This window comes from Dreissena polymorpha, chromosome 1, assembly GCF_020536995.1.
Source record: "Dreissena polymorpha isolate Duluth1 chromosome 1, UMN_Dpol_1.0, whole genome shotgun sequence".
Taxonomy (NCBI): domain Eukaryota; kingdom Metazoa; phylum Mollusca; class Bivalvia; order Myida; family Dreissenidae; genus Dreissena; species Dreissena polymorpha.
This window is the reverse complement of record NC_068355.1, coordinates 129,626,639-129,698,727: the sequence shown is the minus strand read 5'-3', so window position 1 is coordinate 129,698,727 and position 72,089 is coordinate 129,626,639. Positions and strand designations below refer to the sequence as shown.

At 34.7% G+C, this 72,089-nt stretch overlaps 2 long non-coding RNA genes across 2 annotated transcripts; both read right to left on the bottom strand.

The window, feature by feature from the left end:
• Positions 1-12,354: 12,354 nt before the first annotated feature.
• LOC127849622 (uncharacterized) lies at positions 12,355-12,952 on the bottom strand. The gene is made up of 2 exons (XR_008034956.1): positions 12,860-12,952; positions 12,355-12,533 (listed from the first exon to the last, which is right to left on the bottom strand). It is a non-coding gene; the product is annotated as an uncharacterized LOC127849622 (long non-coding RNA).
• Positions 12,953-39,502: 26,550 nt separating this feature from the next.
• On the bottom strand, positions 39,503-41,409 carry LOC127867114 (uncharacterized). The gene is made up of 3 exons (XR_008043284.1): positions 40,952-41,409; positions 40,400-40,533; positions 39,503-39,842 (listed from the first exon to the last, which is right to left on the bottom strand). It is a non-coding gene; the product is annotated as an uncharacterized LOC127867114 (long non-coding RNA).
• Between the last annotated feature and the right edge of the window lie 30,680 nt (positions 41,410-72,089).

The following is a 72,089-nucleotide window of genomic DNA, read 5'->3' as shown; positions in this document are numbered from 1 at the left end:
TACAATAATTTTGCAAAACAGAAATGTACATGGAGTATAAAATTTAACTTAGATTTATTGGAATGTGAAATACATTTTTAAAAGCTTAATAACAGATCTATTAACATATTTCTCTCTGACAATACTAATGGCACAAACTTGACATTGCTTATTTGATGACTTGATTTGATAACACTCTTAAATAATTATAATGGACATGCTATGCCTTAAAAATGTTCTTTGGTCCAATTATGATATTTAAAAATTATTCAGTACCCATGCTTCAATAGCTCGTATAATCAGATTACCCTACCCATTGAATACCTGAACATTGTAATATATTTATAAGATATAATCGCTCCGCAAATTTCTTTGTGTGAGTGTAGTGTCAGGCAATTTGAAAAAGATCTACAATAAATTGAATTTCTTTCATATCATACCTTCCAAATCACTCGAAGCCTTTGACTAGTAATGGCTGCAATATGAGAACCATAGCTGAAACTTTCAATTTAAAATCCACTGGTGATCAGCAATTTAACGAACTTGTTCGAACATTTGGCCATTATTGAGGAGGGCATATTTTAGTCACACCTTACCTCTAATTCTGAGTTCTTGTGTGTGTATGTGTGTGAGTATTCTGTATGAAATTAGTATCATCTCTGTAATTTGTGCATTCCTAGAAGGATTTCAATGTCATTTCATATTTATGCCCCCCTTCGAAGAAGAGGAGGTATATTGCTTTGCACATGTCGGTCGGTCTGTCGGTCTGTCGGTCCGTCGGTCCGTCCACCAGGTGGTTTCCGGATGATAACTCAAGAATGCTTAGGCCTAGGATCATGAAACTTCATAGGTAGATTGATCATGACTCGCAGATGACCCCTATTGATTTTGAGGTCAATCGGTCAAAGGTCAAGGTCACGGTGACCCGAAATAGTAAAATGGTTTCCGGATGATAACTCAAGAAGGCTTATGCCTAGGATCATGAAACTTGATAGGTACATTGATCATGACTGGCAGATGACCCCTATTGATTTTGAAGTCACTAGGTCAAAGGTCAAGGTCACAGTGACTCGAAATAGTAAAGTGGTTTCCCAATGATCACTCAAGAAAGCTTATGGCTAGGATCATGAAACTTCATAAGTACATTGATCATGACTCGCAGATGACCCCTATTGATTTTCAGGTCACTAGGTCAAAGGTCAAGGTCAAAGTGACAAAAAACATTTTTACAAAATGGCTGTCACTACAACTGAGAGCCCATATTTTATATTTGCCTGACTACAGTACAGACACAGTGTACTTAAACAAAAAGCCCGTCAGCAGTGTTCTTTTTTCTCGATGGGTGACACTTCCCGGGGGATGGACACGCTACTTACCGCGTTGTTTGGCCCTAATTCACCTTGTTTCACGATGAAAAGGAGTCGGCAACATGGGAATTGAAAATATGAATTCCGCAAACTAGGATACATTGTAAATAACCGAAATAATAAATATTCGGCCGATGGGGAAATGGCAAAAAATGACTTCGCAAACTGACAATTTGAAATTCAAAATTCAGCAATCCGGTACAAAGATAGCGACGATCACAGCTTCATTGCTTTATTTGTCCGTTTCACCAATTTTAGATTTTTAACTGTGTAGAGGTTAAACCACTTTCGACAGCTAATTGGTGTTTATCTGTTGTGTAATGCCAATAAAGTTGTGAAAAACTAAAGAGTCAGTGTTTATTACATGTATTCCCTATCAGAGCTGTATGTGTAAGAAAAATAAATGAAATTATGAAGATGATTTATATACATGCTAACGCAGTGTAACTGTTAACAGATATTCATTTTCATTTTTACCCGTTACGGTTATCAGAAAGTCCCCAGGAAGCACTTTTTTTCATAATTTGTATGACACAATAAAACATTATTTGTACATGATCGTATTGCATTTAATCTAAATAAAATTTGCTCGTCCAATGAAAGTTGTGTCCCATAATGCATTGTACTCTTTACACTTCTGATGAATGGTGTAGGCCTCAGATTTTGGTTTTTTGAGAAAAAAAAACTGTTGAAAACATGCCACCGGGGTAAATTTTGGCCATGCCCCATTACCCAGGTGAGTGATAAAGGGCATTTTTTCAATCTTGTCTAAAAAAATTCATAAATATAACAATGTTTCATTATAAATTTCTGCTTGAAAAGAGAGAATATGTATTGCTTAAATAAGGTTTATAGTAAATTAAAAACAGCGTTATTACATGTATACCCCTTTAAGCTACTGTAATCCTTTAGTTCAGAAACATTTCAAACAGCTTTATGGGGAACAAAATAATGTTCTATGGTCCAACCAGTTTGTATAATGTTTTAAAACTATTCAATATTCCCCACAGGATTTTGAATAGCTCAACAAATGAGATATTTTACACCTAAAGAAGATTCCTTTGTGTGAAATAGACATGCTCAAATATCCACAAACATTTTTTATGCTCCCCCAAAATTTATTTTGGGGGGAGCATATTGTCGCCGCTTCTTCTGTTTGTCTGTGTGTCCGTCCGTGCACAATTTTTGTCCGGGCTATTTCTCAGCAACTCATGACCGGAATTCAATGAAACTTTATGAGGAAGTTTCACTACCAAGAGGAGATGTGCATATTATCAGCGGGTTCTGGTCGGATGATTTTTCACAGAGTTATGGCCCTTTTAAATTTTCCATTAACTGTACATATAGTGCAATTCTTGTCCGGGCTATTTCTCAGCAAATAATGACCGTAATTCAATGAAACTTTATGGGAAGCTTCACTACCAAGAAGAGATGTGCGTATTATTAGCGGGGTCTGGTCGGATGTATATTCACAGAGTTATCGCCCTTTGAAATTTTCTATAAAGCAATTATTGTCCCCCCAACTACTGTGCCCTCAAGACGTTTCCTTTTATCTGAATATATAGTGCAATATTGTGACAAAAAAAAAACTTTGGGGAGCATTGATCACCGGTCTCCGACGGTTTCTTGTTTTATTATGTTTCCTTTAAGCTGAATAATGTTCAATATGATATTTAAGCAAATTAGCCAATGGTTTATTTAACCCATTCCAATAAGAATTGGAAACTTATCAACATATTATTTGTATAACTTTATGTGCAATTTGCATGTCAGATTTTTGTGAATTAGTAGCTTTGATATTGCAATTGTTTAATTACTGTAATTTAAATCATACTTACAAAACCTTTAAAATCAATGCTATTAAGTTTCTATATATGAAGAAGACGACGCAGAAGAAGAGGACAAGGATGCATTCTACGACGCCTTCAAAGTGTTTCAAAGGACATCCCCCAACACGACATGCTGATGTTGCTCGGCGACTTCAATGCTAAGGTTTGCTGCGACAACAAAGACAAAAAGAGGACCATGGGAAGACATGGAGTGGATGTGATCACCAACAACGGGGAGAGATTAGTCAATTCTGCCAACAGAACGACTTGGTCATAGGAGGGACCCTGTTCGCGCACAAGGAGATCCACAAACTTACATGGACATCACCAGAAAGCAGGACCCAGAACCAGATCGACCACATCATCATCACCTACACAAGGTCGATATATCGTATTAAATATATCATGCGTCGCCGCGACTGTCAAGAAAAATATTGTGCGTCGCCGCGACTTTTAAGAAAAATATTGTGGGTCGCCGCGACTGTCAAGAAGGACATCCCCCAACACGACATGCTGATGTTGCTCGGCGACTTCAATGCTAAGGTTTGCTGCGACAACAAAGACAAAAAGAGGACCATGGGAAGACATGGAGTGGATGTGATCACCAACAACGGGGAGAGACTAGTCAATTCTGCCAACAGAACGACTTGGTCATAGGAGGGACCCTGTTCGCGCACAAGGAGATCCACAAACTTACATGGACATCACCAGACAGCAGGACCCAGAACCAGATCGACCACATCATCATCACCTACACAAGGTCGATATATCGAATTAAATATATCATGCGTCGCCGCGACTGTCAAGAAAAATATTGTGCGTCGCCGCGACTTTTAAGAAAAATATCGTGGGTCGCCGCGACTGTCAAGAAAAATATCAAGTATCGCTTCGTGTTTCTAGTTTCGCCCTTGATGAAAGAAGTGCAAGATTATATATGGCACTATCAGGATTCCGTATGTTTTAGTATTTGCTCCTTGTTGTCCTGGGTATTGAACCCTCAGGGCAGGCAAGTCTAGTGGTTATGTTTTAGTATTTGCTTCTTTTTGTCCTGGGTTTTGAACCCCCAGTGCAATTTTTGTTTGTATGCCCCCAGTAGGGTGGAATATGGCAGTTTTACTGTTCATCCAATTGTCTGTGAAGTGAACTATTTCTAAATTTGTTAAGTGCTTGATTTAAAATATGTAATTACCACTAAATGTAGATGTAAAATGACACAATTTTCAATCGAAGTTATGTAAATGTTCCTGAATTATTTGCACATGCACTAAACCATGGCAGATTTGCAAAGCCTCTGACAAAGCAATAGATGGTTTACGTGGGTAATGTCTTTGACATATCTTTCTTTTCTTTTTTATTTGAGACATCTTCAGAAACAACGATAATTATTTGTAAAAATGGTTGAGTGTATGAGTGCACATTTGTGTGTCTGTTACTGTATGTATGTGTGTGTTCGGGTTTGTACAGACAGTAACTACATCATTCAGCACATCATTCAGCATGCAATTTTAAAATTAATAATTACAAAAGACCATCATTAGGAGGCGGTGTTTAACATGTAACACCTGTCTACCTTACTTAAAGGTCAAGGGCACACTTACAGGTCGAAGGTAAAATTTGTCCAAACTGTTACTTTGTCATTAATGGAGCAATAACTGACAACAAATGTTCACCAGTTTGTGTTAAGACCCATGTTCCCGGCTCAAAGTCAGACTAAAAGGTCAATGGTCAATCCAAACTGATACTTCAATAGTAATTATGCACTTCTTAAATAACTTGCCAAATGTGTTTAACAGTTACATGTAGAAACCTCTTTCATGTTCCCTTAAAGGTTAAGGTAACACTTAGATGTCAGTTGTCATATTTGAGCATTATACAGCTTGGCGAAACTTAAAAATGGTCACGCATAAGGCATGTCTCCCTAATAATAATTACAGCGTATTATTTTCAGGTTTGCAAAAATGATATATTTTGATGTCAGATAGATCATGTGTTATTGCTAATTTAAACAAATTCATTTCAACATGCAATGTCAGCTAAGTAACCAGTTTATGTGATTTGCATAATAATAGCGTGTTCATGTCAACTTGTCAGTGTTATAGTTTATTGTACGTGTATTTCATATTCCTTTTTATTCACTTGTTTGAGAAATGGCTGAAATAAGGAAACATCAGACTTAATCCAAAGCATAAAGTTGTCCACCAAAAATGGACTGAATACAATTTTACATTTATGCTAACTTAATGGCAGTAATAAAAAGCTTGATGGGACAGTCAAGGTCACAAAGATGGCTTGGGACAGCTCTGGTTTGTTTACACCCCTTTTCAGTGTTTACATCCTGTATGCCAAGTAATAATTACTTTACCTTATTAGTGCACATAGCTTTTTAAAGGGGTTTATGGAAAGGGGTTTTATCCTCTGTATAACACTTGCTTTTTCTTAATATTTTGTTATGTATTTCATTTTCATTTTATGTGATTCAATTGAATGATGGAATTAACAAATTCCAAAGCAGGGTATTTATCATACAAAGAAACATGATATTCCCGTGGTAACTAAATTAACATTTATAATGATATAAAAATTTAACATTTCGTAACCATATCAGCTATAATCTCTTTTCAGTCGAATAAAACTTTACTGCCATGTCATGTGGTGAATTAAAAAATAACATTTTTTTGGTGTTAATATGATACCATTAACAACTCTGTCATATAATTTTGATATCACATACCACATCAATTATGTTAATTCGTTTAGGATAGGTGGATTTATTTCAGTTGGATAGCATATATTCAGGTGTTCAGTAGCCTGGTAGGCGCCTTGTATATCATTAAAAGCGGGATAGCATCTTAAAATGTCACATTCAAATGAAATATCACTTTTCACATAGTTTATAGTCACAATGAAACATGTTTGTCTATATTTGTGTATTTGGTATTGCAGGGTATGTTTGTATCACCTGTAGTGATAGCTCTATTCTGTTTACCCTCTGTATACAAAAAACGATCTTGATGAGAAAAGACAGAAACAAACATGTACCGGTATTATTTCTGTAATGCCTTTCTATAATGGACAAAGAAATCTTGATATAATACTCTTAATTTTCTTTTTTGTTTGTATTCAGTGTACTTATTGCAAATGCTAAACCAGGAAATATGAATAAAAGTATGTTTTCATATAACCTTGAAACCTGTGTTGAAAAAGAGAATGTTTTTTTTTTAATTTAGGACAATTTTTTGGTCTGTGTAGCCCTTATTTCACTAAAATGGACATGTTTTATTTTCAATAATCAGATTTTTCTTGTGATCAGATGGCATCGAAGAGTCGAAAAATTGTTAATAGGTCAAACTAAGGATATCTGAGCTGAGATTCAATTTGTTAACTAATAATATGATTTGAAAAAATCTCAACAAGATGCTATGCAAACTATGTGTAATTTACTGATATTTTAGTCATAAAGCACAGTGTATTAGAATTTATCATACCACCACATTGATATCTGCCTGATAAAACGTTGCATGATATATTTTTAGCTCACTTGAGACTAGAAGCACATGAGGACGCTCCAACCCAGCCCTCAAACCATAATCTGGGACAAGACTATACGCACATGAGGACGCTCCAACCCAACCCTCAAACCATAATCTGGGACAAGACTAGACGCACATGAGGACGCTCCAACCCAACCCTCAAACCATAATCTGGGACAAGACTATACTCACATGAGGACGCTCCAACCCGACCCTCAAACCATAATCTGGGACAAGACTAGACACACATGAGGACGCTCCAACCCGACCCTCAAACCATAATCTGGGACAAGACTATACTCACATGAGGACGCTCCAACCCAACCCTCAAACCATAATCTGGGACAAGACTATACGCACATGAGGACGCTCCAACCCAACCCTCAAACCATAATCTGGGACAAGACTATACGCACATGAGGACGCTCCAACCCAACACTCAAACCATAATCTGGGACAAGACTATACGCACATGAGGACGCTCCAACCCAGCCCTCAATCCATAATCTGGGACAAGACTATACGCACATGAGGACGCTCCAACCCAACCCTCAAACCATAATCTGGGACAAGACTATACGCACATACTCTGGGACAAGACTATATGCACATGCTCAAAGCCCAGTTTTCCCAAAACGCGACTCAAATTTTAATGCTTCTCTTACTACATAGAAACCATACAGTGTGAACTTCATTTCAATTTGTAACCCTGATATAGTGATCAGTTATCTCAGCAGTCTCAAACATCTCACTTTTCATTATTCCCCTCAAAATCAGCATTCATATTGGCCGTAAAGAATGTCATAGTGGTATAAAATTGCATAAGCTAAAATTCACCAATCCATACAACTCCATCATCAGACATTCAGTTGCAACCATCCGTTATATATATGAAATTTATGCAACTTTTAATTTATTCAACGTTTTCAAATAAATGAAATTCTTAACATATCATATCTTATTATCCATTCATTTGTAGCCGACCGTCAAATATATATCATACATCAAAACATGATACAAAATATATCAAATTTAAAACGCATTTCTACCGAACAAATGTTAAAACATATTCTAGGTCAATCACATTAAATTAAATATATACCCTACAAACACATAACTTTTGTTTATTATAATTTCTCAAATATCAAACATATTTTTTATAGGTCAATGACACAAAATTTTAACCCATTTATGCCTAGCGTCCTGAAAAAAAGGACTTTGCAAACAGCGTAGACCCAGATGAGACGCCGCATGATGCGGCATCTCATCTGGGTCTGCGCTGTTTGCTTTAAGGAATTTCTGTAAGAAATATTCTAAATATAGAAATAAATATACTAGACATCCCTAATTTTGGAAATAAATTGATCCAATCTAGAAGGATGGGAGAGTCCACTTGGCATAAATGGGTTAATGACTATTTGATTGAGAACATTACATCAACAAATAGCCTTCATCAGCTAACCAAACTGATGCGCTCCCCTGTCTAATTGGGGATTAGCATGTGAGAGCATCATATGTCAGCGCTAATTAGATAATTAATCTATTTCCAACCGTAATTAATTTATGTATGAAAGGTCTTGTATTAGCAAGGTGTCCCATCAAGCAAATGACACACTTAAGATCAACCCTTTGCATGCTGGGAAATTTGTCGTCTGCTAAAATGTTGTCTGCTTAATTTCTTAAATTAGCATTTTCTTCGATTTTTTTTCAAAAAATACTATCAAAATAGCAAACAGTTTGGATCCTGGTGAGACGCCACGTTCTGTGGCGTCTCATCTGGATCCAAACTGTTTGCAAAGGCCTTCAAAATTTGGTTCCAGCACTGAAAGAGTCAAACAAACCATCAACCACTTTTTCAAAGGTGTATCATGACCCAGCAGAGGTTTGTATAACCCAGCTATGCAGGTTTATGACAATAATACAATGACCCTGTCACAATTTCCGTTGAAGTATTGCATTATTGACTCTATCATTACTTTGTATAATGATTGGGTTATGATAGTATAGGTATTGATGTTTGTGTTAATTTGTATGGTATGCCAGTAGTGTAAATGTTGTAGTTTACATTAATCCTTTGCCAGTTTGTTTTCTGTTTTCTTTGGTTGGATTCTTATTGAATGACACTTAATTGTGTGTATTCTTTTACTTGATTTCTCATTATTTGGCAAGATTGTATTTCTTATTCTGTGACTGGATTCTTTATTCTTTGACTTGATTTCTCATACAATTTAGCAATTTTGACTGTATTCTGTATTTCATATTCTGTGACTCCTAGCTGGTTTTATTAATCTTTGACTTGATTTCTTATTAAGTGGATTCATGGATTGGATTCCCTATTCTTTCAATGGAATCTAAAATCCGTCCTTTTTGTCTGAATTCCCATATTATTTGACTGGATTATGTATTATTATATGTTTTTTTACTGTCTTACTGAATTTCTTGTTTATGCTATATACTTTATTAATGTACATAGCTGGATTCCTCATTTGTTTTCTTAAATCTGTAAGCTTAGTAGTCTTTGGCTTCATTTCTTATCCTTTGGGTTAATTCTTAGATCATTTTGCTAATTTTATTCTTTGGATTAATTACAATTTGTTTGTCTGGATTCTGTGTTGGCTTCATTTATTTATTACCTTCCATTCTTTGACTTGATAGGTTTCTATGTCTATACTGCACTCTTGGGATGTATTGATATGGTTTGGTTATGTCATCAGCAAACTTATGATTTGTTTGAACTGGGGTAACATAAACATTTAGTGCCTGTTGATGTTAAAGAAGGATGTCTAATGCTTTATCCTGGCAACTATCAACCAACCACATGCTGTTGTTTCAATCGCTTACTTTCATTTTATGAAAGTCCAATGTTTACTTCATGCATTTACTTCATGTGTGTTGTAAAGTACATTTTTAAAGTACATTTCTTTTAGGATGGAGATAAATTATTTTACCCTTTCCCACTCAGAAGCAAAGTGAAAATGGCTGTGTGCAAACAGCATAAACCAGAACAGCTTGCGAGTTACTCGAGTCACTTGTGGACTGTTCAGGTTTTATGCTGTTTGCTGCTCATCAGTATCTAAGGGATGGAAATGAAGCCTTTAAAACATGAATTCAAAGGTAAAAAATGGCCATAAATGAGCTTGTCCGGGCCATGACTATGTTGTTCATTGTGAGATTTTAAAATCATTTGGCACATTTGTTCACCATTATTGGACGGTGTGTCGCGCGAAAGAATTACGTCGATATCTGCAACGTCAAGTTCACACTGTGAGTTCAAAGGTCAAAAATGGCCATAAATGATCTTGTCCGGGCCATTACTATGTCATTTATTGTGAGATTTAAAAAAAAACTGGTACATTTGTTCACAGTCATTGGACGATGTGTCATGCGAAAGAATTATGTCGATAACTCCAAGGTCTAGGTCACACTTGGAGTTCACAAGTAAAAAAATGGCCATAAATTTGGACGGCATGTCGTGCGAAAGAATTCAAGATTTCAAAAGTCGAAATGGCCATAAATGATAATGGCATTATAATTATAAAAAATCGCCATAAATTTAATTCTCTTGTTTTGTAAAGACAGCATGCAAAATAGTCTGTGTCAATGCGGCACGTGGGGGTATACATCACGTCTGTGACAAAGCTCTAGTTTGCTTAGTAAAGATCTTCATTAACTTTTGTTCAACAAAATAATGGGAGAATGTAGAATATAATCATCGTACCTTTCTGTTGGTGCATTGGTTTTTAGAGCCTTGCATTTTCCTTTAATTTATAAAGGTCATGATATTTCAAACTGTGTTATAGAGTCCCACTTTTGTCAAATAACCCTGAAAATTAGGTTAAACAAGAAGATTACTCATATTTTAATTTATTAATGTGTCATATAATGAAATACAGCATTCTCTTTGCTCCATTATATTATTTTGTATAAAAAGTAGTTTTTTTGTGTCTTAATGTGATTGTATATTTATGATGCATAAAACATGAATACTTTTCACTGTCAAACTATCGTTCTTGCAATTTTATTTTCAGAAATAGTATTTTTTGTGAACACTTAATCTAGTGAATATAATGCTTTTCTTATTGCAAACAAATGTTGTTGTTTTTTACGTTATGTATGAATGACTTTTACTTTATTTCCAGACTGCCGAATGTTTGGTCAGGAAAAAGCATCCCACAATGTTGCGACAGGCCCATGTTTCAGTTTATCGAGAGTAGTCGTGAAACACAGACTTCTGATTCATGGAGTGCGGCAAACATATCTGTGCGACTCGTTCACTCCACTGTAAAGACCCGCACGGCATTAAACTGGATATCATCCGACGTTTGCAAACGATGGCTGCATGAGGTCTGCGTCTCACAACCTACATCCCAAGATAGCTTTGTGTGTGATGTTTGTATTGCACAATATAGTTGATGTATTGAAACCAGGCTTTAAAAATAAATCAAGGTCAACTACAATTTAAAATTAAAACTAGAAATGGCGCGGCAGAGGCCGACGAGTATCCCCACGCCGCATGTTTGACCCAGGGGCGCCCTAGGTTTGGTAATGGGGCCATGCATAGTCGAGGCTTTGTTGATTCTGGTGGCGGTGAAAATGTTAAAATCGAAGTCCTTAATACAAGAGTAAAATTCACTTGGATTTAGGTCCTCATCCTGCTCTCCTAAAAAATCTAATACTGAATCAACTTCACTGACGTCCATTATGTACATATCATCCTCATTGGAATGAGATGGCTGAACTTGCTCTGTTATAGCCAATCTTCATGCTTCTGCTTTGGAAAAGTTATGTTTTGGGGTTAAATGGTTGACTAAATAGTAGCGTCTCAGAAATTTTATATCGCAATCTTGTACACAACAATGAAAATGTTAAATTTCATGTCTGTCATTGATGTGCCTGTTCAAGAGTCCTTTTTGCTTTAAATTGTTTGTCACATTTTTCACACTTGAACATTTTGAAAGATTTTCATAATGAGTCTAAAAGTGTGATTGAACAAATTGAAAGTTTCAGCCCTTTTATAGATTCTTGAGGCGCTATTCCATGAGTTTCTCATGCTTTTTATGCTTGACTGCATTCTATCTCTTCTCTAAAATACAGGTGTCCCTTTGCACCAATATTTTATAATCCCTTGTATAAACATTAGATGGATGAGCTAAACCATTTCACAGATGAATAAACACAAATAATTGACTACTAAATACATCTCTGCGCCACTACTGTGTAACTCTATATATGTTTTCAATACACAAGCTTCATTGTTGAATAATTCCTTTGTCCGATGAAAATGCTTGCACTTCTTCTGATTGAGTAGATAACCACTTAATAGATTTCGAAATTTAAACGCGGACCTTAAGTTCAAGGTCAAGGTCACAGGGGTCAAAACTTTTTAATGCGCATGGAAAGGTCTTGTCCAGATACACATGCATACCAAATATGAAAGCAATATCTGAAGGTACACAGTAGGTATGAGCCTTTTTCGAATCGTGTTTGCAGATTTCGAAACCTAAACGCTGGCCTAAAGTTCAAGGTCAAGGTCACAGGGGTCAAAAATTGTATGCGCATGGTAAGTTGTTGTTCAGATACACATGTATAGCAAATATTATACCAATATCTGAAGGGACACAGTAGTTATGAGCCTTTTTCGAATCGCGGTCGCAGATTCAGAAACCTGAACGCTGACCTCAAGTTCAAGGTCAAGGTAGCATGTACAAAATTGTATGCGCATGAAAAGATGTTGTCTAGATACACATACATACCAAATATGACAGCAATATCTGAAGGGACACAGTAGTTATGAGCCTTTTTCGAATCGCGGTCACAGATTTCAAAACCTTAAAACTGGCCCAAAGTTCAAAGTCAAGGTCACAGGGATAAAAATTTTCATGCACATGGAAAGGTGTTGTCCAGATACACATGCATACCAAATATAAAAGCAATATCTGAAGGGACACAGTAGTTATGAGCCTTTTTCTAAATCGCGGTCGCAGATTTCGAAACCTGAAAACTGACCCCAAGTTCAAGGTCATAGGGGTAAAAAAATTGTGTGCGCATGGATAGGTGTTGTCTAGATATACATACATACCAAATATGAAAGCAATATCTGAAGGGACACAGTAGTTATGAGCCTTTTTCGAATGGCGGTCACAGATTTAGAAACCTTAAAACTGACCCAAAGTTGAAGGTCAAGGGTAAAAAATTGTATGCGAATGGATAGGTGGTGTCTAGATACACATGCATACCAAATATGAAAGCAATATCTGAAGGGACACAGTAGTTATGAGCCTTTTTTGAATCGGGGTCGCAGGAAAATCACTGACCCGGCCCCACCCTGACCCTAATAACTTTTGGCCAAGGGGTCAGATCAAAATTCCGTCGCTGTCACCGTCGTATATATGCTCATAGCTACCATGTGTGTAAGTTTCAAGGTTCTAGTGCTAATAGTGTAGGAGATAATAGTGTCCAGGACGGACAGATAGACAGACGGCGGAGCTAAACACAATATCCCCACGCTTTTAAAAAAACATGGGGATAAAAAAAAGGGTAAAGATGAGTACTAAAATTTTGTGTGTACATGGTTTACCTGCATAAATAGTTTGAAATTGCATATATATTTAAATTTTAGAACAACAAAGTAAATGTTGAAAATGGTTCATGATAGTTCTTTGTATATTGTTAAATCACTCATTTTAGGGCAATTATAATTTTTTGTTTAAAAAGGCAATCTTACTCAACATCTGCGGATTTAAGGTGATACATGTATTGATACTGATTTTAAGTTGATGCCATGTTTTATACAGATAACTTGAATGTACCGATAGTTTTCAATTCATTGCTTTGTAACTGAAATAATGAATTTTTTACCACCTTCCTGTTACTTTTAATTTAGTGTTTTGTGGAAAATGAGATTTTCATGTTAAAAAGTATGCATTATTCAAGATAGATTAAATCAAAGACAACTGTTGATACCTGCACATGGATATTTCATTCCTTATGTGTGTAATTTCCTATCCTTGACATGCATAAGTAATCATGTAAGAAACAATTTGTTTGCAGCTGGTTGTTACTGCATGTGTAATTTCTATTCAAAATGATGGTTTTAATAACATGTGATTCAATGAGAAATGCATTTCTCAACTGAAACATTTCTTAATTTATATATAAATCATATTTACTATATCATGTGCTCATGCATACATGTTGCTTATTGTTGATGTCTTAATAAACCAAGAGTATATTATCAATATGTGTTGTTGCTCGAAAATATGTTTTTGTAGCAGGAAGTGCTTTGGGCTCGATTAATCTGAGAACTCAACAAAATATTAATAAAATCCTTCTGTGCCTTTTAGTTCTGAAAACAGAAGTAGCCAGTTGGTATTACACATCTCCTAAACAAGTACAGCACAATGAAACTTAAGGTCCTAAAATCATAAATTTTATAAAATCTTTATATCCACACAAAAAAATTGATGATTGTGGTGCTCAGATTGCAAAACCACCTGTTTGGCAAAAATAATGCAGATGGTTAGATTATGATAAGTGCAAGAAAAAAATAATAACTCTGGAGATAATAATTGATATGATAATCATTGCTTGACAGAATCACAATTGACCTAGATACTTATTTATGTAGTGATGTATTTTTCAATGAGTGCCTTAAGATTCCAAAAACATATTGACTTAAAATAAATAATCGCGATGGCGGAAATGACTTATCATTTCATGTTTATGAACCGGTTTTAAAATACTTTGTAGACTTATCTGCTAGGCGGTGAGGACTTTTAGACCACCTGATAAAATTCAACTATATTTGCCCTAGTTCAGTAATCGACTAAAGATATGCTAACATAATACTGATGACTGATGAGTCTGTTGTGTCTTATATTCTCAATGCTACTTAAAATATTAAGTCCATTTCAAAGTTTAGACTAATAAAAAGCAAATTCGTTAAATTAATATCCCCCGCCAAATAAATTTTGATTATTGATGGGTGCAGAACTAACAGAAAAGTTTATTTGAAGGGTTGTACCCTTATCCCACTTATTAAAAAGTTACAGCATAAAAAAAACAACAATTGGCAATAACTCTTATTTAAGACAGTGTAGGGTTATAGATTTTGTGCATGACACCTCTCCTTATGATATCTTAACATCCAGTTAATTTCATCTTAAAATTGTGTATAGTATCTGTGATATAGTCCTGAAAAGTAACGTCAGACTGTTCATGTCACTTATTCTCATTGACAATTATACACCCATGAAATTTCATGTTGAAATCTTGTATTAATAGTTTCTGGGATATAGCCCTGAAAAGTTACATCATACAAAAACAACAAAGGGCAATAACTCTTATTTAAGAAAGTGAAGGGTTATGGTTCTTATGCATGGTTCTATAAATGAGATATAGCCCTGAAAAGTTACATCATAAAAAAAACAATAACAAGAAAGGGTAATAACCGTTATGTAAGAAAGTATACGGTTATGGTTCTTGTGCATTGATAATTATACACCCATGAAGTTTCATGTTAAAATCTTGTATAGTATCTGAGATATAGCACTAGTTACATCATACAAAAACAACAAAGTGCAATAACTCTTATATCAGAAAGCGACGGGTTATGGTTCTTGTGCATGGCACCTCTCTTCAGCTATATTTATACACCCATAAAGTTTCATGTTGAAAACTTATATTGAGTTTCTGAGATAGAGCCCTGAAAAGTTTGTGAGTGACTGCACTGACAGACACACCGACGGTACGTTTAAGTATATTTAGCGTACCGGGGGTACATTAAAGTATACTTAAGAGTACACGGGGTACTTGAAAGCATTACCCGAGCCAAACCGACAATTACCAATCAAGCTTATTGACAAATAAATAAATGATGATAGTGGTAATTATGATTGTGTGAAATATAATACAATAGTTTTCCTGAATTGAGTGTACATGTGAATTAGCTAAAGTAATGATAAAAACACTGATTGGGATTATACATTTCTGGAATATATATATATAATCTGAAAATATTTTCTTAAATCAATGTTATATCTTTGTATTAAAACACTGAAACACTCATGACTGTAAATTAGGCATTACCATATTTCTTTACAACGTTATGCATGTACATCATCGATATATATAACATTTAAAACGAAAATCGTTTTAAAATTCAAATGTTTGCATGGTGTTAGAACTACTGTTTTGATATCTTTGTTGTGAACAACGTGTTTAGGTTCAACGTCCGAAAAAAAGATGTCCGAAAATAACTGCAAGCTGTTAAAACGCGAAATTAAGTTGAATTGAAACAACATTGCGTTAAATATTATTTTTCATCAATCTGACATTTTTCACGGCGACTGATCGGTGAAATCTCACGGGGTACTATGAAAATCGTCAGATTTCCGATTTATGTGACAGATCTCACGATCAAACAATATTCACGCTACACCGGTCTATTTCGTTTCCGTAGAGATAGCTTATGTCGTCCGTTTGAAAGCTTAAATTTGATTGGCTGACGGGTTCAATGGCTTTTTCTAAAAATAAATGCTTCTCGCGCAGCATATTGCTGCTCGAGCAGGGATTTTGCTGCTCGAGCAGCATTTAAATGCTGCTCGACCAGTAAATTGCTGCTCGAGCAGCAATATGCTGCTCGAGCAGCATTAAATGCTGCTCGAGCAGCATTTTTTTCTGCTCGAGCAGAAGTTAAAGTTTCGACCCCTTTGGTGCGCCATACATTTCCTCCCCATCACACAAACTTGTCACCGCATTAATCAGCTCATACTGCGTCAGACACCCACCATGATACCAGCATTCACACCCGTCACTATGGGATACCAAAGGGGTCGAAACTTTAACTTCTGCTCCAGCAGAAAAAAATGCTGCTCGAGCAGCATTTAAATGCTGCTCGACCAGCAAAATGCTGCCAGAGCAGCAAATTGCTGCTCGACCAGCATCTTTTCTGCTCGAGCAGAAAAATCCTGCTCGACCAGCATTTATTTTTAGATTATGGCATTAGCCAATCAGAACTCTTGTTATATTTGCTATTTGCTGAAAAACTGGTTTGTTTGGAAAAAATGGCTGCCGCCATGATGGTGCCTTTTTCACATCTTCTGCAAGTTAATGTGACGACCTGTTTAAAGTTTAACATTGACACGCGGTAAGTGCTTTATATTTTGGCTGCAAACTGGCCGATCAAAAAATAGTTTCCATTCGTTAAATAAGAAAATCGATCATAAATGTCTAACGGCTGTTAAAGCTTTTGCGAAAATCACGACGATGACTGATAAGAATGGCTCAATGGGTGCGCAAGTGTAGGTTCTCTGTTTCTATCGATTTACTTACTTAATGATTCTTTATAATTGCTTCCGACACAGGTGCCGATTGCCTGTGATTGTGCCTTTCTGGTTAACATTGTTTACGTTTCTCGTTCTCCCCATACATGTATATCTGCTGTCCTAACTTTGACAATTATCCAAAATATCATGTCTGTTAACCAGTTCTCAGTGCCCCAGATAAGCTGCGTATCTGCGTCTTTCACCCTATTAAAATGTTTAAAAATGCAAAGAAGTACAATATCATGCGTATTGAAAACGCAACCAATTTGACTTTTACGCAAATTCGTAAAATTTACGATACAAAAGCTTCGATCAAAAATGCTTTGCACATTTTAGGTATTTTCTCTTTGGAATTATTATCGTAACGCGGTGACACTTACATTCAGCAAGCTCAGCAAACGGTCATAGTTATTCAAACGCTATGCGTTTTCAATCTGACTTAATTCGTCGCTCATAGTGCATGTATTGGTAAAGCGTCTGTACTTTCAGTTTCTATTACGATGCGAAATAAAAATAGGTAAGAGAGGTCGAAAGACGTCCGAGATTGTTGCGCCAAAATATCAGCCGATCACAAACTTTTTCGAATAAAGAAAGCAAGAGCCAGTTCCGAATCATTCGTGATATCGATTTTGTTAGAAACTGTGTATACAGCAATTGAGTTGACATCCAAAAAACACGATGGAAAGTCTGTGACTGAACAAACCTGTCAAAAGTATAAAAAGGCATGTCCTTGGTTAGAAATTGTCGACATTTTTTTTAAGTTTTTATCATGGACAGTTTCAAGGATTAAAGATCTTACGAAACATCAGTTTATTAAAATTTATGATGATAGTTTAAAGTTCTATTGAATCAATACAAGTGTGCAGCGTCAACAGAAGTAAAACCAGCAATTATTTTAAGGTATGCATTTGTATTACTCATTTCACTCTATTTGAAGAATGGAATCACCCTATTTTTCAAAATCAATGGATGAAAACCCTATTTCCCAAATAATTATCTGGGACACTGCAGTTCTCGAGGACTTTTCTCAATTTCAATGTAAATTATTTTTCACAGAGGCCAACAGGTAAAATGTGAGTTGTGTCTGAATTACAAGTTGTTTAATTTTTTCATAATTGAAATGTTTACAATTTACCATTTATTGAATAACTTGGCAGTGTATAATTAAGTTCTGGGATGTTATTTTCAGCTCTGAACTGCGAAAAAATTGCATAATAATTACACTGGTGGCACTATAATGAGTTACCTTTCATCTGTCCTTCCATTTAAATGTCCCTTTTGCAGACTTCCCCAAACTTTGCAGAAAGAGTTTAGGCATTGTATTACACACTCATTTTAACCATGGCATGCTATTGTACAACATGTCTTGTCGGAAATAATCTTAGATACAAAATATTTGCAGGAAATAATTTTTCCATTGCGAATCGTTTGTATCTTTTTATCTTTATTCAGAAATGCCCCTCTTAAGAATAATGTCATATATAGCTGGTTTAGAATTAAGGAGGTTTGATATGTCCTAACAGCATTTATCATGTCATTTACTGTACTTCTTAACCTACGTGTATTTGAATATTCAGTCCCCATATAACTACGCCCATATGTTGTGGACATTTTCATACAAGAATACAAACAGGAATATGTACATGATATGTCTTGATCAATGTTTTTATGTACATGTATACCAATGCAAAAGTAGATTTTAATTTAAGTGAAAACCCAAATTATGTACATTTGCATCACAGGAGCTCTGGTGTCGTGAGGTTGAGGAAACTAGTTTTGAATCTAAAACATTAAGCATCATGGACTAAAAACTGAGAAGCCAAGTCAGACACCGCTCAATGTAAAATAATCTGTCAGATGTTTGGTCTGACAGGCTAGGAAATTCTGTCAGACTGAAGGATAATTTCTGGATTTCACTTATTAGCATACCTGATAAAAGCATATTTCTGTTATAAGCATATAGAATGTCAAAGCACAGATTAATTCCTTTAAATGTTAATGTATTTTTCTTCTATTAATAGCATAATTTTTACCCCCAATATTCAGAATTCACTTAAAGTCTTTATAGCATAGAAATTTCTCAGAATGCCAAGAAAATATGCTTTAAATATGTTAAAATATGCTCAAATGCAAATGCAAATACCTAAGAATACAATTCCATTTGATAAATAGTTATCTTAAACATCAATCATATACAATGTTGCATTTAAATTTCACTTTGACTATCAATTATTAACAGATTTGACTTATTGTATGCCCCCAGTTGCTATATTTATGCTAAAATGTGTGTTCCTGTTAATAGCGTATACCTGTTATTAGCATAATTTTTGCTGACATGGTATGCTAAGAACAGGAATCCACTGTAGCAACATATTAATCAGGAATTATGGTTTGAATCCGTGAACTATTATTTTTAATGGTGAAAGAAAATCTCCATGGCGCGTTTTCAAAAATTCCTTATCAAGCTCGGTAAAAGAACACACAGATTAGCACATTTATTACAGCGCCAACTTCCGGGTAAAAATGATTGATTTTTATATTCCGTAAAGACAAAAGCCGCATCATATCATATGGGTGATTTAAAAAATAATAAAGCCTAAATAAAACATGCATTTATTTTCTTACCATTAAGCATGTTTGAGTTCTTTTTCTATCTTACAGAAGTGTTTGAAAGTGATTAACTTAAATGTGAAAATTCTTCTCAATAACTTGCTTCATTAACAAAATATATTGAAAAATATCCTTAAAATTGCCCCAAGCGTACTGGTTTTGCGTGATATTTTATGTAAACGGCAATTTTCAATTCTATACTTCAATAAAACTTTCAGAAATATAAGGTATTGCCAGATTTGTTTGTTTTGGATTAAGCTTCAACACCTTATTTCGGAGGCATTTTTTCTGTATTATATATGACTAAGTTACACAAAGTTAAAGCAGGTTTTCATCTGGGGACTCGAGAAAATATCATAACACATTCTATTTAAAAGGCCGATTCTAATCAGTTTGTATTATACATCAGCGGCTCGACTAGAGCCAATCAAAAGACTTGCTGGAATCTTCAAGCCTCATTCGGTTAAACTCATCGTTCATTGCTACACTTTTGGCTCGTACACAAGATGGTTCGTGCTTATCGTGATTCGCGTATGCGTTAACGGATACAGTTCAGCAATGCGTCCGAGTGGACGCACATATTTCAAAACGATGCGTCTATTTCGATATTTGTGCGTCATAGACGCGGGACGCACATGTAGATTATACCCTGGAATAACTAAATCAACAAAAGGTTACCAGACAACAACTTTTGAATGACCCACGTTCATTTGTTCCCTTTTAAAACACATTAAATTAAAAATTAATATTTATTATAATGTGATACATTGTAATGGTTTAATTACACTCTTAGCATTGAAGTGCAATTTTATGCCTGGGACTTCCAAATTTAATGCTTACAAATGGCTAACATGAGGAGGCTGAACTCAAAGGTCAAGGTCGCACTTACAGGTCAATAGTCAAACATGGCTATTAACAGGTTGTGTTTGACATAAGCGTAGTTTTGAGACAAAAGTGGAATGTGGGGGCAACTGTGCCTTATGAACACGTCTTTTTTTAGGTCTATCATATTTTTCTTTTACTAAGTTCATGCCTTCTATCAGGTAAATTTGTGTCCGTGAACTCATATGAGCTCTTGAGGGCCATCATGGCCCGCTTGTTATGTTAAATAGCTACTTTATTTCAAAAATCTGTTAAATTGATAATTTTTAGATGTGTGAAAACAACACAGTCTTCAATTGGTATTAGTCTAATTAAGTCTACAACAAACATTTGACATTTTGCAATACATGTATAGCAAAACATTAATTTGTATTTAATGAAATTTTATATAATACAGTTTTGAAAATGTCAATATGTGTGTCACACAAATAATAGAACATACATTATGCCACAGTGGATGGTTGGTGTTTGAGACGCAGTTCGTAGTTCGGAAGACGCGCAAAAGCAACTCACAAAGTGTTGATTATTTTAGTGTTTATTTTCATAAAGTACTCAATTAACAGCAATAATAACAATTATCTTTAGATAACACAGTTCTGACACACAATATTTATTGTTTAGTTAAATTAATGTTTGTTTAGAAGAAATGTTTTCTTGTTATGTTTAATGCAATTTATATATGTATCACAGAATAACACAAAGTCAAGTAAACAAGGACATGACACATTTTTATCCCCCGCCAAAGGCGGAGGGATATAGTTTTGGTGTTGTCCGTCAGTCTGTCAGTCTGTCATCTGTTAGTCCGTCCATCACAAATTTTTCAGGTCTATATCTCAGAAACTATAATTATAAGATTGCATCATGAAAATAAATGAATTTATAGATATCAATGAGGAGAAGTGCCGTGCAGAAGAACCATAACCCTACACTTTCTTAAATAAGGGTTATTGCTCTTTGTTGTTTTTGAATGATGTAATTTTTCAGGGCTATATCTCAGATACGATACAAGATTTCAACATGAAACATCATGGATGTATAGATATTAATGAGGAGAAGTGCCATTCCCAAAAACCATAACCCTTTACTTTCTTAAATGAGAGTTATTTCCATTTGTTGTTTTTGTATGATGTAACTTTTTAGGGCTATATCTCAGATATGATACAAGATTTCAACATGAAACTTCATGGGCGTATATATATTAATAAGGAGAAGCTCCATGCACAAGAACCATTTCCCTACACTTTCTTAAATAAGAGATATTGCCCTTTGTTTTTTTGTATGATATAACTACAAAAAGGTAAGAAAAGGCACAACCCTACAAATAAGCTTTCTTTTAGTTATTCACCCATCAATAAACAAAATTTAGCTGGGGATATCAATTAAACGAATTTTCTTGTTGTTTTTATTTTAAAAGTGAAGACTTAATATAAAATTTATTTATCAAAATGAAGACTTGCCCAAAATTAGTTGTTTGCAAATAAGAATTTCCCCCAAAAAATCTTTATATAATTTAAAGTGAGGACTTAAGACACACAATTTATTTGATGAAAATATAGACTTGTCCTACAATTATTTTTTTTGAAAATAATAATTTTCTCAAATAAATGTGAGAACTTGATACACAATTCATTTGATCAAAAAAATACTTTTCCTTTAATTAAAATGTAGTTTTTTTTAAATAAGATTTTTCTCAAAAACATTCTTATCAATCAAAATGAGGACTTTACACAGAACTTATTTTATTATAAAAGTGAGGACTTGACACACAGATTGATTTATCATAAAAGTTAGGACTTAATACACACTTCATTTTATCAAAATGATGATTTTCCCTTTAATTAGTTATTTCAAAATAAGATCTTTCTTTAAAAATTAATGCAATCAAAATGAGGACTTTACACAAAACTTATTTTATTATAAAAGTGAGGACTTGACACACATATTGATTTATCATAAAAGTGAGGACTTGATACACAATTCATTTTATCAAAATGATGACTCCAGTTTTTTAAAATAAGAACTTTCTCAAAAAAATTCTTATCAATCAAAATGAGGACTTTACACAAAACTTATTTTATTATAAAAGTGAGGACTTGACATACAATTGATTTATCATAAAAGTGAGGACTTGATACACAATTCATTTTATCAAAATGATGACTTGCCCTTCAATTAGGTTTTTTGAAAATAAGAATTAACCTCCAAAAACTCTTTATTTCATCAAAATCAGGACTTAACATACAATTCTTGGCAAGCATGTTTTATTAATCATTTCCTTAATACAATAATTAGATGGACACTGGACAGTTATGTAGATTGATGTTGTGATTAAACGTGGCTTTCGATTTTGTGATGCAGGAGATGATGCCAATGATTCACCATTAGAAGACATGACGGTAACAGTGGTCCAGAACTTGGCTCAACCAGAGTTCCACCAACATTCCGACATGAACACAACCAGCAAAACATACCAAGGTACTTGGGAGAGAAAATATTTGGTGCTCATATTCAACCATTCTTGTAAAACTTCAACGTGGACAAGTTTATGGAAGTTGTGACAAAGGATTGCTCTCTTTCTTGTGAAACAGCTGGTAAGGCTGGTGATGCCCCAGATGCACTAGAAGATATTAATTTTTAGCTTGACTATTTTATATGAAATATATATAGTGGAGCTATCCTACTAACCCCGGTATTGGCTTCCCGTAAGCGTTAGCGTGCAGATGTCAAAGTTTGCGTACTACCCCAAATATTTCCTATGTCCCTTGACATATTTCTTAAATATTTTGCATACTTCTTAACCAACATGACCCCAAACCATTTTGTAAGAATAATGGCATTTTTTCCACTTAGAATATGCACATTATTAATAACTCTATGTTAAAGTTTGCGTACCACCCCAAATATTTCCTATGTCCCATGACATATTGCTTTAATATTGTGCATACTTCTTTACCAACATGACTCAATTTGACCCTTCCTTGGGGGGGGGGGGGGTCAAACAATTGAAAATTTGCTTAAATAAGGCCTATTTTGTGAAAACTTAAAAAATCTTAACGTCCATAACCATTGGGCCTAGGGCTACCAAATTTGGTATGTAGTGACATCTAATAGTCCTCTACTAAGTTTGTTCAAATTATGACACTGGGATCAAATTTGACCCTGCCCTGGGGGTGTCAAAAAATCGAAAATTTGCTTATATAAGGCCTATTTTGTGCAAACTTTAAAAATCTTCTTGTCCTAAACCGTATGGCATAGGGCTACCAAATTTGGTATGTAATGACATCTTATAGTCCTCTACCAAGTTTGTTCAAATTAAACCCCTGGGATCAAATTTGACCGTTCCCCAGGGGTCACAAAATTGAACATATGCTTATATTGGGCCCATTTTGTGCAAACTATAAAAAATCTTCTTGTCCATAACCATTGGGCCTATTTCTACTAAATTCGGTAGGTAGTGACATATAATAGTTCTCTACTTAGTTTGTTCAAATTATGCCCCTGGGAACAAATTTGACCTTGCCCCAGGAGTCACAAAAACGAACATATGCTTAAATAAGGCCTATTGTGTGCAAACTTAAAAAAATTTCTTGTTCTTAATTATAGAGCCTAGGGCTACTAAATTTGGTATGTAGTGATATCTAATAGTCCTCTACCAAATGTGTTCAAATTATTCCCCTGGGCTCAAATTTTACCCGGCCCCGGGGGTCACAAAACTGAACATATGACGTTTACCAGTGGAGATTAATGCGGCCGTTTGGCTGTGACCAACAACAACATCAACATCTTGTAAACATGAGAGAAAACCTGACTTATTACTTATTAAAGATCTTTGCTAAAAGAATATACAAACAAGACTTAATATCTCGGCCATCATAACTGATTTATATAGTTAATCATAACAGTATTCAGATATTACATACTGATATCCATATACAAATTCTGGCATTCATTTATTTTCATTGTCTTGACACTTTCTTCCAACAAATAACCACTTACTGTTAGATCAACAATATTCGGACTGGTAAACTCTATCTAAAACCATGGAAAAGCCTAACCCCATTATTGCAGTTTATCGTTTATGTATAAATATGTGAAGTACATGTATGATTATAAAATTAAGAAATTTAGAAGCACAAGATAATGTATCACTTATGACCAATTCAATAGTTTTACAATAATTTTGCAAAACAGAAATGTCCATGGAGTATACAATTTAACTTAGATTTATTGGAATGTGAAATACATTTTTAAAAGCTGAATAACAGATCTATTAACATATTTCTCTCTGACAATACTAATGGCACAAAATTGACATTGCTTATTTGATGATTTGAATTGATAACACTCTTAAATTATTATAATGGACATGCTATGCCTTAAAAATGTTCTTTGGTCCAATTATGACATTTAAAATTATTCAGTATCCATGCTTCAATAGCTCCTATCATCAGATTACCCTACCCATTGAATACCTGAACATAGTAATATATTTATAAGATATAATCGCTCCGCAAATTTCTTTGTGTGAGTGTAGTGTCAGGCAATTTGAAAAAGATCTACAATCAATTGAATTTCTTTCATATCATACCTGCCAAATCACTCAAGGCCTTTGACTAGTAATTGCTGCAATATGAGAACCATAGCTGAAACTTTCAATTTAAAATCCACTGGTGATCAGCAATTTAACGAACTTGTTCGAACATTTGGCGATTATTGAGGAGGGCATATATTAGTCACACCTTACCTCTAATCCTGAGTTCTTGTGTGTGTATGTGTGTGAGTATTCTGTATGAAATTAGTATCATCTCTGTAATTTGTGCATTCCTAGAAGGATTTCAATGGCATTTCTTATTTTATATTTGCGTCAGCAGTGTTCACTTTTCTCGATGGGTGACACTTCCCGTGGGATGGACACGCTACTTACCGCGTTGTTTGGCCGTAATTCACCTTGTTTCGCGATGAAAAGGAGTCGGCAACATGGGATTCGGAAATATGCATTCCGCAAACTAGGATACATTGTAAATAACAGAAATAATAAATATTCCGCCGATGGGGAAATGGCAAAAAATGTCTTCGCAAACTGGAAATCTGAAATTCAAAATGGAGCAAATCCGGTACAAAGATAGCGACGATCACAGCTTCATTGCTTTATTTGTCCGTTTCACCGATTTTAGATTTTTAACCGCGTAGAGGTTAAACCACTTTCGACAGCTAATTGGTGTTTATCTGTTGTGTAATGTCAATAAAGTTGTAAAAAACTAAAGAGTCAGTGTTTATTACATGTATTCCCTATCAGAGCAGTATGTGTAAGAAAAATAAATGAAATTATGAAGATGATTTATGTACATGCTAACGCAGTGTAACTGTTAACATATATTCATTTTCATTTTTACCCGTTATCAGAAAGTCCCCAGGAAGCACTTTTTTTACATACTTTGTATGACAAAATAAAACATTTTTTGTACCTGATCGTATTGCATTTAATCTAAATTAAAATTTGCTCGTCCAATGAAAGTTGTGTCCCATAATGCATTGTACTCTTTACACTTTTGATAAATGGTGTAGGCCTCAGATTTTGGTCCTTGAGAAAAAAACTGTTCAAAACATGCCCCCGGGGTAAATTTTGGCCATGCCCCATTACCCAGGTGAGTGATAAAGGGCATTTTTTCAATCTTGTCTAAAAATTTCATAAATATAACAATGTTTCTTTATAAATTTCAGCTTGAAAAGAGAGAATATGTATTGCTTAAATAAGGTTTATAGTAAATTAAAAACAGCGTTATTACATGTATACCCCTTTAAGCTACTGTGATCCTTTAGTTCAGAAACATTTCAAAAAGCTTTATGGGGAACAAAATAATGTACTATGGTCCAACCAGTTTGTATTGTTTTAAAACTATTCAATATTCCCCACAGGATTTTGAATAGCTCAGCAAATGAGATATTTGACACCTAAAGAAGATTCCTTTGTGTGAAATAGACATGCTCAAATATCCACAAACATTTTTATGCTCCCCCAAAATTTATTTTGGGGGGAGCATATTGTCGCCGCTTCGTCTGTCCGTCCGTGTGTCCGTCCGTGCACAATTTTTGTCCGGGCTATTTCCCAGCAACTAATGACCGGAATTCAATGAAACTTTCTGGGAAGCTTCACTACCAAGATGAGATGTGCATATTATCAGCGGGTTCTGGTCGGATGATTGTTCACAGAGTTATGGCCCTTTGAATTTTTCCATTAACTGTACATATAGTGCAATTCTTGTCCGGGCTATTTCTAAGCAACTAATGACCAGAATTCAATGAAACTTTATGGGAAGCTTCACTACCAAGAAGAGATGTGCATATTATCAGCGGGTTCTGGTCGGATGATTTTTACAGAGTAATGGCCCTTTGAAATTTTCCATTAACTGTATATATAGTGCAATTCTTATCCGGGCTATTTCTCAGCAACTAATGACCGGAATTCAATGAAACTTTATGGGAAGCTTCACTACCAAGAGGAGATGTGCATATTATCAGCGGGTTCTAGTCTGATGATTTTTCAGAGAGTTATGGCCCTTTGAAATTTTCCATTAACTTAACATTTAATGCAATTCTTGTCCCGGCTATTTCTCAGCAACTAATGACCGGAATTCAATGAAACTTTATGGGAAGCTTCACTACCAAGAAGAGATGTGCTTATTATTAGCGGGTTCTGGTCGGATGATTTTTCAGAGTTTTGGCCCTTTGACATTTTCTATAAAGCAATTATTGTCCCCCAACTACTGAGCCCTCAAGACGTTTCCTTTTATCTGAATATATAGTGCAATATTGTGACCAAAAAAACCCTTTGGGGAGCATTGATCACCGGTCTCCGACGGTTCCTTGTTTTATTATGTTTCCTTTAAGCTGAATATTGTTCAATATGATATTTAAGCAAATTAGCCAATGGTTTATTTAACCCATTCCAATAAGAATTGGAAACTTATCAACATTTTATTTGTATAACTTTATGTGCAATTTGCATGTCAGATTTGTGTGAATTAGTAGCTCTGATATTGCAATTGTTTAATTACTGTAATTTAAATCATATATTAAGTTTCTATATATGAAGAAGACGACGCAGAAGAAGAGGACAAGGATGCATTCTACGACGCCCTTCAAAGTGTTTTAGAGGAAATCCCCCAACAGGACGTGCTGATGTTGCTCGGCGACTTCAATGCTAAGGTTTGCTGCGACAACAAAGACAAAAAGAGGACCATGGGAAGACATGGAGTGGATGTGATCACCAACAACGGGGCGAGACTAGTCGACTTCTGCCAACAGAACGATTTGGTCATAGGAGGGACCCTGTTCGCGCACAAGGAGATCCACAAAATTACATGGACATCAACAGACGGCAGGACCCAAAACCAGATCGACCACATCATCATCACCTACACAAGGTCGATATATCGTATTAAATATATCATGCGTCGCCGCGACTGTCAAGAAAAATAATGTGCGTCGCCGCGACTTTTAAGAAAAATATCGTGGGTCGCCGCGACTGTCAAGAAAAATATAAAGTATCGCTTCGTGTGTCTAGTTTCGCCCTTGATGAAAGAAGTGCAAGATTAAATATGGCACTCTCAGGATTCCGTATGTTTTAGTATTTGCTCCTCGTTGTCCTGGGTATTGAACCCTCAGGATAGGCAAGTCTACATGGCGTATAGTGGTTATGTTTTAGTATTTGCTTCTTTTTGTCCTGGGTTTTAAACCCCCAGTGCAGGCAAGCCTTCATGTAGCATACTGGTAATGTTTTACTTTACTTGTCACTTTCCTAATGATTTTAGTAATTTGATGGGTAATAATTCATCTAAAGTGATATACATAATACAGTTAGTATGACTTACTATTTATTAAAGATCTTTGCTAAAAGAATATAAAAACAACACTTAATATCTCGATCAATATTACTGATTAATATGGTTATCATGATAGTATACAGATATTACATATGGATATCCAGATACAAATTCTGGCATTCATTTACATCGCAACTAAAATATCTTGTATGCTCAATTACTCGATCGCAACAAATTGAGCAATTTTATTCATTGAAATTTTGTATTATGATCATGCTTATGAATTCATGTTGGGTAGGTGGCTGAATTCATGGTGAATTTAAAGAGTATAACTCAAAATACACAAATGTTTTGCTTTCTATAAATTTAGATTGATGTTTGCATGCTATCGTAATAGCACTGTGCATTGAACATTGTGTGGGTCTGGCGAAAGCGCAAGTCAAGTTTACTGATGTAGAAATATTTGTTCCTCTCAATACCTTAAACATGTGCAATCTGTATGATCCATTTAAGATGGCGTCATTGTGATCATATATAATAGCTTTTGAACATTATAATTTCACATTTGCAGATATTTAATTAATTTGAATTCCTAATAGATTTTAACTTGCATACAACTGTCGTGTGTTGAAGGCTGCTCCCAAAAGTATGAAAAGTATCAGGATAGTGTTCTCCATTCCTCCATTACATGATGCGAGTAAGAGAAAAGCTGTAAACAAAATCTGGCTAAAAAATAACAACATTTAGGACTTTCTCAACGCTTTTTAAGTTTTTAATACAAGCTGCATTGAATTTATAGACATATGCAGGGCTTTTTTTCCTGATTTTGTGAAGCGGCCCTGGCCGCCTCACTTTGTGAAAAATTGAGTCGCAAACTTTTCAAAATTGTAAAAGAATAAGACGCTAACTTCTGAAAATTGTGAATAAAACAAGTTGCGAACTTGTACAAATTATGAAATTCTGTTAACTAAGAATAAGTATAGTAAAAGCATGTTTAATACATGTATTTGCCTAATATTGAAATGTCTTTAAGTATAAATGCATTAATCATATTTTCATATTAATAGATACTTTCTTTCAACAAATAACCACTTATAATTAGATCAACAATAGATATTAAACCAAAGAAAAACCTGACCCCTGTCAATATCTTGACTTGCGCAAACAACTTGTGTAAGAAATGTCAACCATTTTTTTTTTCAGATTTTACAAAGCATAAACACATACACTGTTTGAACATTTCTTCGCACCGTGAAAATGCATTAAAATCAATGTTCATATAAATGGACAACAGTTATACTTTAGTTTAACCAATATTATCAATTGTAAATGGATAATATACAGAATAACAAGTCTCGCTCTCGGTTATCAATACATAAATCATGTGCTTTCATCAAAATTTCAAATGACTTTTCTTATAATTTAATCCATGTTCGTTTTAATAGTGCATTGTAAAAAAAACCTTCTGTAGAAATCTTTTGTTTCTTTATTGAAATCCCAAATTGCAATAAATCGGGAATATTGATGTTTTAAAAAATCTGTTCAACATAGCAACACGATTATTGTTTAATGGTGAGGTAGTGTGTTGTGTGTCGTGAGGCCTAAACGTTTGCATTGTTAACACACTAGAGGCCACACATATTGCTTGATCTCCATTAAATTTGGTTAGAAGATTTGTCCTTATGATATCTTGGACGAGTTTGAAAATGGTTCTGGTTGGTTAAAAAACATGGGGCGGGTCATTTTACCATATATGGCTTTATTAAAACCTCGTTAACACTCTAGACGTGACATTAATTGTCCGATCATCACTAAACTTAAACAGAAGGTTTATCCAAATGATCATATATTGAACAAGTTTAAAAATGGATCCGTTGGCCAGCAAAACATGGCCGCCAGGGGGTGGGGTAGTTTTCCATTATATGACTTTAGTAAAACCTTGTTGACAAACTAGAGGCCTAATTAATTTTCGGATTTTCATAAAACTTAGTCAGAATATTTGTCGAAATGATATCTTGGTTGAGTTTGAAATGGTTCCGGTTGGTTGAAAAACATGGCCGCCAGGGGGCGGATCATTGTTCCTAATTGATTTGGTAAAAACTTGTAAACACTCTTAAAGTCACATGTATGGTCCATTCTTCATGAAACTTGGTAAGACCGTTTATGTTAATGATATCCTGGATGATTTCGAAAATGGTTCCGGTCTGTTGAAAAACATGACCACAGCGGGTCGGCAATTTATCCTTATATGTCTATAGTAAAAGCTTGTTAGCTTTTTTTAAAATTACATTTATAGTTCACTCTTGGGAAACTTGGTCAGAACATTATTTTGTTCTAATGATATATTGGGCTGCACAGAACGTGTCAGTTCCTTTGTATCTCAGGTTAGCCAATTCGGGCCTTTCAGGCCTTCCTGCAGTCTCCACACTAACTATAAGCCCGCCAGCCAGGGACTGATGAAATGTTATTCGGGCTACTAAAAATTAATAATTTATATTAATTTTATTGACCCCAGCTTTATTTTACTATGTATATGTTGTTTCCTTTTGTGCCGTGCTGTACCGTTTTGGCAATTGGTTCCTTGCCATAAATAAATGACCACGAAGGTGTGTATGATAGAAGTGCAATACTGTTTCACTTCTTTATATTATATAGTCGGGCTATTGCATTATTTGTCTGTTTCAGATAAAGCTTCATAATTCGGGCTAGTGGTTTAAATATGTTACCGTGAAGACTGTTCTTGTTTGTTATATTCTGTGAGACTTTCAGTATGTTTGAGTATTTTAAATGATAAGTATTTGATTGACAATTATTTGTTTTTATAATAATATTGATAACATGAATTATTAATCCCATATTGGTCCTTAATTTTTATCTTGATTGATGTAACTATTGTTTAAATAAGTTGCTTTACATAGTAAATACAATAAACATAATATCCCTCCCCAGTTAATTCCGTTCAGCTAAATGGTCTTGCAAGGCTTGAAGCTCAATGGAAGATTCATAATACTAATTGAAAGGTTACTAAAATGAAAATAACTTTCAAATTACAAATAATTTTGTTTGTATGCCCCCAGTAGGGTGGAATATGGCAGTTTTACTGTTCATCCAATTGTCTGTGAAGCGAACTATTTCTAAATTTGTTAAGTGCTTGATTTAAAATATGTAATTACCACTAAGTGTAGATGTAAAATGACACAATTTTCAATCGAAGTTATGTAAATGTTCCTGAATTATTTGCACATGCATAGGAGATAATAGTGTCCAGGACGGACAGATAGACAGACGTGTGTGTACATGGTTTACCTGCATAAATAGTTTGAAATTGCATATATATTTAAATTTTAGAACAACAAAGTAAATGTTGAAAATGGTTCATGATAGTTCTATGTATATTGTTAAATCACTAATTTTAGGGCAATTATAATATTTTGTTTAAAAAGGCAATCTTACTCAACATCTGCGGATTTTAGGTGATACATGCATTGATACTGATTTTAAGTTGATGTCATGTTTTATACAGATAACTTGAATGTACCGATAGTTTTCAATGCATTGCTTTGTAACTGAAATAATGAATTTTTTACCACCTTCCTGTTACTTTTAATTTAGTGTTTTGTGGGAAATGAGATTTTCATGTTAAAAAATATGCACTATTCAAGATAGATTAAATCAAAGACAACTGTTGATACCTGCACATTGATCATATTTCATTCCTTATGTGTGTAATTTCCTATCCTTGACATGCATAAGTAATCATGTAAGAAACAATTTGTTTGCAGCTGGTTGTTACTGCATGTGTAATTTCTATTCAAAATGATGGTTTTATTAACATGTGATTCAATGAGAAATGCATTTCTCAACTGTAACATTTCTTAATTTAAATATGAATCATATTTACTATATGTGCCTTTAAGTTCTGAAAACAGAAGTAGCCAGTTGGTATTACACATCTCCTAAACAAGTACAGCACAATGAAACTTAAGGTTCTATAATCCTAAATTTTTATAAAATCTTTATATCCACACAAAAATATTGATGATTGTGGTGCTCAGATTGCAAAACCACCTGTTGGGCAAAGATTCCAAAAACATATTGACTTAAAATAAATAATCGCGATGGCGGAAATGACTTATCATTTCATGTTCATGAACCGGTTTTAAAATACTTTGTAGACTTATCTGCTAGGGCAATAACTCTTATTTAAGAAAGTGAAGGGTTATGGTTCTTATGCATGGTTCGCTAAATGAGATATAGCCCTGAAAAGTTACATCATAAAATAACAATAACAAGAAAGGGCAATAACCGTTATGTAAAAAAGTATACGGTTATGGTTCTTGTGCATTGATAATTATACACCCATGAAGTTTCGTGTTAAAATCTTGTATAGTATCTGAGATATAGCCCTAGTTACATCATACAAAAACAACAAAGCGCAATAACTCTTATTTCAGAAAGCGAAGGGTTATGGTACTTGAGCTGTATTTATACACCCATAAAGTGAGATAAAGCCCTAAAAAATTTGTGAGTGACTGCACTGACAGACAGACCGACGGTACGTTTAAGTATATTTAGCGTACCCGGGGTACATTAAAGTATACTTAAGAGTACACGGGGTACTTTAAAGCATTACCCGAGCCGAACCGACAATTACCAATCGAGTTTTTTAAATTAAATAAATGATGATAGTGGTAACTATGATTATGTGAAATATAATACAATAGTTTTCCTGAATTGAGTGTACATGTGAATTAGCTAAAATAATGATAAAAACACCGATTGGGATTATACATTTCTGGAACTGAATTTGGTTCATAATCAGTTTTTAACTTTTTTAAGCTGAAATAATATATATATTGTATTATGCCCTGATGAGCTATGCGAAACGCGTTGGCTAAATCAATATATATTTAAAATCCCAGACACGTGTTTTTACTTTTATTATATATATATATATATATATATATATATATATATATATATATATATATATATATATATTCTCTGAATATATTTTCTTAAATCAATGTTATATCTTTGTATTAAAACACTGCAACACTCATGACTGTAAATTAGGCATTACCATATTTCTTTACAACGTAATGCATGTACATCATCGATATATATAACATTTCAAACGAAATTCGTTTTAAAATTCAAATGTTTGCATGGTGTTAGAACTACTGTTTTGATATCTTTGTTGTGAACAACGTGTTTAGGTTCAACGTCCGAAAAAAAGATGTCCGAAAATAACTGCAAGCTGTTAAAACGCGAAATTAAGTTGAATTGAAACAACATTGCGTTAAATATTATTTTTTTATCAATCTGACATTTTTCACGGCGACTGATCGGAGCAATCTCACGGGGGTACTGTGAAAATCGTCAGATTTCCGATTTATGTGACAGATCTCACGATCTGACAATATTCACGCTACACCGGTCTATTTCGTTTCCGTAGAGATAGTTTATGTCGTCCGTTTGTAAGCTTAAATTTGATTGGCTGACGGGTTCAATGGCTTATTCTAAAAATAAATGCTTCTCGAGCAGCATTTTTTTCTGCTCGAGCAGAAGTTAAAGTTTAGACCCCTTTGTTGCGCCAAACGTCACACCCATACCACTTAACACTCCTCTCTTCATCGTCCACACGTCCTCTCTCCCCACAGTTGGCGCATAAATTTGCCGCAGCAGCCGCTTCTGCCATGGCCTCCACTCGTTCCCGTTTGCGTTCTGCAGCCTCCTCTTCTATCTGTCGTTTCTTCTTCAGTCTTTCCGTTTTTCTTTGCCTCTTTTGAACACGCTCTTGTTCTTACTTTTGCTTTCTCTCCTCAGCTTCTTTTCTTCTCATCTCAATAATGTCTCTCTTCTCTTGTTTCTGTCTTTCTTTTTCCTGAAATAATGCCAATACAAGCATTGTACATAAAATGCCATCGTATATACGGTATGTTCATGCAAGCATTACAAGAGTCGTGGATGTTAAACAAATAAAAAAAGTATTCATTGATATATTCCACAAATAACTAAATGCTTAATCGATATTTTTTACGTCACGTACTGTCAGTTCACCAACAATCTGGCTTGAAGTCAAAACTCGGCCTTTCTGCAGACGCTTTGTTGATGCCTTTTTCTTCTCCATTGGTGGCTCTGGAGTTGGGGCCAGGATCTTGCCCAACCGTGCGAGAACAATGCCCATCTCAACCAGTGTTTTTTTTGTATACTTCCCGCACGTTGGACAGGTATCAGCAACGAATGTTGGCGCTTCTAAAATAATAACATTTATTCACCTTATACCGGTACAAAAACAACAAAGTGATTCCATCTCCGTCTTACCAGTTAAAGCAATTCATAATAATATACTATAATACATTGTTCTTCAAGTTCTAAAATGCACCAGCAACGCATGCAATGTCTTACGTATGTACAATGCTTAATACGTAACCCTGTGCGCTTTGACTTACGATTTACGTTTGTCGGGGCGAATGACGGAGCCACCAGTTGTGAGTGTTGATAGCTCTGTGGTTGACTGGACACCGATCCGACACAGCAAACGAATTCTGTACGGAAGCCGGGGATGCCTGGTCCATTGCGTGCCTCAACACCGCATGAAACTTCGCCTTGGTGACCAGTAACCCCTTTCTGGCGTATGGAAGGCTGGAACAGATGGTGTCCACTCTGGATTTGAGAGGTCCAAATATCTGAAAATCAGTAAAACAGAAACGATATTAAAATAAATACATGTGATAAAAAGTGGTATGAACTAAACCAACCAAACACTTGTTTGACTTATTTGTATAATTACAGTACAGAAAGAAAACCACACCACATTACAAAAATCATAGTATTACTTTTTATTTTACAGCTTTGTAAATTTACCTTAACATCTAACGGCTGGAGCATGTGTGTGGTGTTGCCGGGCAATCCAACCAAAATATAAAAAAAATTATGGCCTCTTCAATCGTAGATAACGTCACGTGGCTTTCGTGGTTTTCCATGACCAATAAGACTGGTCGTGCATTGCCACAGTGCGGGACGAATATGTGGGTAAACCACTTGTGGAATAAGTCGCCGTTCACGTAACCAGGCTCATTGGCCGCGAACAACCACGAGTCTGGCAAATCCTCGATCTCTGTATTGGGGAGACATCCCTGTCAAAAATATTCATAACAATCACGTTATATTTACATGCCAGAGAGGTAGCATTATAATGGTTATAAAAAGTCATACGATGAATCAATCATAATAGTTTTTTAACTCTTGATAAATGTTTATCTTTGAGATTTGTATACTTACGTGTGTGTTCATATTTAAAAGTTTAGTATAATTAATAGATTAATTACTAGCGGGAATGACTATTCTGACTTACTTTGTACACTACCATTGTTTGGAAGAAATCTACCACTGCCGCTGACGCACACTTGAGCATTGTTGTGACCATTTTAAGCCGTTTTCCTCTTAATCACATGGCTTGAATCTTTAAGAGCGATAAAACGCTGTGTAGACTTTTCTTTACCAGTCCAGCCAGGATTTGTCTAAAATTACAACATATCTGACAGATACAAAAAAGGCAGGATAATAACATTGAGGAATGAAATGAAAAGATATTTCAATTAATGATTAATCAAAGAACTGCAACGAAGAACAATAATTGTTAAAAACATAAAGCACTATCACAATAGTCTAGTAATATGAATTGATAAATTGTAAAATTATATAAATGATAACTTAATTATTCAAATGGTTTGCATTGACCGTTCCGCGGCATTGATAAATTAAGGACTGGTGTTGGATAATAAGGGCCTCCTTCCCGAAAACGTTCCTGAAGTTGCATTGTTGCTCTAGTCTCAAAGTATGTATTCTATTTACCAGATGCATTTATTATGTCTCTAACTTTGGACTTCAACACTTCACGGCTCGCCGGTAACTCCTGTCCAGCCATGTATTTCAGGAGTCCGGCAAGGGCGGCCTCTTCCTCGTCAGTGAGGTCCCTGTGACGTGCAGGGCCTTCAGAAACGATCGCTGGGGCCTTCAACCGGTCCATTCAACTGCGGCACCCCATATTTTTTGGCCGCATTTCGTAAAGTCATTTTTTTCCTGCGCACGGCACTTATCGCCATACTCATGTTTTCCGAAGCATACGATGTCTTGTATGAGTAAGACATGTTTCGATGGGTGCAACTATAAAGAACACGATTAATCAATTAAATCGCATGACTCTTAAACAGGTTTGCATAAACCATTTCTATTATAATACATATTAATAAGGGAGTGTATTGTGTTATGATTAATCGATGTTTTATGTTTAAGTTGCCTCCCTTGAATAGAAAATTTTGCCAGGACACATTGGCGTCGCATTGGAGTGCGGCGACTAGTATGTAATGCATTTTTTTCGCTTATGGGAGGAGAAGTTATTTTACGGATCAATGTATATATTTTTGTTGTCAGAATATCTTGCATAGTGGTGATTTTTTGTGTGTAAATTAGTGTAAATAAAAACTGAATTTGTGCCTATTACATTTATAACAACATGTATTGCCAATAATGCAAAGCTAATTGTTTAAATTAATAACCGATCCACAACTGATCACAGGGGAAAGATCACAGGGATTGGGCAAATACGCGAAACTTTCTGGTTTTGTATAAAAACAAATGATGTTTTGTATAAAAACAAAACATAATCAAAATATATTTATTTTGTGTTTTTTCTAATTTGCTTATTTTGTGGAGAATCAATGTAGTACGATATTTGACGACCTATCGCGCAAGCAAGTTTATTGGAAGGCGCAGTGGTACGAAAACGTACAATGTATTAGTTTATTAATAGACGTATAATAACGATCGCTATACACAACTTCACCAAATAGCAGTACATAAGTGAATGTCAGCCGGAATAGCTCATTTGGGAGAGCGTACGACTGAAGATGTTTACGCAACAGTCATCTAAAGGTCCCCGGTTCAATCCCGGGTTCCGGCACGAACGGAACAGATCGGCGGCTGATATTTTTTTCAGTCAGGTTAATAAATATAATAAAGCTTTATTTTATATAGACATTTTAAAATCCATTTTACTACAATTGGACATTTTTATTTAAATTAATGGATGCAACGTGGTGATAACGTTAATTAAAATTTCTTACATCACGTAAATATCTTATTAAAAATACACGTGTTTTATATTAACAAATAAATGCAAACAACACATCTATTATCCATGTATTTTTATGGTTGTCTATCATAGGCCCTAAGTACTATCCCTACTACATATAGAGCGAGAAGCGCGACACGTATTATTGGTTGTAACAATGAGTTGCGATAAAGGAAGCAGCCGCTTATCAAGGAGGAGCTGTGTCCCAGCAACCCGTTTCCCTAGAGTCAAGCATTCCTCGGAGTTTCTCTAAGAACCACATATAGAGCGCGATGCGCGACACGTATTACTATCCAGGTGGCATGGGCCCTTTAGCATTATCCGACCATTACGTCCATAGTTATCTAACTTACAATTTGAGAAATTTTGAAATCCTTGTTCGAAGTCCAAAATTTTCATCCGATTGTTCCCAAACTTGCACAGGTTTTTTTTATCAATGGGGACCCAACCCAAACTCTATATGAGCAATATCGGACCATTAGTCCAGAATTATGTCTCTTTGAATTTAAAAATAAAAGTGAAAAACTGCTTGGTTAGGTGATTAGGTCAACATTTTTCATCTGATTCTTTCCAAACTTACAGTGTCTTTATATCAATGGGCATTTTTACCTCATTTAAAATGAGAAACAATAGGTCCAGAATTGTTTTCTATTTAATTTGACAAAATAAACAATTTCCATTTGTTTAAAAGATTTCACAACTTTCATTTGAATCTTTCCAAACTTGATAAGTGTTTTTATATCAGTATTCCTCGAACCCTATTGAAAATGATGAATATCGGAGCAATAAATCTTTTATGATCTTTTACTGAATTTCAAAGTATTGTAAAATGCAGCTTCTTTATGCAATTTACAGTTTTCAATCATTTTGTTTTTCTAACTTTTACAGTATTTTCATATCAATGAGTACTCAACCCCTATCGTAAATGAGCAACGTAAGAATAAGTTCAGAATCATCTCCCCTTGAAGTTGAGAAAAATATGAAATTGCGCTTACAAGATGTAGCAGATTTTTTAAAACCTACACAGTTCTGTTCCATTAATAAAAACTGCACACGGATGCCAGTAAAAAAGGAAACCAATGTAAATAAAATGAACTATTAAATATTTGGGGGTTACAACACAAAATCATAGATAATGGTTATTTGGGGTTATAACACAACATCATAAATTATGGTTATTTGAGGGTTATAGCACAAAATCATAGTTAATGGTTATACCAGTATCTTTTTCTATTTCGTTTAAAATAATCTGCCAATATATTTATATTTACAGTAGAAATAAAATCGTTTCATGTAACTTCATTGAGTGCCTTTTACACTGAAATTCCCGACGCCCTTTGATGCTTTGCATCAATACTTATCTTGTTTAGCTTTTCAAATGCATAACATTAAGCGAGAACAACACTGTATGAAACCAGATAAACGAATTCAAACAAAAATACGTACTGCGAAAACTTTTGACGATTTAAAAACTTGAAAATTTTAAAGCGTTGCAACTATCTGCTGCAACACTCGACGATTGAATAATTTGTAGAGTTCTGTTGTTGTCGTAATATTTTGTGACACGATGAGGATTGCTTTTATAAAGTGTAAAATACATCACTCATTGTATCAACATGGACGGACAAGTGGTCTAAGTGTGAGGCTTTTACTTCAGGGGTCAGTGGTTTGAGCCCTGTAGGAGTTACTTTTTATCTTTCTTTAATTGTATTCTTTTTTTTACTGGAGCCTTTTAGATCCAGTGTTTACATGTATCAATATAAAAGCGTTTAATGAAAAACTTGAATATCTGCCAAAATTTAGGAAAAGTTTCCTTTAAAATAAATATTAAATCAAGCACTGGGTAATACCTAACACATAACTTTTTTTATTGGTCCTCAGAACATTGACATTTTTTTCTTTTACAAACCTATAACCTTGAAGTAAATATTAGACAAATTATGCATACACAATTATAAAACATGCAAACATCAGCTGTTGTAACTATTGTGTTTAGACGACCAGGAATACCGATCCTTCCAAATCAGCTATGACACAACTTTACGCCATTTGGCTGAGTAGTGTAGCTCTGCCTATTCAGAGAAGACTCAAGCCATCTATCACTTTATAACATTTATAACTATAAATTTTTAACACATTTTATGAAACAGTTTGATCAGCTGCTGCCTCTTATCACATGCTGCTCGATGTACTGGTGTGTTGTTCAAAACTTCCGGTTCCATCACATTTCCAACCAATTCCTCTATCAGTGGAACGTTTGAATCCAGACACAGGTTATGCAGGGGCATGTACACAGTTGATATTTCACAGCACTTATTGGACTTGAAAGGCCAACATCCACCAGTGGCATGCAGATATCTAAACAAATATCAAAAGTATTTCTTTAACATAGACATTTGTCTAAGTGACTAAATTGTCCTTATACCATTGACATTAATTTAATTTCAATATAAATTATATATAATATATAGCCTACAAAACACTTTATTTGTGCCTGTATTCACTATTAATGCACAATATCATTTAAATGCATTGGTTAACAATATTTCATACATAGAGTCTGAGGATAAGCAAAATGAATTTTTAAGATTTAAAATAAAATGAATAAATCATCAGTTTATTTAAACGGACATTTTTTATGAAACATCATATTCACACATGCAAACAACCTTCAGTTATTATAAAAGTTAATTTACATATAAATTCTAAAATTTGATTATTAAAGTTGTACGTTATCAAGCTTTAGAAGTTACGTTTGATTTAAGACACTGTGAGAAAGAGATTGGCACTAATACTTTATTTAAATACTTTGTGGTAAGTTGATCTCGCACTAATAAGACTTATATTTCACAACCTATATAATATGTTACCAATCTCGTGATTTCAACACTCCAAATGCCCTTTCTACTACCCACCCTCTACATAGATGGTCATTGTAGGCCTGTTCCACAGCATGGGAGGGATGAGGTTAAGGGGTCATCAGGTTAGTCCTTAACGGATACCCACTATCTCCCAGCAGATGACCCTCATCATTCGTGCTCAGATATTGCTGTAAATTGAAATATTTTATTGGGCAGTTGCTTTGTTTTTGATAAAACAGCAGTCCACAGTTAATATTGTTAGATTAAGGTAGGAAAGCATCTCAATAATTTTCACAAAACTAGCTTAAGTATTATCAAATCACTATATTTTAGTTACCTAGATAAAATAATGTAACTTAAGACAATATTTAAAGATAATACTGATAGCTGCATTGGCTAACACATAAAAGAACAAAAGCTTGATCACACAGTGCTAATGGTGCTTATTGTGGTAGTTAATGATTTTTGCGCATGTACGTAACTAATGATTATTAGATGTCAATGATGATAAGCATTACGCTTATTTCAACCTTTTATGGTATTTATCTGCTTTTATACCAAATTTAATGATAAGGTAATGAATCATAATACTGTATTTACATTTACCTCATGCTGGCGTCAGCAACAGCCTGCACATTAATGGCATGGAATCCTCAGTAAACATCTCCCTTGGCAATATGCAATATGCCAAAATTTATAAAAAAAATAAAAGTTATTCATTAACATGAAAGTGCTCATCATTTCATGTTCACATTACCAACACAAAAGGGAGGAATGCAGAAAAGGGGTAAATAAATAAAAAAGCCCCATCAATATGCACGAAATAAATTTTTTGGATGGGGGGGTGCATATTTATAGCACTGCAGAATTGAATTTGACAAATAAATAAATTGTAATCAAATGGAAACAATATAGAAATAATTAAGGTAATTGTTCTGCAATTATTAAAGACATAAGGTACAATCTACTTTACTCACGCTCGATTGGTTATTCACAGCTTGGGTACTACTTACATGTACCCCTGGTATCATTAAGCATACTTGCATGTACCTCGGGTAAGGTTAATATACTTACGTACCCGGTCCTTATTAGACTGTACCCGAGTGTTATTCCTGCCCAAAATTCGATGTGGTACAGTGCACTACAGATAAATGTAAAGCCATATTGTTTATCTAAATTAAACTTACCTTTTGAAAAAACTGCATCAATATGCTTTTTGAGTATAAATTTCGATGATTTAAAGACTATTTGAGAAAAAAAATGACATTAATGTGAACATTATTAAAAAAATTAAGCCTACAACAAACCATTTAGCATTAAATTTCCGGCTATATTAAAGTATATTAACTGTAACAGGGTTAGCTTTACATGTAAGTATACTTAAAGAGTACCCGGGGTACAGGTAAGTAGTATCCGAGCTGACAATGACCAATCGAACAACATTGTAATCAAATGAGAACAATATAGAAACAATTAAGGTGATTTTTCTACAATTATTAAATACATAAGGTACCATTACTCAGCATCTACTTAACTCACCAATACAATAACTTGTTTAAAAATAGCAAACACAAACAATATCATGATGTCATATTCATTTTCATGATCACGATGTTATAATCAACAATTTCGAGGTAAAGTATTGTTCAATCATAACATTTGGAAGTAGAACAACTACAAGTTCAACATTAGCGGGTGGGGTAAATCAGTCTGCACTTAAAGTCATCGATAAGTACACGTCGACACAAAATAGAATGAGTTTAACATAAAGTCATTTGTAAAGAAACACAACAATAAATGCTTAAACTAATAACGGTAATCATCGAATGCTTTTATTAAGAAAAGATACAACAATTACTTATTCTTCAACCATTTTGCAAAATCCGAGTTGTCAAATGCTAAGTAAACAAAGGGCAACTACTCTTAAGTTTTTGGGTTAAATGCTACGTATTTGCTATTTGAAAATAAATACAATTTTATAATTATACTTGTTTAAATCAATGATTTCTTCGCCTTATTTACATACCTAAGCGACGGAATGAAAGGGATGAGCTCGCCGGCAAGTTGGTGCTTCCCCGATCAAAACCAACACTCGCTCTATTCCGCCCTTACTTAGACGATATATCGAAGCAATGTTCTCATCTCTTAGGTTTTCGAGAACAATTCTCTCCCTTAAAAGCCTTGGCATTGGTAATTGTTCGTTTCCTGCCATCGTGGATGACAAAAACGACCGCCATTACGTTAATTTACGGGTGCCCTTACCCAGTCGTATATTTATGTATGAAATTTATGTAATTTTAATTTACGATTTGCTTGATGAAACGCGATTTCATTGAAACATCGTAATTTATGTAAATCGTAATTTACAACTAGTCGTAAATCGTTGATTAAACGGCTCCCAGGACTTCATATCTTTAATTAAAATTGTATATCATAAGGTAGTCTACGTCGGTAATGAATAATGGTCCACTGTTAGAAGACAAATTAAAGTTAAGTTTGCCCCCATGTCGCACCTCATCAGTTCGCGCGCTCGATGACTTCATATTCCCCACGTGATCAAATTTTTCCTGTTATGAAACTGACTTTTCAACCAAAAAGTAAACATGGTTATACGTACATGATTTGTGCAATCTTTGGAATTCTGTTGCTATGGTAAGTGCTTTTGATGATACGGATAAAAAAAGTGTAGTCGGTATCCCTGAAACGCTTTAAATAGGGTGGCCAATTTTTACGTACATGCCGGAATTACGTACTGAAAATACACGTCGAATATCTTTTAAAATTAAAGAGCATGGTGTAATTAAAGATCATGTCAAGTTTTGAATATATCTGCTGAAACGTAATGTTATAACCTACACACGTTTTACTGTAACAGAACGTATTTTAAGGTAAGTGGTACAGAAAATACACGTCGAATATTATTTAAATTAAAGAGCATGGTGTAATTAAAGATCATGTCAAGTTTTGAATATATCTGCTGAAACGTAATGTTATAACCCACAAACGTTTTACTGAAACAGAACGTTTTTTAAGATAAGTGGTACAGAAAATACACGTTGAATATCTTTTTAAAGATATTTCTTGTTCTATTTGATCGAGAATGTAACCCGCCTCCCAGTTCCGCTGAATGGGTCAAGTTCTCCACGGGTACTACTTCCCCGTACCCCCCCAAAAAAAATTATTGTCCAAAATTTTTCGTACTCAATTTTTTTCGTACCCAATTTTTTTTCGTATCCAATTTTTTTTCGTACACAAAGTTTTTTTCGTACCCAATTTTTTTTCCTAACAATTTTTTTGCCTACCCAATTTTTTTTTACCCAATTTGTTTGGCATAATTTTTGTACCCACAATTTTCGTATCCATTTTTGTTTCGTACCCAAAATGTTCGTACCCACATACACAATTTTGGTGATGTAGATAAACTTAAATTGATGCTTTTATATCCATTTTCTTCAAAAGCATCGTCACATCAGTACTGTCAGTACTTTGATTACTTACTTGTTTTAAATCGGATGACGCATATCATAGGGCCAGCCGGACGCGGTTTCATCGAGTATAAACCGTTTCCCTCTGGTTTGTCTGAGTGTAGAGATTACTCATGGAATATTTTGCGATTTCCTTAACCGTCAATTGCTGTTGTACACGGACTTAGAATAATTTAACTGTTTTCACACTAATAAGCACTGTTTAAGTTCCAGTTGTTCATGCGGACGAATTAAAACTGGCAAAAAATGGATACATCGATTGCTAATGGCGTCAAGGTAAAGTTGAGTTTCGATTGGTTTTGACGATTGTTGTTGAGCACGCACATGACTGTTATACACGGACAACTTCTAGAACGACTGTTGTTGAGCAGGCACATGTCAAGGAATACCGTTTTCTCCGCCGAATAAGTCTAAAACAACGTCGCATTGGCATGTTCTGATACATGTAGCGATACATATCTTATGCAAACGCACTGAAAATGTTAATTCGTATACGAAATTGGCAATCTGGATCATCAAAATTTTATTTTCAATAGGATTTTTTTTGCTAGCCTCTTTCGGTGTAGCTGCCTTTTGTAATGGCTTGCGAGTATTTAAAAATGTTGCTTTTCCTCCAGACAGTTTTATTTATATTTGTTTTGGATTGCTGTTTTTTGCTTGAAGAAATACCTTCATGATATCGTCATTTAAGTGAATGTTCAATTGTTTTCAGAACAATTTTTCATGCTAAAGGGACAAGTACAAATAAACTTTATAAAGACAGGATAACATTTAACTATTACTATACAGTTTGTGACCAGAACATAAAGGATGAATATGATTTGGAATTGGGGCTGAATTTAAACAACTTGAAAATGTATTATATTTCCTACAGATTGTGTACTGTGTTTTACGCTTTTAGAGATCAATTCATCAAGTATTCTTGTAAAATGTTGTTTGTTTTTAGTGAATATACTTAACACATTTGATGATGTAGATTAGTAGCATTTTTTTCGTCCCAGGTTAGTATTATCAAGAATATTTTTATTGAAATCATAGTCTTGCATTGGTCTCTTTTCAGTACTCGTTTTACATGAGCCGGATAGAGGACAGACTGTACATATAACCTCGAAGCGGACATAAAACCTTATGGCTACAGACACCAACTCAGACACATTTCAATTCACAAGGTAACTAGTTTACAACAACAATCATCAATAAGCTTTGATCCTAGAGCTTCATTACAGTGGCAATATAAAGTTTAGGCCAGCGTGACCGCAGGTAAGTATTTATGTAGTACTTTGTTAAAAAAAGCTATTAAATTATGAAGTAGTAATGAAAATACGCCATATCAGACATAGAATAACGTATAATAAGTATCAAATATGTTTTGGACACGACATTTATAGTCAAAATAGCAAGATGGTTTAATATGGACTTGGAAGCTGCCATTGTTGGGAAAATCCCGAGTGGGGTACAATTATTTAATCTACGAAACAAATTGTAAAACAGTTATGTTTGAAATTACCGTTGTTAAACAAGTCTGTCATACAGTCTGAAGCCATTATCTGATCGAGCTGTTATTGTGGTAACAATCAGAAAATTGTATTGGTTTAACTGTTCGTTCATTTGTAAAGATTTGGCAATATAACACTTAAAGTGATATTATGGGCATTTTTCACTGTTGAATTGAGCTAAAAAGAATTAACAGGTCAGAAGTGTTAGTTAAAATGGGGTTACTGACCAATTATCTGCAACTCATCTTGCTACCAGTTATTTATAAAAAATATATTTTGTGTTCGATATTTTACGTGACTGGTGAGTCCTGTAAGCCGAAATGATCCGTAAAACAAAATTGCGTCTTTGTGTCGTATGAACGAATCTGCACTAAAACTAAATTTAGTATCACATCGTACATGCATGATCAGTTGTCAAACGAAAGTACGGTTGATATTCAAATGCATTATTTTTCTCTTTCCGGGATATTGTTTTAGTATGTTGATGCTGCATTAACAAATATAACTGTATATGAAGTGAAAACACCAAAAATAAACAACGGTTGCGATAGCCACCTATAAACTGTTAGATGCCCATAATATCACTTATATGCAGCATCAACATACTAAAACTTACTCTTTTGACCTGTTAATTCTTTACAGCTCAATTCAACAGTGAAAAATGCCCATAATATCACTCACTACATACATATGCAATTATACCACACAAAAATGGAAATATACAACATATATATATATATATATATACAAATATACCACATACATATGAAAACATTGAATTTTGCAACGTTTGACACGCCATACAAAATGCTCGTTTTTGTGATTGTGTGACCATATATTCCATGTTAATTAACCACGCCGATATGGAACATTTACGAGCTAACGCGAGATTAGCTTCGGGCAGCGTCGGAAGCACAACTAGTTCTCGTGAATACGCCTTTTTATGTGTCCGGATTTATGTACTGTCTGAATGTATATACTGCATCAGTACGATACAATGGTTGTATAACTTGATAATGTAGTACATGTTCATTTTCATTTGAAGCTAATACATCGTTTAAATTCAATTTAAATATTATTAACAAAGGTCTTATGTTAACAACGACATGACATCTATGCTAATGAAATCATGGATAGCAAACTTGCTAGGCTAGATTCCAATCAAACAGCTGTAATTGGAGCATGCAAACCATGCGAAAAAATCAGTAGCCTTCGCATGAAAGTGCTTAATATTGAAAAGTGTCGCAATTTTGACACTCAAACCATGTCAAAAATAAACAATAAACACACATACGCTGACTACTTTATTCCAATTACAACCAAAATGGACACATATGCTCAGATTTTGTCGACGAATTAAAAAAACGAAATGAAGACGTTAAAGTACATTACTACTCAAAATCAACGAAAATTTCGTACAATATTTTGTAAAATAAAGCTAAACAATTAAAAATCATTGTTTCTTATGGCAATTGCCGAAATTTCAACACCAGACGTGTGCTGGTAAAATAGATGGTTGTGGATACAAAATGCTCGTTTTAATTATGGTTTTAACATGGTACCATTTTAGTGTTTGTGTGTCGTATCAATAGATATATTCGCAGGAAATTAGCATGGAGTTTATTGAGGTCACAAATAAATAAAACCGAGCATTTTGTATCTACAAAAATCTATGTAATCATACCACATCTAGCCTTGAAATTGTAGCTATCGCTATAAGGAACACTGATTTTTTAGGTGTATATTTTATTTTACGAAATACTTAACGAAATGTTCGTTGATATTGAGCGGTATAGAGACTTTAAATACCGCAGTATACGTTACATTCTTTTATTTAATAATTTTCCCCGAGGAAAAGGAGGATAACTTTCACCAAATAGTGTTCAAATTTATTAAAGAAAAATGCAACATCGAAGAACGAGATGTCCGACTTCGAAGAGCCCATCGTATTGTCCTGTTCATTCCAAGCAAGAAAAGGCCGATTGTCTCAAAATTTAGCGAGTATCCTTTTCGGTAAATCGAACGACGATTGGCAAAACAAAACACAAGGGAACAATCAGGGATTTTAGAGCAGTACACGACCGAGGTCGTCGATAAGCATGGGAGGCTGATACCAGTCTTGCTGCAGGCATGGAAGGAGTGAGAGTGTTATAAAATGCCTTTCATGGAATGAAGTAGAAAGTTACATCCGACAAAAAGCAGTTACTGTAGATGTATATATGGATTTTCTTTGTATGGACGATAGTATATTCTCTAGTGAATCATACACAAACAATAACTCTAAAATTGATATCGCAGGATACTCCAACCCTATACATTCTTTTCGAAAATATCAAAATCGCCGAGCATAAAGACCAAGTGGTAGCCTTATTATTTACATAAAAAACAGTATTAGAAAAGGCCGAGCTCTAGTCCGAAACAAAATCGTCTGTATTATCGGGATTAAATTCGACAAGATTTTTTAATATGGATGATATCATAGGTACGCTCTTATTTATATCTATTTGTTTTACCTATATTGACCCATACAAATATCCTATCCATAACATGTCTTTTGTAGGTGTGTTCTCTCAAGTAGAGCAAGATATTCTTTTGTTTAATGATCGTGGAAAAACTTTTTGTAGCTGATGACCAAAGAAGGTCGGTGTTCGATGCAATATGTATTCTTAATTCTTTTGATCAAAATTATTTATTTAAAAAATAAGAGATAATATATTCTATTTATGGACATGATGAACTGTTTTGATAGTATATATAGAAATGCATTATGGTTAAACATGTATAAATGTGGCATATATTGAACATTTTTTAGTTTTTTTATCGGGACATTTATCAAAAAAATACATTCTTGTGTTAAGGAATTATCTTCGCAATCTGAATAGGCCTGCTCTCGCACGGAAAGGTAATGTCTCCTTTTTTGTAGAAGATGTCGAGTTGTTTTTACAAAAATATAAACAATCTGGATTGCATATCGACGGCATTATGTTGATGCTACTGATATTTGCTCATTGCATTTCTATTGTAGGTAAATCGCCAGATACATTTTTAGTCATTTAGATAATCTGCATAATAATTGGAAATACAGAGAAAACAAAATACGGTATTTTCTAAAAGAGGCGGATTATTTCCAAATTAAAAGTATACCTACAATAGACATGTCATTCCATTAGTGAATGATTTTCGCCGTCTTGAAGTTGTTTTTATGCCCCTTCCTTTGAAGAAGATGGGGTATATTGTTTTTGGTACGTCTGTCTGTCATTCTGTCCCAAAACTTTAACCTTGGTTTAAGTTAGATAACTTTTGCAATATTAAAAATAGAAACTTCATATTTGGCATGCATGTGTATCGCATGGAGCTGCACATTTTGAGTGGGGAAAAGTCAAGGTCAAGGCCATCCTTTAAGGTCAAAGGTCAAATATCATTGTATTTTTCTTTCCTAAAATTTTAACCTTCGTTTGGTCATAACTTTTTGAATATTGAAGATAGCAACTTGATATTTGGCATGCATGTGTATCTCATGAAGCTGCATATTTTGAGCGTTGAAATGTCAAGGTCATCCTCCAAGGTCAAAAGTAAAAAAATACAATCCAAGGGAAGTAATAAGCTTTTAAAGGAAGACAATTTCTAAACCTGCCTAATGATATATTGAAATTTTATTCCAAAGCTGCGCAATAGGGGGCATTGTGTTTCTGACAAACACTTCTCTTGTTAATTATACTGCGAGTTTCATCTTGTATCAGGTACACCTAATTGTTAAATTATTAAAAGCAAAAAATATTTTATCATCTAAATTCCATGTTTATCAAAGGTTTTTAAATCATTTTTGAATATGAGTCTAAATTGACATTCTTCCAAGCTTTTTGAAATACCTTCTCAGTAGATGAAGATTGTCAGCCACCAATTTCATATATTCAAACAATGTAGCGAAATTCTCTTTGTTGTTATGCCATGAACTGTATTTTAGTTAATTGTTTCGCCACACCGAGATTTAATTTCTAAAGACGTAATTTTAATTTACAGGAAGAATAAAAGACACTATTTTTTTCATTAAATCTATAATTTCCATAAAGTTATAATTTCAATATAATCCAACAATTTAAAAAAAACGTATTACAAAAAAAAATCTTTTTAAACAACGCAACGATCGCTATTTACAAGATACATGGTTACCGTTAACTGTTAAAGGCAACATGTTCATGAAACAATCGTACAAAAACATTAACGGCAATTATCCGTTTAATAGCGTAACCAAAACGGTTTGAAAATCCGTTAACAAACGGTGTCAAAATTATAACATTATACAAACAAATGAATACAACAAATACCACAATCGCGTATTTCGCGACCATTCAAACAGCCGAAAGTTTATGACATCGTATCAAAACAAATTATTAACAACATAAACAATTTACTTATTGTTTTTTGTATGAAACTTGCCGGCGTAACTGTAAATTCATTGCCTTAAAGTAAAAAATATCTGAAATATCTTCAAATGTAATATTTTCTGCATATCCTAAAGACACAGTTTTGTGACGGTGTTCAATTTGTCCATTTTTTATTTTATCAGTTCTGTTAAAAGTTTAATTAATGCTTTTCTTTACAATTTCGATTTCTTCGTTATTATCACTATCACTTTCAATATGAATGACACTGTCATTGTCATCATCGTCATCGTCGTCAGGCGGGACCTCCGGCGCGAGGATCCCATCAGAAAACGGCATATCCAGAATTCCCATGCCATCACTATGGTCTAGCAGAACTTCCTGCACAAGGCCCCTGTCCGAACACGGCACTTCCGGAACGCCCACACAAACACTATTGGCTAGCGGAACATCCGGGGCGAGGCCCCCATCCGACGATACTGCCGGAACGCCCATAGAATCACCATGGGCTTCGGAAAACTCCGGAGCGAGACCCCCCATCCGACGACACTTCCGGAACAAGGCTTCAGTCCAACAGCGGAACATCCGGAGCGAGGCCCCCATCCAACGACACTACCGGAATGCCCACACAATCACTATGGGCTACGGGAACTTCCGAAGCGAGGCCCCAATCCGACGACACTTCCGGAACGCTGACGTCAGATAGCAAACGTGTAGAGGTATCTGGATCTATGAAGTCGCTATACGGCTGGATAGCAACATATTAATTGTCACTTATATCGATGCAGTAGTTGCCTTGGTCAACTATTTCGGAAGTAGCAGTAGATATGACGTTTGAATCAACTTCATGGAAAGAAAACATATCGTTTAAACTATCAATATCCTGAAACAACTCAGTTTCACTAATATCCTCTCATCCGAAGTAAGGATCATTATGCATTTTATCTCTTGATACAGATGTAATTCCCCATGTCAATTCTTTTTCAGTGTTTTTATCCGGAGCGTAAATCTTTCTCAAATGTGTTTGCAAATAACTTCTTCTAATGAATTTTGTCTTGCAGGTTTTGACTGTATAATGGTAAGCCTCGTTATCAACGTGTCTTTATTTAACATGCCGACACAGACTACCCTTTGAAATATAAGTCCTTCTACACGTTTCACAAACATACTTATTTCCTTCATGTTTTTATTCATATGTCTATCTAAACTATCCTTAGATGGATGCCTACATTCACAAACGTTGCACACGTACATTGGTTTAAAAAGCGTTAAAATTGACTGTAAATAATTAAATGATAAATTAACCAAGACGAAAGCGTGTATTTATGCGTGTACTAAAATCCGTTGCATGAGGGACCTTTGTAAGCAACGGTGATTGCACGGACTGTATTATCGTTGCATGAGAAATCTTTGTACGCGAACGACTACTATTGTCCTTGAGCAAAAAAAAACAACCGTTTAACAGCATATTTTAACATGTTTATATTTTAACACAATATGTAACTTTAAGTGTATTACACAGCATTGCTAACACTTCATTATACTTTAAATGTTTTGTAATATATCTTTGATTTTCTGATTGGATTTCTTCGAAGATTGTCTGACGGTCATCGAGTAATTATTTTCACCCGGGTATCTTATCTTTTCTTTCCCATTTTCTTTCCCATTTGAATCAGTTACGTCAATGCTGTTATCGTTGACGTCATATTACATGACCTCAAGTGGATAAAGTTAATTCACCGGACGATGTATTTCTTTTTCCGAGGAAAATTTCACTTTTGCTGATCGCACGAGATCATCCCGACTTTGCTTCAAATAAGTTACTTCACCAAATTTCATTTGTCCTCTTGAGCATTATCTTTTAAAAGCACGACACCACCAACCGTCGGTTCAAAATGGGACTGAATTTTCCCAGATTTTATTTGATTTTGAGTCTTTTCTTTTATACTAAAAAGATACTCAGTCCTCCAAATATTCCAAAACATGTCAAGTAAGTGTTTGTCCATTCATCCACATTGGCCATAATTTTTCAGTAGTGCTTTAAGTCGGCGAGTAATCAGTTTCATTATCAATTTCATTTTCAGGAATACCCGTTCTATGGTTCAAGGTCAAGAAATGTGAAGGTGGTATTGCTATGTTGGAGTTAATGTCGTTATCTATGTAAACCAACGGCCTTGAATTCAACAGCGCCTCGATTTCTTTCACCAGTGTTTGAAGTTGTGTGATTGTCAGTAATCGTCGTCCAATGGTTTTTCGCAATGATCCTTTCACTAGTCCTACCAAACTCTCCGACCAGGGAGCAAGTTCTACATTGAAAGACCACTTTTTTCATATACCCGAAACATAATTCCAAATATCTTTCTCTTTGTGAATCTTGCTCCAGATATGATCTAACACTAAACGTGCACAATGAAACTGCTTAGCATTGTCACTGATGATAAGTTTTGGTTCTCCTCTTTGCGCAACAAAACGTTTGAAACATAAAAGACACTCTGTTGTAGACATATCACTTACAACTTCAAGATGAATTGCTCGAGGCACAAGACACGTGAATAAGCGAACCCACACTTTTTCACTAATTTTTGCATGTTTCGTATATATCGGTCCTTAATAATCCAATCCATCACCGTTGAATGGCTGCGCTTGCGTAACACGACTCTTGGGGTACGAGCACATAGGTGGCAATCTGTACGGACCACCTTCATGTTTACGACATACGGAACACTTTTTGAGAACATATTTGACCACTGCTCGACCTGATGGAACCCAATATTGACTTCTTAATGAAGACGAAGTTTGTGGAACACCTCTGTGTTGTAATGTTTTGTGAGTTTTATCCACTATCAATCATGTGATATATGACCACTTCGGACGAGGTATAGGGCGTCGGGCACTTTCGGTCAGATTTGCGTTCTCTAAGCCACCACTGCAACGAAGAAGTCCATTCTGGTCAACAAACAGACCTAACTTGCGTTGTATAGACGTGCTTTTGTTGACACTTGTAGCCTCAAATACTGACCCGAAATATTCTTTTTGAGTGAATTTGATCCACATTTGCTCGGAAGACTTTAACTCCTCAGCCTGCAAAAAGCGATTAGAAACATTTTCTGAGCTTCGCAACGAAACAGAGTACTAGGGCCGAAACCCGAACAAGTTTGGCAAAGGAGTAAAACCTTTCAACATCTGTTTCAAGAGGTTTGTAATCCACTTCATCGCTGATATTTGTTATTTCACTTGAATGAGTTGCAATAAACACTTCAGAACGTGCCTCATATTGTTCTTGTTCATATTTATGTCCTGTATCACATGATTCCTTTCTAACACCCTCTGTTGGCCATATATCAATTGGTGACCATTCCCATTACGGACCGTTCCACCACACTGTGTTATCCTTTAGTTACTGAACAGATAAACCTCGCGATGAAATATCAGCGGGATTTTCAGATGATGGCACATATGCAATATTGATATCACTATGTTTTCTGATTTCCAGCACCCTATTTTGAACAGACACTGGTTACTGTTTTTTATTACTTCGCATCCATTGCAATGTGCACTTTGAGTAGGACCAAAGATACATTTGCGCAATCGGCAAAATAGTGGTGACATCACAAAGTTCAAACACCACACCCCGATCACGACAGCGAGTAATTCCAACCGAGATGTTGTAGTCTTTTTTGCCGGCGCAAGCCTTGACTTGGCAAAGACAAGCTCACATTTATACGAGCACTCGTTTGACTGATGCACTTACACTATTACTGAGGATGCACTTTAAGATGCATCACAAAGACACAGAAGTTTATATTGAATGTCTTTTGAGTCAGGAAGACCAACACGTCGATTTACCTTGGTGATTGGAATGTTCAAAAAGTCCGATTGTATATCATCCCATATCTTCACATCTTCATCACTATGGTTTTCATCCCAGTCAATTTGTTTTTCCATAGTTCTTGGAGAAAAACCTTTCCACGAAGTATCACAGGACAAACAATCCAACCGGATCGAAAACTGATGCTTTTTGGCTTAGCAACATTCGCTTCGTAACGACGGTTTGATGTGTAGATATGGATGGCCCACCTATTGTGAGTGAATCATTCTGCAAATCCGATTAGTGACCCAAAACTTTCACTTCCGTATACTTTGTGTTGTCACTTGATGCAAAGGATTTGGTCACAATCTCATCGTTGGCATCCATTCCCTAAGATTCATAGAACCGGCATTGAATATTTGTTTTGCATTTTTGTACAATTCTTTAGCCTCTGACACCGTGTTCGTACCAGTGATTAAATTGTCAACAAACATGTCTCTCTTTATCTGTTCTGATGTAGAATTTCCGTAAGTGTTCAGATGGGATTCGATCGTTGCTCCTAGCAGAAACGGAATTGATACGATACCAAACGGCACTCTTGTAAAACGATATTCCTGAATAATGGTGGTGTCTATGACTGGTGGTTCAATACTCTTCAACCAAACAAATCTGTTGACATCTCGTTGATTATCCTGTTGACCAAACTTTTCAAAATTGCTTTTTCTATATCTGCTACGACTGCTATAGGATGCATTCTGAATCTAAAAATGTCAAATCATTTAGCATCACTGGCCCCCTATATAAGCACGCATTTAAGCTTATGGTATCTTTTCTGGTCTTTGCTGACGCGTCGTAAACGACTCTTAATTTAGCCGTTGACGTATCGGGCTTGATAACTGCATGGTGGGGAATATAATGTAAAGGCCCTTCCGGGTCTTTTGTTTCAATCTTTTGTATTATACCCTTGTGTAACTGATCCATGGTGATGCCATTGTATTTCTCTAAAATTTTAAGGTTTTGACTTCAGTCGATTTACCGTTGATCTCCCAAGCGCCAACTCTTTATTGGTCGGCAAGTCCGGTGTGTCTTTTTTCCACAGCCGAGTCACTTCGTATCGACCGTTTACAAACTTTAATGTGTCCCTGAAGTTTCTCATTGCTATGTCATCTGCTGGCGTTTCAATTTCGTCGATTATTCTAATCGACTCCACCTTCCACGGATCCTCAATCATAGCCGTATCAGGCAAGGAAGAATCTAGGCTGGTAAACACCCAAACTTTGTAATGTCCAATCCATAGGAGAGAATCGGTAACTTGTACCTTCACAACTCGTACATCACAATTTTCATTTGTTCTGCCACTAAGAATGCACCCCAACTTTGATGCCAGTAAGTACAATCCTGTGCAAACCTCTATCTTTTTACCATGTATTATTTCCAGAAAGTACTCGTTTCCCACTAGTAAATTTACATGTGTTGTTTCCCTCTCAGTGGGAATATTATCAGCAAGATCCATCGTTCACACAATGTCCTGAACATGATCACTTGACAAGTCGTTCAATGGCTTTCTATGGAGTGCACCACTTATATAAGGTACTATGTTCACAGTCATTGACATACACTGGCCACTTTTCAGCTTTAAGTCGATTTGAACATACTTTGTTTTGACACATTTTGATTTAGTACTCCCAAATGTGGCAATATGTATCTCCTCTTCTCCAATGGCTTTAAGACATAGTTTCTTTTCCAGAGATTCTGTTACTTAACTTCTTTGAGACCCACTGTCCATGAGAAGACGAACATTTTGAGTTTCATTTGCTTCGGGGTTTCTGATATCTGTTAGCGCAGTTTGCATTAAAACCATCTCATTCATGGATAAAAGCCCGCTTTCGTCAACAACCTCATTTGACGAATTCAATTCGTTGACTTCGTTCACTTCAGTTGCCACGTGAGATACGGTATGTTTCAATGTAAGCTTTTTTTAGGACACAGGCTTCTACGTAGCACATTCATCTCACCGCAATGTACGCACTTGTGATCACTTCTGCAGTCCCGAAAGACATGTCCACTTCTCAGACATTTGTAACACTTTCCTTTCACTTTTGATTTCCTTTTATTCACTGTTTTGTATTTGTCACATTCGTCACTCGCAAAACTTGCAAAACAAAAGTGACACTTTCTTCTGTTAATATTTGCACTTTCATTTCTTGGATTCTTTTGAACAGTTCCCGTAGCAGTTAAGGCGTGTGCAGAAGATTTTGACTGAAATTCATTATACGCCAGCGGTTTCTTATGAAGTGTAACATTTCCTTTACTGCCATCGGGTTGATTGTCCCTTGCCGCCCTTTCACGAGCAACAACATACTCGTGTAAAGTGTCGGAAAATTCTTTAACACAGCCACTTCTTATCTAAACTGTGTTTTAATTCCAGTTAACTAAAACTTCCTCTGGTAGTTTTGACCGAATAATGGAGACAAAAACATTTTGACATATTTTGTTTCAGTGCCTCCAAACTTCTCAAATGTTGCTCTATGCAATCCAAGAGATAACGAACACTACTTAATTTTGTTGTTGCCTTGGGGAGGCTTATCAGTTTGTTATAGTGCACGTCAGTAATTTCTTGTGGGCTGCCAAACCGTTTTACAAGAATGTCAACGGCTACACTGAAGTTGTCATTTGTCAAAGACAATCCCTCTATCGACCGTTTTGCTTCCCCAGATAACTTGCTTTTCAGATAGTTAAACTTTTCCACTTCTGAAATTGTTGAGTTGTCGTGAATAGCATATTGAAAGGAGTCCCGAAACTCAATACATTTTGTTTTGTTACCATTGAAAGTGTTAATTTCCAATTTTGGTTATTTTACATTTGCTGCACTTTTCACGTGTTTTGTCTCACTTTGGCGTTTAAAAATTCTGCTTGCAATTTTATTTGTTGTTCAAATAGTACTTGAACCATATCCTGTTAAGGTTTTTTGTACTTTTCGTCTTCCATGCGCTTTAAGTCTATGTTCTAGAGACTGAAGATCGACGACAAGATCAATAGCACTATAGCACAGTTTGCCAACCTCTTCCAACACTTTTTCCGTAAGATCCGCGTCTGAATCGCACAGAGCTGTCGCCAGTTTATCTGAGTGATATTGGAGTTTGGCACTGTTAGATTTAATTTTGCTGACACTTTTACGAGTGTTATTCAACATTTTTCTTTGTCATGCGAGAATATAATCAATATATCAACTTCTAACAGATGGAAGCCGAGATCGACCTCCTTTTTGAGTGAGATCAAGAACATTGTTCTCACCCCTTTGAAGATTGTCTGTCAGTCTTGAAGTCACTTAGATCAAACAACCTTTGTTGCCTCTTTTTGCACCAGCTTGTCGAATAGTACAGGTATACACATTACGTATCCATTTCCATTAATAAAACATTTTTAAACTCGCATGTCGTAGAGAATAGGAACACATTTAGTACCCAACCTTTTCACCTTTTTGGCGACACTTTTCGCACCCGCATAACGCAGATTACAAGAAAAACATTTTTAAATTCACCTTTATCGTATCTGGTACCCAATATCCGGTTTGCGGGACCAAACAAGGTGGCGAAATTCTATGTTTGTTATGCTTTAGACTGCATAGTAGTTAATTGTTTCGCCACACCGAGATTTAATTTCTTAAGACGTAATTTTAGTTTACAGGAATAATAAAAGACACTCACTACATGATTTTTTCATTAAATTTATTATTTTCATAAAGTAATAATTTCAATATAATCCAACAATTCAAAAAAAACATATCAAAAAAAATCTTTTTAAACAACGCAACGATCGCAATTTATAAGATAAATGTATACCGTTAATGGTTATACTGTTGACGGCAACAAGTTCATTAAACAATCGTACAAAAACATTAACGGCAATTATCCGTTTAATAGCGTTACCAAACGGTTTGAAAATCCGTTAAGAAACGGTGTAAAATTATAATTTTACACTTGTACAAAGAAAGAAATACCACAAATACCACAATCGCGTATTTCGCGACAAACATGTCGTTATGCAAGAGAATTAATTTCTAGCAACGATACTGCATGTGGTGCGATTCGACCAATATTGAAGATAAATTTTACTTAATTTATATTTTCCCGGCAAATGAAAACATAAGAACATAATTAAGATTAACATTCTATTATAAAAGACCAGACATTTAAGTTAAATGCAATCGAATAATAAACCAGAACTAATAAAATTCGCCTTTTAGTAAAATAATCATTTTAAGTGCTAACACCACATTACTAGCTAAGTATACGATGTATCACTATGTATAAAACTGGAGCAAATGGCTATTGGCAAACTGTACAGTTTTTTGTTGTTCGCTTGCGAATAAATAAGATTCTTAATCACATCTTGCAAGCCAGGTTTCTTAGCTTCGTTAAACCTGATAACTCGACGCAGAAAGAGTTCGCGGCGTGGAAGAGAGTCCTAAACATACCATTTTTAGTTGTTCGCGTAGCGAACAGCTAATGTTGTTACTCAAAATTTCCAGTCGGCTTATCTACGGAAAGCCTACTACCTGCCACTCATGCCGTATCCGAGCGAGAAAGAGTTGTATAACTTAAGCAACAGGTTTGAGTTCTCCAACTATATTCATTCACAAATGGAAACATTATATGAATATCGTGTTTAATGTAAACGGCCACCGGAAAAACTTTGCGAAACCGAAATTTCGCAAACTTAAGTACCCTTTTTCTTGAAGGTTTGCTTATTTGTGATAAAGTATAAGATAAAAGTCTAACTTGTGATTAATAATTGGTTATTTTTGCTTGTTAAATGCGTTTTCTTCACTATGAACTTTATTTGCAAAGTTGGGGTTTCCATGGGATTTTTGTAATATCCCATGGGATTTTTCATTATCCCATGGGAATTTTGGTTTCTCCCATGGGATTTTTCTCCAGCTTTTTTTATGGGAGAAAAAATCCCATGGGATTTTCAAAAACATAAAACACGTTCGTTTGTGCTTAGTTATCGATTTTAAGCATTGTTAAAGCATTTGTGCTTATTTTCGTTCAATTTACTTTGATAGAAAAAAAATCCCATTTTTTTATGGGAAAAAAAAATCCCATGGGATTTTTTTCTGATTTTTAGAGATTTATTCATGTAACCTTCAGAAACACTACCTTTTAACAAATGATGAGCATTTCTCGCGATTTCAACGCGTTATATCGTGTTTTAAAATAATAAAAAAATCCCATGGGATTTTTTTGTCCCATGGGATTTTTTTGTCCTATGGGATTTTTTTCCCATGGGATTTTTTTTTCCAATGGGATTTTTTTTAAGGTATAAGTTTCTAAAAGCTATATAATAATAATAATTATAATAATAATAATAATAATAATAATAATAATAATAATAATAATAATAATAATCGTGCTCAATATGATGAATTTGTACTTTTAAGCGACTAACATTTTTATTCGAGCCGATCGTCGAGTCCGAATGGTGAGTATAAGAGCAATTTACCAGTACAAATAAATCTCACTTGTGAAGAGAACGCTACCGTACTATAAAATAATCTTGATAATAAGTCATATCATTTCTCGACAGAAAATGAAAACAGTATCCATATTGATGTCAGCAATGTCCCCTGCTATGATAAATATTGACAAAATGAAAAACCTTGACAATAATTCCGTGTCGAATACGCATTAGATTATAGCAATCAAATTCATATAAGCATTGATAAGATAATTTGCGAAAATGGGTCTTATGTCAAATACGGCAAGCGTAGCTCCATTCCATAATGTCCGGTATTAAGTCACGTCAAGTTTCGTGGTCGAATTATAGCATAATAATCATTTTCACATTACGCGAATCATATGAGTTTCCCTACATATATTGTGTTAAAATTTATGTTACACTAATGTGCGATGATGAAAAGGGGATTTCGGTAATTCTACATTCGCCCGCCTAGTACCGAAATCCCCATATTTACGCCTTAAAGGGTCAATAGGTCATCGGTATGAATGGTTTTTGACTTCACATGAATGTTAAGGTGCAAAAAAATGATATTAATTTTAATTATTAAGCACTCTTGACAGCATTAAGTTGCCTCTCAGTGGGGATTTCGGTAATTCTACACTAGAACTTAAACGCGCGCCGGTACCGAAATCCTGCTGTACAAACCTTCAAGTGTCAACAAAATTATTATAGTGTTTTTTTTTTCATTAGCAACCAGTGACATGTATTATCTCCCATTCGGTTACTTCTTTTGGAAAATAATTAGAGGGGATTTCGGTACTGCTACATTCGTACGCCCAGAGCCGAAATCACCCATGTTTACGCCAATCCCCCATATTACGCCTTAAAGGGTCTATATGTCATTATGTTTGGGTTTTGGCTTTGCATTAATGTTGATTTGTACACAATCATATTAGTGTTAATCATTTAAACACTCTTATCAGAATATTTTTTCCATTATTAAATAGTTTATTAATGTGAAAAATGTGTAAACGAATGTAAAAAAGGTAAAATGTACATTTAAAACATTGGTTACACAAAAGTATATGTAAATATAACATGACATAGTAATAATAAGTCTTCAGAAAGTATTTTCCAAACAAATCTGATGAAACAAATGATATCGTACTACCTTATTTACAATATGCTATACACTTTTGCAATTTAGTTATCAATGTTTAATCAAAGCATAAATCAGGATAATATGTTGCCTCTTAGCGGGGATTTCGGTAATTCTTAACAAGCACATAAACCCGCGCCGGTACCGAAATCCCCGCTGTACAAACCTTCAAGTGTAAAAAAATACTGATTTAGGTTTAAATAAAGGGAACAATAGTATTTTTGGCCACCAAAAAGCACGTCCGCGTCAACAAAACGATTGAAATTATGTCAGAAACCCAGCTTTTCATTGTATATATTGCAATACACCATCGGCCGCCGAGAGCGGAATACTGCGCTTGGCCGCTAAACAATGTGGATTGCATCAAATTAAATGTCAATTTTCGATTTTATTACAAAAATAAACACTGCCTTCTTATAAATATGTCAAGCACGTACACTTAACAAAAAAATCGATATATCTTTATGTAATGTAGAAAAGTAAAGCGCTTTATATATAACAATGTTTTATAATGTCTCTCTGGTTGAGAAAAAAAACTAAACAAAACCATGTAGAACATATATGTTTTCATAATTAAAAATTTTTTTTTAATGATGCACGTGATGTTTTATAATTGATATAAGTTCACGTGTCATTGAACGAGTTAAGGGAGAGATGCGAATTAAATTACACATAATTAAAAAATGATACTATACTGTCAGCTTGATTTATAAATTGTGTTCCATCGCGCCAATATATTCATTGTTCCATGAAATTGTGTATAAAAGCAAAACGATTGAAATTATGTCAGAAATCCTGCTTTTCACATGAAATGATCTTTAACACTTTATTTATTCCAATCAGGTAATTAATAATAATAGGGGAAGTCTATACTGTGTATTAGAAACTTGTTGTGGTGATCCCTATCTTATCCGCTCAATACACATCCACCTGGCTACTGTACAGAAAAAATTAGATTTACTTCCAAAATAACTGATTTCATTAATTGCTAACTTGTTGTCTACATTTTAAATTAACAACGATAATGGATCAACATCACCGTTGCACAATTATTAAGTTCACAGTAATCTGTACTTTAAATAGATAGCCTAATTAAAGACGGTGCTAATAAAGAACAAAGCGTGAATGTGGATATTAAGAAATTAGATCCTTTTTTGCATGACACTGGCAGTATATCATTTTATCTTATATAAATAAGCCACATTTAAGACATGAATATAATTAAAATAAGACACATTTGCATCTTTCATTTCTTGAAAAAAAAATAAGCACGCAGTCACATATAAATAAGATACATTGAAGACACAGAAACAAATAAATAAGACACATTTGCATCTTTCACTAAATTTTCTTAAAAAAACATGTGAAACTGAAGAAAAACATTTATTACTGACACATTATTCTAAAAGTCGACTGACAACTTAAGTTCAAAGAGGGATTTACAATTAAATAAGATCCATTTTCGCATGATGCTGGTTGTAGAGCAAGCAATACATTTCTTACTGACACATTATTCTAAAAGTCGACAGGCAACATAAATTCAAAGAGGGAACCACAATTAAATAAGATCAATTTTCGCATGATACTGGTTGTATAGCAAGTAGTCACATATTAATTACAGCTTGAATTAGTTGCAATAATTTTGTTAAGTGCGCGTGCTTCTGAACGTTGCGTTAAGCGAGAGTGTTGTCATTTTGTTAGTTTTATATTTTTGTATTATGTATGATTATTGCTTGTTTTGAATTTGAAATAAACGCTTTCTGGCAAATAAGCATCGTCTTAATTTTAATACAAATAATGAACATTTGACATACAAAATGTCCAATAACATACCGGCAATAACATTATATATATGTTAATTTCTGTGCATGTTTATAGCGAAATTATAGCCGACATCGGCAGTTAGGGAAATTTAGTGACACACTTTAACACATCAAACATGCATGATAGTTCTTTTTTCATATGATATTCCCCTGGTTGCTTACCGGTGTATTGGTGCAGTTGATAACCCCGCCGGGACTACAGTAGGGTGCTAATACACACGTGTATCGTGTTCAATACAATCGTCTTAATTTTAATACAAATAATGAACATTTGACATACAAAATGTCCAATAACATATCGGCATTAACATTATATATATGTTAATTTCTTTGCATGTTTATACCGAAATTATAGCCGACATCGGCAGTTAGGGAAATTTTGTGACACACTTTAACAAATCAAACATGCATGATAGTTCTTTTTTCATATGATATTCCCCTGGTTGCTTACCGGTGTATTGGTGCAGTTGATAACCCCGCCGGGACTACAGTAAGGTGCTAATACACACGTGTATCGTGTTCAATACCCGATCCATGCTACAACGTGTAAGAACGGGAATTTCGGTAATTCTAACTTTTTAAGCTTGCGCACCTCTAATGGGCACATATCCAAATATAATTTAATTAATTATTTTCCTAATCAGCATCATTTCACTAAACTACATGCAAATTTGTAGGTAGCTTTCCATGCTTAAAAAAAAATAAACCGATTTTTTCAAAACCACCCTCACGCTCGGCTTTTGTCCAGTTTATTTTCACCCCTGGGGTATATAAAAGTTCCATAATTCATTCAAATTTCCAAATATGGGCATGCAGTTGGTGTGTACAGATGCAGTAAAGGTGTTTAAAGTTAAAACAAGATGAAATAAGTATTCTTTTACAGACATTTATTTTTTACAAATTTTAATCTATGGAATAGCGCCATGAAATGTAAGTGATTTCAGCCAAGTAAAAATTGGGTCGGTTAAAAACAAAGTGTCATAAAATTCAAAATAGTATCATTTAAGTTATATTTTAAATTAAGTTTTTATAGAAACACTATATACAGCAAAAATACCAAAAAATAAACAGATTTACCGTTTACTTTTTGAAATAAAAATAAAAATGCAACATGCATCATTCGTATTTTCAGCAGTAAATTAATCAATTTAGCCATAACGTTGTTTTAATTTTAAAATTGAAGGATGTGCATACAATTTTCAACATATTTAACAATAAACATAGCTTATGTGCTATATTAAATCAAATTACGTTAGAAAAGAAATAAAACGCGTCGCAAAAAGTATGCGATGTCGGCAGGAATCGAACCTGCGCGGGAAAATCCCAAAAGATTTCAATTTCATCGCCTTACCCACTCGGCCACGACAACTTTACATCTGTGTAACCTTAAATTAGATATATATAAGTAAACAGGTAAAAAGGCTCGCTCGATCTTTGAAGAAATCGCGAAATCGTATTTTTCAGATGATAATTGGATCAAAGTCAATATTTATAGTGAAAATAATGTAATCTAAATGAATAAGTTAAACATATATCAAAATTCGAAGTTTGAAAAAAAATAAAATGCATCTCTCGGAAATAAGCGATCATTGAAGATCGGCAATGGCTTATGTATGAAGTGAAAGGACAGTTGAAAGTTTCCATTTTGCACGTTAATGATTCTGATAATATGGTGACAAAGGCAGCAGTCCTATGCAGTATTGTGTTTGACCGGAGAGTAGCGTGATCTGTGTCGGTGTTGGGCGCTCTGAGGGCGCAATCCGGCTACATAGGTACATAGAAACCTCTTGTGGCTATAGTCCATGGATCGGGTTCGGCAGACAGGGAACATGTAAATTTTTCGGCGTTAGCTGTATACGCCAGCTTTTCACCTTAGCCTGACCTTTGTTAGCGTCCAATAGAATTCAAATAAAACTTCCCGCGGCCAAGTACAGATGAATACACTTCATTGACTGCATTGGCTGATTTGAGAATACGACCAGAACATTGGAAACATGTCCGCGTCTTTGGAAAACTGTTTTACTGCGTGTTCAGCATGAAACAATTTTATATCTAATGAAAAGGCTTAATAGATAGAACAGTTTTACACTCAATCTCGACATCAATACAGTTTGTGCGTCCACCTTTTATTTTCAGAAGATTTTCAGCGCGAGAACGTTTGCATTTAAAGGCTATGTTCTCATATTTAGTACTAACTTCCATATTCCTGTCAACATGTTAACATGTTAAAGTATAGAGAGCAGTGTAAGCGAAGACTCACTTTAATGCATTGCATTTCAACTCGCGAGGTATATCGGGTCAATTTGCGGCCACTGTGTGTGAATGTCAGAGTTTACATACAGGTCATCGCTGCGTCTCTACCCTATGTGCTGATCGGAGATCGCGGCCAGGAAAATAATCGTTACATAATAAAGACGCTATAGCGTGAACTAGGTGAACTGGAATTTTCTTTAGACCAGACAGATGTTAAATGAAGATATCCAGCATATGGTTTGTCAATAACAGATTCTTAATGTGTTTTACAACAATACCATGATAAATATTATTTTTAATTAATTTAACAAGAATTATGCCATCATATTGTCTAATGAATTAAGCATGAGCGCAATGATTCTCGATACTGTTAATAATCGAATCAAATAGCAACGCCAGACAAACCACTAAAACAGGTTTGTTCGAAGAACGCGCGTATAAATATTTAAAATATGTACGGATACTTCGCGTGTGGCCGGTTGACTCATATGTTTCACTTCCATTCTTCTTTTGGTTTTCTGTTTTGTATCTATACGTTTATGACCAGCAATATGTAATAATGTAAAATAAGCCGCGAAAACTCCGCGTATCATCCCGTACTGCGTTTGCTGCAGCTAAGAACTGCACAGAAAAAGACATTCGCTATCTTTGATCTCATTCATTGAAGTCTTTACCTATCATTAACTGCAACCACAATCAACGCCGTATATCTTTTTTAAAGATATTTCTTGTTATATGTATGTTTTATATCTTAATTACCTAAACGTATATTTATCCTGGTTACTTATTTACTGAGGTATGAGTTAGTCGCAATGATTGTAGATACGTTGTACTATATTTAGTAAGTATTTGGAGGACGAGTGGCACGGGCACGCGCTTTAATATCACTTATGCAAGGAACGCGTTTTGTTTATATACGTATTTTTGATATTCCGATAGGCTTAAGGGAGGTAACTTATTCAAGTAAAACGCGATATTTTTGCAATGCCTTTTTATAACTCTTGTTTAATTAATTACATACGAATATACAGCTAAATTTAAGATGATTTTTACCAGAAAAAAATTTCGGAGAAAGATATATTGAGATTTTGATATTCCATAGAATGCGAGTCTCCATATATATTTTCTATTGCAGGGGAGGTAATTTAAAATTTTTAAAGTCTCCGAATTGGTCTTTGTTGTATCTATTTACGTTTATTTTCAAGCTTATGGCGATTAAAACATTAATTATTATTAGTATATGCTCACATGGATATTGGTACGGATATATCGTGTTCATATAACTGTTACTACATCCATTTCATTCATCATTCAGGTCGGGCTACACAAATCTCGTGAAGAGGCCAGTAGGACCTGTAAACAAACTCTCATACACACACTCTTCACTCATCGTGGCGCTCTCGCATGTCTGAGGCGATATATAAGATCGATGTCATATATAATACTGTATTCGCTGGTATTTTCGGTTGATATGTTTGACTGCTTAGGACGCAATGAATATAGTGTATTTATATTTAATCGAAGTGAGCACATTGTTGTTTCTGGCGGTATTCAATTTCTGGTAATAGTTTCGCGATTAAAGACGTCGGTTCTCGGTTAGGTGTGGAATGTTCTTATTTGTTAATGTGCCAAGTGCTTAAAGGCGGTTTATCGCACTTTATTAGTCGGCGTTTCAAGAGAATGGGTAATAAATGCAAATCAGTAGGTGCTAAGAAGACTTAAGTACGGCAAGAACCACAACTCACTCTGCTAGGAACGATTACCACTGCCTGTCTGCAGCAGACGACAAATGATTCTGCTCTAGCAGTGAATGTATATACCAGCTTGTAAACGCCATTGGCCAGTCTAGTGTTTATCATTAAAATATGCACATATTGGCTGCTTTCATGGAAAACGAGGCTTAATGCACGTCAAATAAGATTAGCCTGTGCACAATGATAAGCATATGCAATGCGAACAAGCTAATCAAGGACGACAACAGCGAACAACTAAAGTGCCTTCAGCGCTTTGATTTATAATATACATTATGTCCTATGTTATATGGCGTATAGCTACTAATATATGTGTGTATAAAATATGTTAACCGTCTTTATTTTTTAAATAAATGAAATCATACTGAAACTCTACGAATTGAGGATTTACATGTTTTTATGAGCTGTCAAAGATTATTACAAACAACAATTATTATCTTTTTTAATGCAGACACTTTAAAAGACTGTGGGTGCGGACCCAGGATCCTGCGATAAATCAAACGGAAAGGTACTTTAGGTACTTAAGCTACGTTGAAGAAACTCGGACATTGTTGACGCCCTGTCTTCAATAAATACTGTTTTTGAGTGAGGTTAAACTTACAAATGTATTTGTTAGCCAATTGACGTGTATCGTGGTATTTTGAAATTATTTTTAAAATAACTGGGCTAAGCATTGGTTTCGGTAGAAAAGTACTGCAACAATTTCGCTAGATTTGAACACATTTTAACACTCCGCATTATGATATTTTGATTCAATTTTTCATATTTATACCAAGTGAGTTTCCATTTGACCGCCTTGCGGATACAGATCCATTAGCATGTGCTTGTGTATTATAATAACAATTAATGAGTTAATTTACTACTTACAGTATCGTTATTTTCATCAACATCATCGTTATCAACGTTATCATGATCATCATCATCAACATAATCATCATCTCATCATTATCATCATCATCATTATCATCATCATCATCATCATCATCATCATCATCATCATCATCATCATCATCATCATCATCATCATCATCATCATCATCGTCATCATCATCGTCATCATCATCATCATCATCATCATCGTCGTCGTTGTCGTCGTCGTCGTCGTCGTCGTCGTCGTCGCCCTCGTCCTCGTCCTGCTCCTCCGCCTCCACCGCATCATCAGCAGCAGCATCGTCATCAGCAACAGCAGCAGCATTATCGTCACTATCACCAACAACATCGTTATGGTCGTCATCGTCGTGATCATCATCATCAGTGTCATCATCATCATCATCATCGTCATTGTTATCGTCGTTTTTCTCCTCCTCGTCGTCGTCATCGTCATCATCGTCGTCATCGTCATTCTCATCATGAACAATTTCAACAACCGTAAAACCTATCGCTCAGCTCATTTTTGCAGTGAATTCGGATGTTATATCAAATCTTTTTGATTAATAGAGTTTGCTGCTTAATGTATTAATAACTAAATAATAATGTTGATAATATTGAAAATAAATGGTTTCAATTTTATTTATCCGTTTAAGATGCAGTATTTGACCAAGTCAATTTGTCGCTAAAAGTAGTCATTACACATTCAATCCAAAAAGCGTTACGAGTTGCTATTGAAACTATAATCGCATTCCGATAAAAATGGTGTCTGTATTAGGGCCTGTTTAATTTCTACGCTTAATTGCAATTCATAAAAATATTTTTAAGGGTACCGGTATATCTAGACACACTCTGTTATCCAAACAATCCTTGTGATCATAAACAAATAAACAATGAAATATAAATAAAATTAGATGATAAAAAATGGTATCTTCCTTTTTGCTGTTGCTAGTTATCAACAGAGTAGCAAAACTTTTAAATATAAATTATATTCAATTCATAGCACGCTTAAAGATTTGAAGTTTATCTAAATCTATAAGCACAAACATATTTATGTTTGTTAATACAAAGCTGTAGCAGTTTTCTGATTGCGCTTGAAAAGATGTGATTGTTGTTGTTGCATTAATAGTATCATTAGTTTGTATTTCCAGATTAGGTATTCCACCATACATTTTGTTTTTAATCATATGTCTTATAATTGGCATTGCAATATTTCAATAACGAGTAATCAACACAATTGACTTTATGTATTTTTAATTGTTTATCCATATTATCATTAACACTTGAGGGAAAAATAAGCTGTGTCATTTTTTATTTTTTATTTTACTTATGGTTCAGACAACTCTGCTTTTACTATATGCCGTAATAATTATAAGTTTCCGTTCACTTAAAGATATTGTTTTTCGTGTTGGAAAATTTAAATACGAAAAATATTTAGAGACAAGTGTGTTATGTTTGTTTGTCAATTATTTAATTGAAGTAGAAATAATACATCAGTGTACATAATTTTATTGTGTTGTTCCCTTCGTTCTTTACTTTAAAAATGCAACTTAACAGCTTTGCAATCAACTGAAATAATATATAAAAAGTAAAAACAATAAACGTTTGGCTTTCTTAATACGATATCATTTCAAACGCTGTTGGAAGGAACCATTGCTTATTAGAGGTTTACAAGGTAATTTACCCAAGTACGCAAATGTAATGGTCGATTGCCCTTAGGCATGATTCTGTTTTATTACTTTAATCCGGTTGTAAAAATGCATGACCGAAGGGTCATCAGATAAGCAAAAACAGGGTCAAAATCTGATAAAATAGCGCTGTTTAACTGACTGTACGAAAATCCGTATGTCCGAAAATTTAGAATCATGAAAACATAAATATTTTGGCTTAAAAAGGAAATGTAAGAAAATTTAGAATGTAAGAGAAAATACGGTGGTTTTATGGTGTTTAAATTGATTAGAAATAGCAAAACCTAAAGACATTATCTCAAGTGTGATTTTCAAAAGATTTTATATGAATGTACACACACGGTAAAACTAGTCTATTAAAATGAAATACCTTCATTGGTTCTCATGTTTTTAATATTTATTAAACATAGGTATTTGTGAACACTTGTTGTTATATAATATTGAAATGTACACGCATACTGAACATAAAATCATTAGCATAACGGCTAAGTTGGTTTTTACTAAGATTGCAATAGTGTTTATTTTATTATTATGAATCTTATGAGGATAATTTTGAAAGTATGACACAGAGTATCTGAAGAAGATATATACATAATCACATATGTTGTTGTTGTTGTGGTTATTGTTTCAATATTTTTATGAGTATCATACATTCAATGACGAATAGCTATTAATTTGTCATACAAACACCATAATTATTATTGGATTGCGGAGATTAAACAAATCGATTCCCTAGTAACTGATATAACTGATACATTTTTTGAGCGACAATTTGAAACTAAATCTAGTATTATTTAAATTTGATTATTTTAATTGCAGACTTTTTTTATTAACCCCAATTATTGTGTACGCAACGTTTCTTTTATTTAAATCGCTGAGTACGAAGCATCAAGCTATTTTTTAATTAATTGACAGTGATCTTTAATGTATGTCATAATATAAATTGAAATCAATCTTAATTAAAGCTTGAGCGGTTGGTTTGTAATAAGTTTTGTAAATGTTGCTGTAGGATATGTATGCACAATAAATACTAACGCTCTGGCATATTGTGATGGTGATATGATTATATATTGCACAATGAATATGTGATGATGTTCTTGTGATAATATTGAGGCTATAATTAGTTTTTGAATTAAGCTAGCTAATTTCAAATAAGATACAAACACATCCCAATCCTAAAATTATCAGTAAGTTATAGTATTGTTTGCCTCTAGGCGCATAATTAATTGAAGGCCTAGTTTATCTGTTAATCCTCGCCCCATGTGGTGTCCCAGTGGGTACACTGATATTAATACACGATGTATTGGTCCACTATGGCACGCCTGAACCACAAAAAAGAGAAAAACTAAGTTTAAGTAACTTAAACTTAGTTTTTCACTACTTAAACTCAATTTAAGTAACTTAATTCGAATTAACGCTACTAAATGCATTAAGTAGTTAAAAAGAGTTATTTTCTATTTATGTGAGAAAAATGAATTAAGCAGAGAAAAACTTAGTTTAACTCGTTAAGTGCGCCCGAACAACAAAAATTGATTTTTATTACCGTTAAGTTACTTAAATTGCATTTAACGCTGCTTAAAATTAATTTAAGTGCTTTCGCATCGTTAATTGTATTTAATTATAACTTAAGTAATAAAATTTTTACTTAAGTTGAATTATTAATTATCGTTAAGTCAAAACTCGCGTCCGAAAATAAGCATATGAAACAAGCGTTTTGATTGGTTGTCAGGTTTGTTAATAAATTCATGCCCGAGGTCGGAAGAAAAAGATTGCCATGTGGTACGAGCAAAAAATACAGATATTATAAATTTGGATTAGAATCTTAAGTCAGCTAAAATTTGTTTTAGTCTGGAATAACATTCAAAACACCCTTTCATCATCAAATTTTGCTGACAGTCAGTAACTATGCAATAAACATCAAAAACGATCCGCCCGTCTATTTATTTCCGGGTCATATCGCATTTACCTGTAGTAATAACTTGTCTTGTATACGAGTAGTCATACCAGCTTGTATGTAGAAACTGGGACTATATTATATGTCCCAGGTAGAAATTAAAGATTATATCGTGTCACCGAATCCAACTTAATTATATTCTATACATGTAAATTTTGGCTTTGATTTTAGTATTTAAATGGAAAAAAAACAGTCTGGGACGGTGTGGTCATTCTCAAGTCTCTGCAAGTTTGTAAGAAGACTGGCGATCTGGGTGCGAGCTGCAGAAACGTCAAGGTTGCCGTTCTGTTTGCCTCTCTGTACATCTCTGAGTGTTATTGAAACTCTTTCAAGAACACTGTCAGCTGTAGGTAAATGCGTGCGTTGTAACCGATCCATTGCAAAATTGTAAATGGCGGTAGAAGAAAATCCTTTCCTGTTTACGTTTGTTACGACGTTTCTGATTGGCTTAGGTCTTCCGGATCATTAACTGACCAATCAAAACAATTCGACTTTACAACTTAAGTAAAATTCCTTACTAAAGTTGAATTCGTGTAACTAAAAACATATTTTAAGTAGAAAAACCTATTTTAACGCAACTTAATTGAAAATAGTACAATTGATAGAGAAAATCCTTGTTAAGTTGAATTAATTCAACTTAAGTAAGAAAATTACCATTAAGCACCGTTAATGCATTTTCGGTGTTTTAATTAGCGTTAACGCCGCGGGAACCACAAAAACTACTTAAATTCATTTTAAGCAGCGTTAATTCGAATTAAGTAACTTAAATTGAATTTAAGTAGAGAAAAACCTAGTTTAAGTAACTTAAACTTAGTTTTTCTCATTTTTGTGGTTCAGGCGTGCCATAGTCCACCATTAAATCTCTTATCAAAACATGTCTCTCAGGTGACTGAAAAATGGCTGTGTAGATACAACAAATACTACTACAACGGAGACTAAGATAACACATGTTACAATTAATTTGTCTTCCTTGCGTTCTTCTTATACGACAAACACTTCTAAAACAAAAAAGCAAAAAGCCGCTACTGCTACTGCTTCGGCTACTCTTACTGCTACTGCTACTGCTACTGCTACTGCTGCCGCTGCCACTGCCACTGCCGCTGCCACTGCCGCTGCCACTGCCGCTGCCACTGCCGCTGCCACTGCCGCGGCCACTGCCACTGCCGCTGCCACTGCCGCTGCCAGTGCTGCTGCTGCTGCTGCTGCTACTGATAGTGCTACTGCTACTGCCACTGCTACTGCCACTGCCACTGCCGCTGCCACTGCCGCTGCTGCTGTTGCTTCTGATAGTGCTACTGCTACTGCTGCTGCTGCTGCTCCTGCTGCTGTTGCTGCTGCTACTGTTACTGCTACTGATACGGCTACTGATACTGCTACTTCTACTGCTAGTGCTACTGCTACTGCTACTGCTACTGCTACTGCTACTGATTCTGCTACTGCTACTGCTACTGCTGCTGCTGCTACTGCTGCTGCTGCTGCTACTGCTACTATTGATAATATTTCTCCTTCTACTTCTCTTTCTAATATTGCTAGCGATGCTTCATAATTTATTTTTAAATGTATCATTTTGTTAAAACAGGAAAGAACTGTTATATATATTTTCTTAAAGGGATCT